The sequence below is a fragment of the Spea bombifrons genome, chromosome 5, assembly GCF_027358695.1.
Source record: "Spea bombifrons isolate aSpeBom1 chromosome 5, aSpeBom1.2.pri, whole genome shotgun sequence".
In the NCBI taxonomy this organism is placed as follows: Eukaryota; Metazoa; Chordata; class Amphibia; order Anura; family Pelobatidae; genus Spea; species Spea bombifrons.
The window spans coordinates 31826858-31898946 of record NC_071091.1 but is presented as its reverse complement, the minus strand read 5'-3'; the positions used below and the strand labels follow the sequence as shown (position 1 = coordinate 31898946).

Sequence of the window (72089 nt, the reverse complement as noted above, 5' to 3'; positions counted from 1 at the left end):
GTCCCGGAGGACATCATTTATGAATTCTTGGAAAAGGAGCATTCCAGAGACTGTAGGGCATAACAATGTATTCGTAATGCCAACTTCTGGTGTTAAACACAGTTTTCCATTCTAGGTCCTCCTTTATCCTCACCAAATTATACACCCCTCGCAAGCTGAGCTTAGTAAACATCTTGGAAACACCCTTTCAAGCGATCAAATAGCTCGGTAATAAGCGGAATCTGGTAGGCGTTTTTAACCGTAATATGGTTGAGTCTTAGGGGCAGGTGTTTCCTGGACGTGTGTGGCAAGTTTGCACAGGCCCTCCTAAAGGCCCTGCATGGGCTCCACATCGCCCAAGGTGCCGAGAATAGGAGGTGTGGGAGGAGAGGGAGGCACAATTGGGGATAAAAAGCTCGCATTTAATAAGGACGCATTATGTCACAAGTTCCTCCAAATCTCTGGGGAGGTCCTGGACTGCAAGCTCATCTTTAACCATATCCAAGAGCCTGTTAGAGAAAGCACCCACAAGAGCCTTGTTATTCTAAGCAAGCGGCCAGGGTACGAAACTCGATGGTGTAATCCGAAACCAACCTTGTACCCTGAAGAATGGTCGTTTGGCAGCCAAAGGAGGGTTCATCAAATACCCTTTTAAAAGATCCAACAAACTCAGGGTAATTGTGTACTATAGGGTTCTGCTTCTGCCAAAGGGATTAGCCCACCTTACTGCTATCAGTAGGCCTGAGGTACCATCTCCAGATAGATAGCGACCTGGTTCAGGAAACCTTTGCACTGATTAGGGTCGTCCCTATAACGCTGGGGAAGCGGGGCGGACCCACTCATGCCTCTTAACAACATTGGAGTCACCAGTAGTGGAAGGAGCAAAAGTGGAAGCAGCTATAGGAGCAGCCTGCGCCTTGGGTAGTTGAGATGGTGGAGCCAGATGCGCAGTACGCAGCAACAAGGTCTGGAAGGCTAACGCAAACTGGGCTATGCGTATACCAAAGATAAGCCAGGGTCAGGAGCCAAGACAAGCTGGGGTCAGGAATACGGAGATCAGCAATGTCAGGAAAAAGCCAGGAGGGACGTCAGGGAAAGCCAGGTCATGCACAGGTAATCAGGAACACAGGAGAACATACTTGCGCCCAGAAACAATAGCCAGAAGGGGCTGGCTGTGGGCTAGATAATGGGCAGGTCCAAAGGAGAGTAGTCATGGTATCTAAAGAGAAGAAGTTACCAGACAGATGAGTAACCCTGACAGATGGTAGTGAGCAGAAAAGCAGCAATACCATAACACACACTAGTATTGCAGTGTCATTTTATGTGCATACCTGGTAGCTTTCTTAATGAGCTGGTTCTGAGACTATTGAAATGTTGCCTCTTTAATATCCCATCATGAATGTTCTATGCAGTGACATGCCAAATGTGTTGCCAGATGACCGAATACCAGTTCTCTTGGAAACTTTGACTCACTTAATTGACTCGCCTGTATTGAAATAGGGACATCCACTATAGCATATTTGTAGCATAAGAACCAATTATGAGTCTTATATATTCTCATAGCAGTGTAGAATAGGAGTCCGTTCCAGACTTTGTGACCCTAAAAAACTGCCCTTTCACCCTGAGATTGGGACAAAAACACCTGATAGTTCCTAAGCATGGTTATGTGACCCTGCTGGGTGGCCAGTAGCCTGTAAACTGTGGCTATTGTTATGAGGCCTATGGAAGTGCGGAAGCTAAATAAACCATAGGAGCACTTGGGCTTGGCGCATCTAAGCATGTGCCTAGTAGACCTAACGGATAATCCGGCATTGGCTCATTGAGTTTTTGGTTCTAACCAATTACGAGACTGAAAAAACTGACTCTAGCTATGTACAAGAGAGACGTGGCCTACAATAGCCAATCAGCACCCCCCATTTGGTGACTTATAGTATCATACGTTAGACAGAGTTAGAGAGTGGATCATATGTTGTCTTTTGGGTTTTGCTGATTTTGTAAAGATTTGTAACTTCTGGTGTTTTTAAATATCCTGCTTTGTGTTTTGACCTTATCAGACTGCATATTGTTTTAGGAAGCCTTTTACTGCTCTGATATATACTGGGATATGTGCTGCCTGGAAACAGACCTGTATAGATGGTAAATACATACTATGTATATTCTTTGATTTGAGTGTCAAAAAGGGAACCTTATCTTAGCAAATATTATTTTAAGAATTTGTCAATTATTAAGTGAATACGTAATAGTCAAATAAATGTTAACTACAATTCAAAACAGACAAGAAATTTACAATGTCTTTCACGCCGCATTCTGTCATTCTACGCCTCATAGGTTTGTGTTAGACTGACCACTTTAGTAGGTCATCGGGTTTCCATCAAAACACTACATGTGATCACTCAACTGCTTTTCAAACTTTCTGTTTCCTGCTCTTCTGCATCTCCTATCCCTGCAGGTACAAAACAGTTCTCTGTCATCACTAGATGTCGTTTGTCTCAGCAGTCTAGCTATCCACCGGGCAGTGTTGGTGGAAAGTCCAAATGGCTCATTTCCTAGTTAAGCTCTCTTCTACATCCAGCATATTTCCCTTCACTTTGTAAAATGACTTCTCCATGCACCTCTTGTTCATACATAGGTTATCTTTCTGCTTCCTGCTTCTACCGCTGATCTATATTTAACATACAGGAAACCAAGTTAATGTTTAGATAATGTAAGCAAAGTCAAAATGTAATAAATAATTATATCTCAAAGGAGCAGTCATGTCACTTTATTTACACTTTATTTACATGTAGCTCTGTCATTTCCATGTGAAAAACCTGTGCAACAGCCACCAGAAAATAACGTGAAACAACACTCATTTGCTGTTAAGACAGGGATCAATAAAGCAGGCATCAATGAAGTAAATCAACAATAAAGTTTAATGCAAGTTTGCCTTGGATGAAATATAGAAGTGCATCCAGTTCTACAAATGCAACAAAGTAAAAAGAAAAGTGTGATAGTCCTCACTATCACTTTCAAAAGCCATATTTGCGATAATTGAAGTGTTCAAACAACCTCTGGCAGCCGGTGGAACATTATTCCAGAATACCCACACATATATGTTCTTCCTAGAGAGCAGTGGTTTCTACCTTGCTACTCTGCCATGAATCGCTCGTTTGCCCAGACTCATGAACACTGACCTTAGCTGGGATAAGAGAGGACCTAGATTTTGTTCTAGGGTCCTTTGTGATCGGCCTCATCATTTCACATCTTGTCCTTTCTTGCTACGAATGTGAAAAATAGCTAATGATGCAGAAAATCAGATAGAGCAAATACTTTTTTCACTGTAAATATATACATTTATTGCAATTCTGCCTTATTGTAGTCGGGTATAAAATCTTGCATTAGTGAGAAGTAAAAAATGTAAGATGCACTTCAAAATTACTGGAAACTGTGTCTAGAAAAATAGCTTGAGGTGAGGTATCCCAACTAAAAATGTAAATTCCAGGTGTTAAAGGCAACGGAAGGTCATATTTCTTGTCTGAAACAAAATTCCCATCATTTGCGGGCTATCCCCAGAGGCTTGGTCATAATGTGCCACATGCAGCCTCTTATCTGACGTGGCTTCTGCAGGAATTTTCAAGTTTGTAACTAAAAACATGGCTTACTTACAGATATTCACTGCGTGTTCAGGGGGCTTTCTGGGACACTGGATCTGAAGCTGCCATCCTAACCCCCCTTACTAACTGTAAGGAATAAGGCTCACTGGCCTTAGAGGGGTTTAATTCTGAGTAAGGAAGTTTATGTTTATGTATAGAAAATAAAGAGAATCAGTACTTGCAAAAACGGTACAGCCTAAACATTTTCTAAATCTAAGCAGTTGATTTAGATCTCAACATCTTCATCCAAAAATTCCTTTTTTTTTTTTTTTTTTTTTATGAAGAGCGTTTTCATGACGTTGTCTTCAAACCAGGCTCTGATGTACCGTATACTTTATTCCTATCTTACTTTTTTTTGTAAATCCATGTAGTAATTATTTTATGCAGTAAACTATTATGCAGTATAAATAGGACTTTACACGATTAATGATTTCTGGTCAAGTCCTGCCCTCGTAAAAACATACAGTTTAATTACTGCTGGGTGTAAAAATCCAGCATTTCCCAAAAATATTTATGAATTTCTGTTTATGTAACTGGGTACTTCACTTTAAAAGAAAATGACAATTCTCTTTCATGCAAAAATCACGGCAGCACTCAACAAAGATTTAATTTATATTACTAATTAAAACCACTTTCTTAACCCCATAATAAAGTGTTTAATGAAAAAGACTACCATCAGCAAAATAAACATCTTGAGATCAGCAACAAAACACGGAAAGGATTGTCGATTTTTGTGGTTTTATAGGCATCAAAAGCTAAAGAAAACAAAGAAACATAAACACTGGTAGCAGATTGGAATTATTGTGTCCATCTACTCTGCCTAGTTTTCCTAATGTAAAAGCACACGACCATAATTAGTCCTTAGTCTCATTTTATATTCAGGATAGCTTTTTGTCTATCCCATGCATGTTCAAATACCCTCACTGTATTAGCCTCTACCACTTCTGATGGGAAGCTCCATTTATCTACCACCCTCTCAGTAAGATAACCATTATTGTATACACTAGTGAGTGATGACTTTGTGACCATGAAATTGCCTAGAGACAGAATGTTTACTTTGGTCAAGATGCTCCTATACTAAAAACAACCCATGGAATGATCCCACAGACTGTGCCATTCCAGTCTGCTATGGTTTTACACAGGGGTGTAACTAGAAACCACAGGGCCCTGGTGCGAAAATTGACCCAGAGCCCTCCAACTTCTCAGCTGGTCTGTGCCATCATTGTCCCCAAACAACTTGCCTTTGCCTTCTTTGCCCCTCCTTCCAACATACACTCTGGTACACATATGTAAACACACACGTACACATTCATTCTAACACACACATCACCCACTTACACACCCATAAACACCTACACATACATGATCACACATCGATGCTCACACACAAACACCTACACATACATGATCACACATGCTGACACACATAAGTACACATCCATGCTGACACACACAAGTACACATCCATAATCACAAACATACATATATACAAACATATCCATACATCCCGCATTCCCGCTAATCGGCTGCTCACACCCTGTGCAGGCAGCCTCCATATTCTCATGGTGGCCATGGTTTCTGTGGTTACCACCAGGATATGACATCATATCCTGGCATTCAGCATCAATACCTAGCCCACAGCGTAAGGGAGCACTGCAACAGACCTCCCGCTCCCTTCATTTTGGGCTGGTTCTGTAGAACATTGTCATTGCTTACTACTATTAGTTTAAAAATACGTTTTGGAAGAAAAATTGTTCTTCTAAAACAATTCCAGGTGCACATTAGCTAACGTATTGAGACATCCTGTCTCCTTATCGTACTGTGTTGCGGTCTTAATCACTGAGCCAGACATGCTAATAAAACTAATTAAAAAGACTTCATTAGCAATGCCATAAAAACAGCTCAGTGTAGTACTTATGCAGGAAAGCCACTCAAAATATCACACAGCATCCTCCAGCTCTGCAAATAAAGGAAGTTCATTGGAATAAAATGACATGAAACCAGGCTTTTATCTCATATACTGAAAATACCCCGTGAAGCAGCTTCTGCCCCTGCTTTGAGAACGGGGCAGAAACATGTATGGAAGAAGCCATCTTACGATCCAAACTGCTAGGCAGCTTGTTTGTTATTACAACGTGTAATTCAAGCCTCTTTCCTCCCGCAAGAGAGGCGGAGCCTATAGAATTCCGAAGCGCGCCTCATAGCTTCCTGTGTGACGTCGCAGTGTGGGCAGAAGCTGCACTTTCCTTGCCCATTACGGACGTAACGCGCACGGCAACGTCCAGGGGCTGTGTCAGTCAGACAGAGAACCGATAGACGCGCACAAGGCGAGCTTGCAACTGTACACCACCGAAGGCAACATGGGTGAGTCTCTCCCTCGTTAGCCATACATTCGTGCACGAGTTCCCCTTTCGACTTGCTGGAGGGCGTTCGTGCGCCGGTGTGCTCGCGTGGAGGCTCGGGAGAGGGCCCTTGTCGCGTACGAGGAGAGGGGGGGAGGAATGATGGAGGGTAGAGGAGGCCCCGCCGAAAAATAAGAGGAGAGCGAGATAGGGACCCGAGGATGAGAGGGGCAGCGGTGGCAGGGTGTTCGCGAAGTGGCAGTAGGGCTGATATTGCGTAGGGGTTTGGTGCCATAGGAAGCTCTCGAGGGTCTTCGGTTTAAGCTTGTGCATGTTTTGGGTGAAGAAGAGCTTAATATGTGGGTTGAGGGTGTCTTGTGGTCACGGTTGTTAGGGTTACAGGCCGGGATACTCTAAGGTTGTGGTTGTTGTGTAGGCGGGTGTGTGTGTAAGTAATACTAGGATCAATGGAGAGGACCTCACATAGGATGTTGTGCAGTCTGCCATCTGGGTGTGGGAGATGTTTATAAGTGCTCGCTCCTGAATGCCGAATCCATTATATAATTCCAATCCATGTGTAATATCCGTATACAATCGGATCGACACCCTTTTCATATAGGGGTGTATTCACTAAGTTGTCAGAAGAGTTGTGTGAATTCACTATACATCATGAAGGGCTGCTTCTGCTGCAGAAAGAGCCTGGCTGCCCCTGTACTATGTATAGTTAAGCTCGTGAGATCTCTCCAGTCTTCACACTCCTTAAATTATACATTAGGAAGGGCCATCTCATTTATAATGAATGAAAACCACAACTCTCGAGTTAGCGAATAAACCCCATATCTTGACCCGGTGCGGTAAAGTTTTAAGCTAGAAAACGTTTTAAATATTTTACACTTAACGCTTTCACATATAGGCTTATCCCACGATCTGTGGATTCAATTCATCACATGCATTATCTTTTGTAGCGTTATCTTTTTTTGGTGGGTTTTTACAATAACACTTGTGGCTATGTTTTTTTGTGTTTCCACTAATTATAAGAACGTGAATTAATGTTGAAATATGGATATACAAAATGACCAGAACTGTATGGGGTGACGTAGACATCTGCGACTGTTAAGGATCACGGGGTGTAATTATTAGCGTTGCGTTCCTTTGATGTCCGAGTGTTTCACGTATTGTGAGAGTTTTGGAACCCAAGGCTTACTAGATAATTTAAACACATCTTTACATTCACATCATAGATGGTGCCGTGGGGCTTCACACTGTATAGTAATCTGTGTAAATATTGTACTCGAGCAATTCTGTTTTAGAGAGCGAGCCCTTAACGGTTTCCAAAGTATGTGTTTATAGCTGAAGCATAGACATATCTTTTAACGACCCGGGATGGAGTTCCAAGTAAATGCGGTTAGTAGGAGTTGAGTTGTAGTTTGTTAAAGCGCTGTTGAGTTCATTAGTATGCTATGTAGTTTGGTGTAGCTTTCTGTTTGTTTCCAGACTATAGCGTATATGTATTTAGTGTGTAATTATATAGCGTATGCACATATGTTTCAATATGTTTAAAAAAAAAAAATAGATCACAGTTGAAATATTTTAGTTACCCCAGAAAGGGAATTTTGTGTCAAATTGTTTTTGGCTGTATTCTAAGAGACTTATAGAGTCCAAGTTCTTCTTTTGGGATTTTGTTTAAAATTGGAAGAGAATGATGGGAGTTCCCCCTTTTTTTATATACATATAGCATGCTATGTGTTCTGTGGGGTGGGTGCAATGACTTGCGTCTGATGTATTTTAGTTGGAAGTTGAGGGGCCGGCAGTAGTGGGAGGAATAGGGACACTCAATGGGAAGAAGGCTTTTCATTATTTATTTGGCCAGCGCTACAGGAAGTCTCCTCCCCTTATTAATACGGGAGATGTCTGGATGTGCCGTGTGTTTCTGTCAGCCTCATACCCCAAGTTGCCTTATTTATGCTCAGGGGGCTGGATAGCTGTGTTCTTGCCGAAAAGGCAGGCGAAGAGACCTGTCGGTGGGAGGAGATGGAGGAGCTAGCTTTGGAAGGTGAATCTGAATAAAACTTCCTTTATAATCTATAATGTAAAATAAATGCCTTTCTTAGTTTTGGGTAAATATGGTTTTGAGTTGAGCTTGTTTGCTGCTAAATGAGGCTATATATTACGGATCTCCATTGGTTGATTGCGTGCTACAGTATGAAATATGTAGACCTGTATCCGCCCACCAAATACGTTATGGGCATAGAAAGTATTGTGTTTCTGTGGGTAATGTTTGCTGAAAAGGATATTTACTTGTCTGTGTGAAGAGTTTTAGTACTTTAACAGATGGCCTATAGTTTAGATCTATACTGAGAAGGGAATGTCAGCAGGCCAAGCCTCCTTTTTTTTTTTTTTTTGCAAGTTTATTGAGCTTGTCCTAGTTTCGGGTGATGGTTGTTTACCCCTCAATAAAGAATCGCGGTTCCATTAATATAATGAAAGCCGCAGTGAGGTGTTAAGTACATTAAAATGCTTCCCGTTTACTTAGTGACGTTCCAATACCAAGTTTTGTTTTTTTTAATATAAATTTTTTGTGAGGTGAAAATCCATTGCTGTCTAATACCATTACTGCGTAAAATATTCTGTCAATCAATGTCAAGCATTGAATGCTGCAGCATATTGCAACAGTTGACTAGAATGTACACGATCAAGGGGGCTGCTAATTGATGTTGTTTGACCCATATCCTATACATGACTTTATTAGTGCGTCATAAATAACGGAGTTTCTCTTATGTATAATAACACGTTTATACGCCCCCTTACATTAATTACTGAATTAACCTTCTCTTGTCCAGCAAAAACATAACTGTGTGTGTGTGTGAATATATATATATATATATATATATCACACACACCCCTTATTATGAACAGTATGGTTACACTTTGGTTACAATAATTCCTGTATTATTTCTTGAAATGTGAATTATTGATACGCTGTTCATAAATAAAGCCCGATTGCAGGAGGCTGTTATTGTGTTGTATATAAGAATGTTGCGTTTCGGAAGAATGTAAAGTTTGGTGTTTTCAATCAAGGCACTAGTAGTTTAGTGTGTGATCGTTCCCAACCATGTCCTGCCCTTAATGCTGCGCAGGGATATTTAAGGCAGCCCTAGTTTTGCATCGATTATTTGTTGTTTTATATAGCGCCATCAAATTCTGTAGCGCTGTACAATGGGTGGACAGGACATAACACATAGTATGTAACATAACAATTTGACTTAAAGAAACAACACGTGAGGAGGCCTTACAACCCAGAGGGAAGCTGAAGCCTGCTTTTCCTCATGACTTGCCCTGCCCCGAGACTTGATTTTGAAGCTGATGGGCACGTTTGTATCTCCCTCAGCCCTTTTCTGTGTTCTTAAAACAGCGAGTGGAGGGAAATCGGCCCTCCCGGCCCTCCCGTTTGCATAGTTTTGAATTCCCTGCACATCTGGGCGAAAGGCAAGCTGCCGCTTTGGAAGCTGACCACATAGTGTCGTGCTCGGTACAGTGCTTGTTATTTTACCTGGCAAACTGTCCTGTAATTGAAAATGAATTTAAATAGTCTATGTTTTACCTTCTTGGACGACCTCCTCCAGAGCATGAAGTCAAAGTGATATATTGTGTTTTTTTATTCTGCTTATCTACCACGATCATTGAAACGCTTTGCAGTTCCTTCTGATACATAAACCTTTTACGACTACTGAGGTGATCACATTTTTCAGTTTGCTACAAAATTATCAATCGGGACATTGTTGCTATTGTATGCTACATTATAGTATGGCGGGGCTGTTAGTAGATTTTGGTATTATACCCCGTGTATCCCTGCCTCCCCATATCCTCCTTTTTCCTCCCTGGCCTCTCACGCATCAGGCATTTCCTCTTCCGATTTCCCTGCTTTTTGTCGCATCCTATGTGTATATCATAATGTCAGTTTAAATATTTCACCACTTCTGTGCGGTCTGACTGCAAAACTTAGGAAGAGAAGAAAAAAAAAAGTTATGTGCCCCCCCCCTTAACATGTGACCAGAACAGCCTACAGCAATGTGCTCTTTCATCCCACAAGTATGCTACTTTAACTGCTTGCTTGCTGGAATAACTTTCTTTCCTGACCACCTGAATAATAAAGGTTCTCTGGAACAAGAATGATGCAGCCTTTAAGAATATCTACATATTCATCTTAAATGTATGTTTGATTGTTAAGTTTGGACCCTCTCCTCCTCTCCTTTTTAAGAATCCAGAGAACGTGTGAATTCATTGAATTTCCACTCTTCTGTGCACTCTTTGTGCAAGCGAAACAATCAAAAGCTTGTTTTACCAGATGTCCACATAGAACCGTCACTGAACTTGCTAGTAATGGGGAATGCAAATTCTTTTCACACATTACTGGATCTATTAAAGAACGTGAACCCTTACAGTTGTATTAATATTTTACTTGCCCCCCCCCTTCCCATTTTATTCACGGTTGTAAATTCCATGGCACTGGAGGTTTATAGATCTTCTCTAAAACCTGATGTTAAATGAGCCTGAGTGAAAGAAGCAACATATTCATCTCCTCTTTTTATTGTAGAAATGTAAGCAACACCCACCCAATGCCCCTGTGTGAATAAACACCCCATGAGACTCAAAATGGTTGTCATCTTTAACCCCTTAATGACAATGAGTTGTCCTTATACCCATTAAAAACAATGCATTGTGAGCCAGCACATGTACAGGCTTTGTCATGAAGGGGTTAATAGTAGTTCAGTCCACTTCTTCCTACTTGCTGCACTTCCCCACATACAAACTGCATAAATTCCATGACATTTTTTTGGAGTTTTTGACCATAAACAGCTCATTTCAGGTCTAGCTACGACATGTCAGTGGGGTTTGGGCTTTGCTTTCCTCGGGTTTTCTCCGGCAGTTTTCTCTGATACGCTGCAGAATACGTGGTTTCTTCAGCGAGGTAATGTTGTCCACAACCTGAAGCAGCAAAGCATTGCTAGACCGTGGCACTGCCATCACCACGCTTAGCCGCTGCTATGAGGTTCTTAAAGGAAAGTCTCATGGAAAATTATATTACTCCTACAATGCAGAAGTGTTGATTAGCGTTGACAATACGTTAAAGTATTTAGACATTTATGCCATTTCATGAATCACCTTCTTTCCCACCATTCCACAATTAGTGTGTGCCTTAACCAAGTGCCAGTTCCCTTTTTTTTTTAATTGACCTTGTGGTAATTGAGGTTATTATATTGACTACCTACTTGCAACTTCTAGTAATCATCCTCAAGTATGTTTTTTTTAACAATCACTTCATTGTTTTCATATAAATGAGTAGTTTCTTATATGTATTAGGTCAGCATTTCCTGCCAAAGATGGAGAGCAAAAGGGGGTTAGCTTATCTAAATGTTCCTGATAACATGATGGGTACAATTAACACACGAAAACTTTCACCAGATGTTTTTTGTCAGTTTGATGTAGTATTTTGCCTCTTTATGACCTGTTGAGGATGCTTGCGAGTTGATCCGTGTATCGCTTGTCACGGAATATTTGTACAGGCATTCAAATTAGCGTTCTTCAATTAAATGCGACCCATCGCTATTTATTAAAGTGCCATTGGGCTGGATGTATATGTCGGTTATAGGGTTGAGGTGCAGCAGCAGATCTCACCACTTATGGCCTTCCCTGTGTTTCATCTCTAGATATTAGTCAGGGAGGATTGGAGGAGCTGCATAGCCAAGACTGATGATTTTTTTGTGCCGGTGCATTTTTGAAGTATTTACGTTAATTCCGGGTTCATGCACCCAGTTACTGCTCCTAAAACTGTTGCTGCTAAATAATACTTGCTGAACCCTGGTAATAACGCTTCCTAGTTAAATATCTCCCTTCCTTCAAAATGTTTGCCCGGTGGACCTTGAAGACTGAATGTTTACTGCCAGATTGATAATTTTAACTTCATACTAGTGGCATAAGGACCAGCATTTGCTACACAAATCGCTGGGTTTGTTCATCGTATGATCTGTTTTTCAGAACCCCAAGAAACGTGGGAGCAGGACATTTTTTTGGGGGGGTTGTTTCAGTGGTTAGTGATTACTGCAAATGTGGCTTTACTATAAACTTGAAAAAGTAGCCAATCATTAGATGCAACAACGCAGATAATGGAAACAAAGTTGGTGTCTACAGATGAATTCTCCTGAAACGACTTCATGTCTGTCCCATGGACAATTAGAGAAAACACACAGACAAGTTAGTAGTTATGGCCTCTGTTATTGACCAGTTATTTTGAATAAAAATAAAAGTCCTGTGCTTTTTAATAGAGTATAAGTAAAGTTCTAGTACCATTGTGGTCTCTGCCATTCTCTCTAACCCATCTTTCTGCGTGCATCGAGGAGGAGTTGGTACGTTGCTGAAGGCGTCCAAGTAGATCTGTGCATTTTCTTTCCAAGGGGGATAGAGGGAAATAACTCCTGGATAAAAATAATACTTTCATGTAATGCAAATATGATTTAACATAGCTTGTTTTACTTTATTAAAGCAGAACTTGCATTTCTTTTCCTCTTAAGTAGAACAATAAAAACTAAACACGTATGGGCTCCTAATACATGACCTTGCCTCTAAATTCTAGATACGTTTGTCCTCTGCTTTTTCCTCCAAGAATAGTTTGTCCTGCAGAGATGTCAAAGTGTTTGTCCTCTGTTGTAAACAGTTTACACTCAAACCACTTTTAATTCCAGGCTAGAAGCAGGAATTCTTACATTGCAAACCCCCAAATGAGCTAATCTCAATAAATTGAAGCTATGCAAGAAATATTAAGGATGATGGTTTTTCTTCTAGCTGTATATATACAGTACATTGATGTTCAGCCAAGGCTTTAGTGCCAAGTTTCTTGGGTTTTTTCCTTCCTTGATTATTTACTCTTTGAAGTAGACATCTGTGTATTCTAAAGCACTGAAATATATACATTTTGCCTTTCAGCTCACACAAAATATGCCATATATAGTTTTCATTTTTTTTCATTTTTCTAATTTTCTGTTTAAACGTTTTTTATTCAATTTGATTTAATTGTTACGCGCTAATTAGTATTCATCGAGCAACTGACCTTCTTTCTACATTAAAATCACATGCCAAGGCAATGTCCTCAAATGCTTCCTTTCAAAGACCCCAAATTAGCATAGCAGCCGTTCCTTGTGTTTTTCGTTATCAGTATATTGATTAACCCCTTGATGGCACAGGGAGTAATACTGCTTCATGATTGCTTGAGGACATGCCCTAAACTATTTCAAACTTGCATCTCAATTTGTGAATGCTGGCAAAGAGTGGTGCTCATCTAATACCTTAAACGCCCAAGATAGAGAGATATATAAAGCGGTGTCCAAAGGGAAGTAAAGAAATATTTTTTGGAGGATTTTGGGTGTTTTTTTTTGCTTTAGTTGGGACAGGTGCACTTTTAAAGGGTTAAAAACATCTCCAGATAACCAGCTTCTTTGTCAGCAACGTAATTTCTGTCATAAAACTGGTGGACTTGGTTCCCCATATTTGTTGACTTGATATTTTTCCTTAATTTGTCCCTGAATGCTGTGTTGTAGAGTTGAAATGAGCCGGTTTTTCACTTGTTTGTGGGGCTCTACAATTTGTGAATGGTCTTGTTGCAACTGCTGGTTGCAGTGGCTTGTATGTCCCTGTAATGTAAGGAAGCGCAAGTAATTAGAATAGCCGATGCAAGTACAGATGAAGCAGATGGTGGCAAAGATTTACATATGAGCATACAAATGGAAATGTGTATCTTAAGAGGCCGTGTGGGGGGAAGTGGTTAGATGACAGTCTGAGTGAGGAGGCCTTGGCGTGTGCACAGATGTCCCATTTCACCTTTGTTCTTTTTAATGGGCAAGCACAAGATAACATTGAAAGCTGGGATGTATATATGTGCATGTAATAAAGATAATGGGTTTATTTAGTGTGTGCATGGTCAGATCTCCATTCTCATTTCCCTTGCATTTGTTTTTATTTTTTGTTTGCTCCACCGTAGTGTTGACCATTAATTTCAAGAGCTGCTGAGTATCCTGCCGAGGTGTTTCTGTACAGCAGAACATTAGAGGATCTTGTCTCCACTTAGATTTTATACTCCCCATTGGCTGAAAAGGACCCCAAACATTGTCAACAAGATCGTCGGATGAGCTTATTTGCAGGAGATTATGGAGTTTCAGTTGCAGCCAGTTATAGTAGCTTTTGACCTAATACTTTTATTTAAATAATATTCTTAATTATACCCTATCACCATCACCAGCTTTGATTAATATAGCAAACATCCAACATTAGCACACTTTTTTTTTTTTGTACCATTTTGTTGCTTGCGTGTTTATTTAGTTTTTGCACTACCATGTAATGTGCACTTTAATGCCAGCCGCCTGTGGTTTCCTTTTAGGCACGATTCATCTCGTGGCTTCTCTGTCATCTGATTTTTAGACTCTATTTGTTGCTTTTCCAAGTCATCAACTCCAATTAGAGCCTGAAACTCCGTCTGTCGATGGGAGTAAACATCCCCGTGACACGTGACGGGAAATATTACGCTGAATTGTGTGAAGTGTACTCGCTAATCCAGGGAGCGTTAACCCTCCGCCTAAAGATTTATTTCAGTTGTTTCACGTTTTTAGTCTAACGTGAAATCACTGGTTTTCCCTTGTAAAATGGGTAGGTGGACGATAAAGCTCTCTAAATAAAGATTGTTTTTATTGGTTTTACTTTTCGATAATATAAAAGCACTTGTGTGCATGAGTGGTTGGGCAACTTAGCCATCTGGTAAACTTCATTTGATATGAGTGTTTTTTAAGAGTTTCTTCTCAACATAATCATTTTAAGTGTTTGTAATGAGTGGCGTTTCAGGTCATTGTCAAGAGTTTTGGTGCTTTTCCTTGTTTCTCTATGATGTCAATTTAAGAATATGCCATTGTAATCTCTGTAGCGTGCATCATGTGATATGGAAAATTCAGCAAGCTCATCTTGAACTTTTTGTTAATATGTGGCCGTGCCAGATGTGTTTATTTTTTTAATAACTCTAGCATGAGTTGTCATGGGTTTTGAAAAATAGCCGGCCATCTACTGTGGCCTCAAAGGCAGTTTATTACACATGCTATAAACTAAATGAGCCATAGAGTTGAGCAGCGATACTTTATATTAAAAAAAAAAATTCCTTTCATCTTGAATCGTTCGTTTTTATTTTTGTAGTCTTGAACAGTCTGACATAGTTACAAAGTAGCCAGGCTCTCTTGGTATTGAAAAGCTATTTTAAGTCATTCATTTACAGCTAGAGCGCTGGATTTGTCCTACTGTAGTAGTTCTGAAAAACCTTCAACAAGGACGCAGCAGCTTGTATTCATGCAAATGAAGTAGAAAATGCTACTTTTTTAGTTATGTTTTTGGTCAAGTCTTTTGTCAGTAGTAGGCAACGTTCAAGCAACTTAAAACCATAACAGACGATTTTGTTCTCTGTACACAAGGGATGCAAACCATAAGCAGAATTTTGAGGGTCCCCCTTCCGTTTCTCTGAATCGTAGGTTAGCAGGCAAGTATTAGTAAAATGAAATATACTTTGACAGGCCATGCCTTCAAGTTCCTTCTCTTGTAGAATGCATGACTAAATCAGGTGGCTTTCTCGAATGCCACTGAGAAAAAGAAAAGTGTGAATATGAGCCACACTTTAAGTGTTTTGAATGAAATTGGTACAAGGCTTTGACTAGGTCTGAAGCTTCCATTCAGAGGATGCCAAAAACAAAAATCGCCTAACCAAGCCGCTTATCGATGTGTTCAGAAGACATGGAAGAATATTCTGTGTAATGCGGCAAAAGCAGTTGATGTTGTGATCTTTCTCATACTCGTCTGCTTACTTATACACATTATCCCCCCTCCTCGGTATGTGGATTTGTTTAATCTTTATTTCCCAAATTGTGTTGCTGATGTGTATATATATATAGGCGTGCATGTGGTGTCCCGCACTACAGTAATACAACAATAAAATCGTTGGACCAACCTTGTCTCTAAAGGTTATCTACTGCCTGTAGCAAAAATCTTTACTGGATCTCTTCCGACGCCATTCAGTGTCACGACCACCCACTCTTTAGTTACCCGGAAGGCGAATGAACCCACCATGTAGTAATTAATACATGCATTTTGGCTTTTACACCTCTTGACTGCAATATTTTACCAGTTGCTTTTTATTTGTAGTCTTGAACTATGTTTCTTGGTTTACTGTAGCAAAACTCAATACAATAACACGTTTTAACATGTTATGTCATGTACAAAATATATTTAGTGACCTATAAAAAAAATATATATCTATATCTATATATATCTATCTATCTATCTCAACCTACATTATCCTAGAAAAGCTACCCAGAATCCCTTGCAGTTGTGGCAGCACTACACGATTTCTGAGTCTTCTGGCTTGTCTGCTCGGTGTAGGCTACTGTTTAATAATGCCTGGGCTACCCCCTTAATTTTAAGTGGAGGGGTTTTCTATCGCCTTTACCCCACCGTAATGTTATGTGGGGTTCTGGAAAAGCTCGGCATCAACTTGATGTTATCGCTATATCCTGCAGCCTGCAGCCTGCAGCCTTTCAAATAATACTATAGTTCTAAATTGCACATTTAGTGCTTAATTCCCCTTTTCGCAAGAACCATATAAAAAAGAAAGCTGAGTCCTAAGTACTTGCCTACTCGTATATTCCACGATTGATTCATATCTGAGGGAAGGACTATATAACTCCTCTACTGCCTGCCGCCACTATTAATCTGTTTGTTAATACAATAGTAGGGAGATGCTCGGGACTTTTCTTTCTATTTTTATGAGCCATGTAGCAGGAAAAAGCTTTACAAATCCATAAGTTTCTCTGAAAATGTACACTGCAACCAGAATTCTTACAATAGCACAAGAGGGAAGACTCAAGGTCTTGGGTTAATTGTATTATCACTACATAGTATTCCGTTGAAAAAAGGGGGGTTTGTTAGTAATGTTCCTCAGCAACTAGCCACAAATCACTGTTGATCTATTATTTAGTGTTAAGACATTTCAGTAGCCATCACAATATCACGTTACAAGCAGCTGAAACAGAGATCCACCTTAAGGAGCTTTCTAGAATGTTAGCTATTTGCTAAGAACTGAAGAAGACCCTTAGTGTTATGGTGGGAGACTTGTTTGCTTTGTGTTCGCTTAACAACTCTCTGAAGATTTGGCAGTAGGATAAAACACTCAACCAGCAGCACAGTGTCATTAATAATGTGCAAACTTCCTGTTTTGACCGAATTTTGGAATTTTGAGGTGGAAAATCTAATTTGTGCTGAATGGCTCCTTCATGTTGACTTTCATCTTGATAGCTCCACCTAGGCATGTTAAACTGCAGTTCTGGTGGGCATTGGTATTTTAGACTTCTCCTTAGCATAACACACTGAAGAATGTTTTGTTTTGGGCATAAAAGGCTGGCAGCCATGTTGAAATGTCAAGGATACTTTGAAGCAGACAGGCTAGGTGCAATTTGTTTCAGTTTTTGTTTTTTTATGATACTGCTTTGTGCTCCACCTCTGATCCCGAGGGGTAAAGACTAGTATGACCTTCTACTGCACTTGTGTGCTTCATTCAGCGTCATGTAAGTTTGTGGACTGAAGCTTTTACGGGAAAATCTAACTCTGTGAACTTCATTTAAGGCCTTCCAGTGCAATTTTAGTTAAGTAACAGCGCAGAATGTTTTATTCTAAGTGCTTTCCATGTGAAAGTTTATATCATTGCTTTAAATGTGAAACTAATTTCGCGAATGACTGTGGCATCGGCTCTGCTGGTTTTGCAAATGTGGTGTTGTTAAAATTGTTCGGATTTGAATTGTGCCAATCTAACATTTTCTGTAAGTTTGTAAAATAATTAACAGATAACTAACTTTGATTTTCTTTCTTCTCCTCCTTTTTTCTCCCTGAAACATCGCTTTCCATTCTGGGACTGATGGTTGATTGCATCACATGGACGACATCCCATCATCACGTTAATCCTCTGGTAACTCGTGTGATGAAATTGCGTCGCTTACAAAGTAGCTGTAAGTAGCCCTATACCTTTTACCAACAAGCAGTTCTCCGGTTGTGATGGAACTTAATTTCCCATAATTCTCAGCAAGCATTGTTAAAGTACAACTTCTATGGCTGAGTGGGGGTTATATTAGCTATACAGCTGTATAGATGCTACCACTGTGTTAGGCATCATTTGCAATTCATACGTCAAATTGTAGGCATTTGTATTTACTAGTCCCTTGATTTGTTTGGCGTGTTACCCTTTCATTCACGTTTTCTTGTGTTCTGAGTTTCTTTGCCAGAATCCTAGGTATTTGAAACGCGCCTTTTTTTTTTTTTTTTTTTTTTTTTTTTTTTTGGAGGCACTTCAAAGCAGAACAATTACTCCTACAACTGTTTGTTCCAGCCATAGTTGCAGATTATTATTACAAATTACAGTTTTTGGTTTTAGATGTACTTACTGATGGGCCAATTTCACTTTTTAAATTGAGCTTAATTTGCCAGTTATTCTTTTGCAGAATCTGTTTTAAGTATTTTCAGATGGCGCACCATAGACGTGCAAAACGTCTTAGTGTGGTTTATCTGTAGTAATTAGGATTTAGAGATGTTAACTTCCAAAGCATTAATTTTGCACATACTTGTTACCAAACAAACTGGAGTCCCAACTAGTTTAAAATCCCTGCTTTTTCTGCACATTATAAAGTGATGATTACAGCTTATATAAAAAAATATGGGTATACAGAGCTTATCCTTCAAGAGCCCTTGTAATTTTGGACTAGCCAATGAATTCAGGAGCAATTGGCCAAAAGTGGGGATTATTGTCCGTTAAGTAGGAATTTACCTTTAAGAAGATATCCTAATGGCTTATCCTGTGTATTTACTGCAGCAACAGAAGAACCTTGAAGGATATGTGGGGTTTGCCAACCTCCCAAACCAAGTGTACAGAAAATCTGTGAAGAGAGGATTTGAATTCACGCTTATGGTAGTAGGTGAGAGATGAAATCCTTTTAATTGTACACGTTTTATACCATGTGTTTGTTCTCTTGAGGAAAAAAAAAATGTCTTCAAGATTCCCTTATTAATTTTATTTTGATAAGATGACTCAAAAGGCTTCTCCATCTTTTTCTATCTTCATTCTGTTAGCCTTGTGGTTATACTTTTCTTAGAAGATCAGATAATGTCAACACTTTTTACTACTTAGGGCCTTTCTCAGTGGTGTATAGTAAAATTTTAATTTGTACAAATATGAATGCACAGGTCTAACAAAATTTGCCAGTTTTGTTAATTCGTACTGAATAATCCTACTCTCTCTTTCCCCAAACGTCTCCCTGCCTCCCCCGCCAATCACTTCAATGTCCTTGTCTCCCTTTTTCCTGCAACTCCGCTTCTTCTCTTGCCTCTTCTTGTTCTCTTGCCTCTTTCTTCTTCTGCTTCTCCCTTGTATCAGCTCAGTTAACCAGACCTCCTGGAAGTACTCAAAGAGGATATTGCAGGCAGTTGCGGAGAAAGAAGTGTTTCTGCACCCCTCTTCTCCGTTAGTCTGTATCGTTCTGGCTTCTTGGATTACATCCACAAAAAGGCAGAGCCCAATGGGCCAGCTTCTTCCCCATATTCTCAGGGGAATCAGGGATGAAGGTGCTGATTAACTGAGCTAATACCAGGGAGAAGAGGACGAAGAAAGAAGACAAGAGGCAAGAGAAGAAGCAGACTTGTGGAAAAGGAGTCAGGGACGTGGATCCAGGGAGACATTGAGAAAGCATGAGTGAAGGAGTGACAACAAATTTCATTTCTGAATGATGAAAGCTGGACCAAAATCGGACCAAAAATAAAACAAAAACTTTGTCAGAATCATTTTTGCTACATTTGCAAAGTGTAGGATGCCGTGAGGAGGGTTGTCATATTGTCACTAACCAGAGCAGAAGAAGCAGGAGATCTGTGTTTGACATTCTTATGACTCATACACTCAACTACATCACCACACACCGTACCACACTACGGGTGGTAGGTATCTGTTAGTGTTGGGAGTTCCTATGTGTATCCATGTTTTTTTAGTGGTGGGAGTGCTGTTTTCGTGCAGGGTGCTTGAAGGCATGCTGGGCCTGCAACCCCATTCTGCATGTAGCAGCAAAGACTAGAGGTGGCAGTTTAAAGTCTTCTTTTTATGGAATACAAGTATTTGCTTCGTACACTAGATGTTACGCTGCTGCCTATACACATATTCTATCTTCCTCTCTGTCAATATAGGTAACTAATGTGTGCCTTTTCTGATGTAATGTGTCTAACGCCATTTTAATTTTAGCAGAATGGTTTACTAGAAAAGCCGTGAGGTTCTTTGATTTGTGTTTAGACTAAATATGTATGGCAAGCAATGCAATACTATTTACTCTGAAAAATACATTAATTTTCCCGCGCTATTCCCCATCCTAGGTGTTGCATAAGTGACTTGTTTGGAGAGGATAAATGGCGCCTTCGTGATACCTGTATTTAACTTGGACACTAGCCAAGGAAATATTGGCCAGATGTTTGTGACTACCAGCTAGTACCAGCTAGACTATCTGCAAGGCTGAAAAATGTGCCTGTTCGGACTGTTCACCACACAATTTTATCTTTAGGGTTCATATTCACGTACAGCATTTTGTTTATCATTTTAATTACAAACATGTTAAACTGCCAAGAGGTAATCTGTGTCAAACAAAACTCACACAAACAATACTATAATTGACCAATTAACTGCTACCATTAAGTTTTCCTTCCAAAGTCTGTGAGTTTGAAGATTCATGAGTAATCCACCTGAATGTGCTTCTGGCAGAATAGTTTGATGATGCGATGGAAGTAGAGGAACTCGTTTTTAGAGTCACAGGCTTCGTTTCTATATATAGTACACAGTGGTGGTATTCATACACAAGTATTGACATTGCTCATCTAATTTAACTAGCTCAAAGCACATTTTTTTTTTCTCCAGTCCAATAGTTCCTAAAGTTTTCATAAGATATGGTTTCCAAGTAAAAAGTAAGCACTGCTTAAAATAAAATGTACCTGTTATTTAACTGTGAAATGCCATCGTGTATGGAAGTTCAGCTTCTTCATACACTCTCTCTACCTCCTTTTTTTTTTTTTTTTTTTTTTCTGAGCCAGAAACAAGAAAGTGATTCATGTCCCAGAGGCAGTGCGTATCTGTTGGTAATAGCTCTGTAAACAATGATCATATTGAAAAGTGAAAAAACGCTGCAAAGGAAACGGCAATGGCTGTTCTTAAAGTAAAGGCATGAAATGTACTTCCTGACTACGGCAAAGCGGTTCCTTTTGTGAAGGCCAAAAATTACTGTCTGGTTTGTGAACTGTGTAAGTGACCTTCAGGTTTCAGACGGACTGGCCACATGATCCCATAATTAATGTAGTATTAAAGGCACAGTATAATGTCCCTTGGACCACAAGAAAGGCATCTACATCTAGTGCCCAGGGAAGCCAACTGGTGAATTGTTTGGGTGCCTCAGACAGATCTCATATCTTTCATTCTTTTCTCCTCCCTTCACTCCGTTGTATTGAGAAGTAGTTTTATTATTGTTCTGTTTGTAATCCCACAGCAGAGAATTTCACAATTGTGTATATAAGATGGCAGACCTGGGGGAGAAACCTATTCAAATGTGCATATGTATACCAATGTATACAGTGCCACTCTGGAAAATTCTAATGGTCTTCTTAGGCAATATATTTTATTTATATATTTACATACGTTGGGCTGGCTTTTTTTATATTAGGACTTCAATTTCTTGTGGTATTTTTCCAGGCTTACTTATGAATCTGTTTGAGTAGGAAATAAAGGGTTGGAACCTCCCTATTATTCTACAACCATATGTTATGTTTAGAAGTTTCTTTTTTTTTTTCTTTATAAAGACTTTAGTGACGTGGGTAATGATGAACCAGTCAACCATAACTCTGGCCTGTATGAGATGGTGGCAGGAAAGTACCTTTTACTCAAAAATAGTTGTCTGGAGCCAGAAAGTGTGGGAGTGCCTCAACTGCGAAAAGCTTTTGCTGTCAGATGAGACTAGGTTAGAGCTTTTTGGAACTAGGTTTGCCCCAAACATAACGCTACACATACCCCAAAACACACCATTCCTTCTGTGGGTATGGTTATGGCCGTAACATGCTGTTGGGATGCTTCTCATCAGCAGCACCTGGCTGACTTGTTACATCAATGTATCATACAAGGTTATTAAAATACAGAGAAATACTACAAAACAACCTTCTTAAGTCAACCAATTAATTGATGTTTGGGAGGAAATCCCTCTTTCAGCAGGACAATGTTCCCAAACTTAAGGTCAAAGCAAGATTGGAGTGACTCAAGATCAAAAAACGACATACACGTTCAGATTCCTGGTTGCTGCTAGAATAATAAGGATCCGATCAATACACAAAACAAAAAAACCCCAAAAAACTAAAGCATTGATGTTGATTCCATATTTTTATTTTACAATAATTGTTCTATACATGTTTACCCATTGATAACCGAGCTGCAGAATATTATGACTCTATATACCGGTAAATATAACTTCAATCCTTTTTAATAGATGTTGATACTGTTAATGTCTCCTAAGACATCCCAGCTCAAGCTTTTGTGTGTAACGGAGGCTTTACCTGGGTATCCATCTGCCATGAGCTATGATGTAATGTAAATATAAATGTCCCTGGATATTGGTTTAAGATGTGTCGGGGCGTGGTAGGTGACTGGTAACGTAGTGGGGCACACCCTAGCGTCTGGAATCTGGCTGTCTATGTAATGCATTTACATTCCACGCTTCCCTCCTTACACGCACACATTCACTTGGATGCTGCCACCCACTGCTGCAATTTGTACAATGTACAATTCCAAAGCAAATATGTTTACCGTGGAGTAAATGCCTTACCGTTTTTTCTTTCTCACAGTTTGTCTAGTTATGGTCGTCAGCTTGACCAAGTAAGAGGTTAAAATCAATTTTATTTCTTGGCAGTAGATCTTTCCCCATCCCCCAGGCTTCTTGGGTTTGGGCTGGGAAGCTTCCTGTGTTTTGCGTTTCAAGCAGCTAGAGTCAGGAGCCAGAGAACTAAGCTGAACTTAAACATAGCGCCAGATAGTTCCAAGTTCTTTTAAAATCTTGCTTTGGTTTTTCCTGTAGAAAAATGTGAGAATCTCCCATCTGAGCAGAACCTTTTGACTGTTGCAGGAAAGATTGCAGTGAAAACATTTACAATCTTTTAACCATTAAACCAAGCTTCTCCAGATGATATCACCAACCGTTCCCATTTTGAGATTTATTAGCCAGTGTTCCGTATTCTGATAATTCTTTATATCGTGGGTGCCATATTGGCTTTGCTGGGCTTAGCTTTCAATAAATGATTGTTTTGGCACTTTCTAGCTGCCTTTTTTTGATAACTGACAAACAGATGCTTGTTTCGAAATCTGAAGAACAGGAATGTAAACAGGACCATTTTTTCAAGATAAGAGCAAACTCATTAAAAATTTCCATGTCCACATAACTACATGCAAAAAAACACTCGTTATATCTAGCAGTTTTGTATACAGGGTTCTTATAAACAGAATGCAAATTCAATGAAGCCTTTTTAATTGTAATTTTATATGGAGCCATCCCAGGTTTAAACCAATGTTAACTTTAATAAAAAAAAAAAGTAGAACCACCCTTGTCTAATACTTCAAAACTACCAGCATCATGATGTATATCCATGGCCTGGAGCTTCTAGATGGCAGTTGTGTCATGACTGCATGTGCTGGCTGTGTGAGTCTGGGGGAGTTGTGCCGTGATTGATAACAGCTCTTCCATTGAACCAGGCAACCATGTATGTTTATCTGGCTGGGGGACATCAATCAAGGTAATTAGTAGTGATGGATGACCCATTTAATGAAGTGGATAGTGTTTTTTAGCGTACTATTTCACCTAATACAGTTCTTTTTTTAATGCTATGCCTAGAAGATCAAGAAACCCCCAGAAAAAAACATGGACAAACCCATAGACCTCTGGGAACCCTTTCTGTAAAGTTCTGGTAAGCTTGTAAGCCTAGTGAGGGTAAAGCAGTCTGCGGAATGAAGATAGATGGTGTTTGGTGCAAGGGACGGTCTTTTCATAGTCAGCATTTTATATTCCTCCCAGCTGTTGAGATGCATGCATTCATTTTAGGTCTTCCTGTTGTTTCAGCTGTGATTGGCATCTTGGAATCAATGCCTGGACAAGTAACGCCTAATGCTGAAACGCAAATTATCTTCGGTCCTGTCGGGAGAAAGCTTCTCCACTTTCACATATTTCCAATAGGTCTTCAACATTAATGAAAGTGAAAAACATTTGTTGGTTTGGCCAAAAGAGTTAATATGATTGGGATTTGAGTGAGGGTTTAAGCATTCCCAAATAATGCAACTGGGTCTGCAGTCCCGCACAGCTAGAATTCTTACCCTGGAATTTATGAAATGCTGTTCTGCGGATACCACCATGTTGTATTGTTTTAGTGCTTCGTTGGATAACTTCTTCACTGTTTGTATTAAGAGTTACTGAAAACACAGGCATCATCGCTTTGCGTAACACTTTGCGTAACAATAGGCATAGAAGATTTTTTGTTTTCTGTCTTTATGTTCAAGTTGGAGTGGCAGAATTTTCTACAGATATTTCTAATAAGTCCTGTCTCCATGTATTTTAACACAAGTCACCAACATATGTAGCGGATGCTATACTTAATGTGTGATTACCGAACAAAACTATACCGTAACATATATGTTTAACAGTTTAAAACCATATGTTCTCTGTGGTCTCGTTGCTGAGGAATGGGAGCGCTCCGGAGTCAATCTGGTTTATGCACACATTGGTCCATTTATGTTCTTATGATTATGGTAATGTCCTCATAGGTAGGCATTCCTCTTTAATGCTTGGTTCTACTGTCTGCCGACTAGATTTCGATAAATGGTGCCTGGGCACATATGGCGGCGTAACAGCCCTTATACGTCTGTTTTCTTAATCTATAGAAATTGAAGCAAAATAATGACTTTACCTAAATTCATATACAGAATCTGAAATCCCCACAAGCTGAAATGCATTGCAGCCTTTTCTTCTGGCTACGTTTTTCTTTTGTTGAGATTTTCAGTGTTCTCTTACACTAAAGGAGTATCCAGAAGAGGAAGGAAGGGAAAGGCATTCCGTAAGTACAGGAATGTAAAACACATGTTCAGCTTTTTCGATGGGTGGAGTGAATGCAAATATCGTGTAAGGAAATCTGGTTTAACTGTCTGAGCACCCGATGGCCTCCTCAGTGGAGTTATCTTTCCTTTGGAATGGAGCATTAAGTAATGTATATGCTGCGGACCCTTCAGGGTGGTAGCACACATCTTTCTATTAGAATAAATAATAATAAATTAGAATATGTAGAATATGTAGACTGGTTGCGTTTACGATGCGCGCATGTTTCAGATTCCTTATCGACCACAACCATTTCTCAGAAGACACAGTGGATTTTGCGGATCTGTCACGTAAGGAAGTGAAGGCGTATTCCTGCCAGTAACGAAAAAGCTCCCACTCCCTAAAGTGGAGATGGAATGGACAGCTATTAAAATCTATGTGTAAACACAGTAAGCCAGAGGCTCTTATACACTTCAAGAGGCCGGCAACAATGCAATTTGGAAGAAAACCGAAGTTTACAATCGGGCTTTGGTAATAATATAGTAACAATTTCTTTTAGGGTTTATTTTGTCTATAGCCATGGTTGCCCTATGTTTTAGGCGCCCTAGTGTTTCTGTAAATGACTAGTTAAAATGAAACCACCAAAGTCCACAACTGACTGCTTGGTGAACACCTGAGCGTATTTATGAATTTGTTTTCAAATCTGATACCTATGTTTAGGAACAAGTAGCACCAGTCCAAACTCTCGGTGGCCTGCGAGTGCTTGAACATGGACCATCGCAGCAGTGATTGTATTGCGTTTCTTTTGGTGTTTCAGCAACATGTCCATGTCATGGGGCCACAGTGTTTGAAGTCCTATCAGCTCATCTGATGATCAAAACATTGCGTCATTTACAAAATATATTTAGTTCAAAGTTAACAAAGCCCATTGAATATGTTGTAAACAGCCCTCAATTTATTCTGTACAATTAAGCTAATGTGGAGAGGAAAGACTACGTCCCTCACTCATAATTTGCATATGGAGTACATACAAGGGAAGAGTGCATCTACTGTGTGTTAATACATAATGCAATAGAGAGAGCGCTAATTGAGTTGACCAAAGGATATCTCTAAATTTGAGTTGCTAGCAGTTGCATAAAACAGACCTACTCTGCAGGTGCTTCTAGCGGCCAAAGTTAAGAATGTGGTGTAGTCACTAGTCATATACAAGTAGCCAAAATTGCATGAGAAACCAAAGCTTGTTTGCTTTACTGTAAGATTGAGCCTTGGTCGTTTTGTCCCCCAAGCAGATTTTTTTGTTCTTCATGGAAAGTCAGCAAAAGGCTCACCAAACTAGCTGTGTACAGAATGACAGTATATACAGAATATAATTTTAAAATGTAAAACTGGCACCTTTAAGCCTTATTATTAAACTTGGTTCCACCAGATTAAGCCCTAACATTCTGTTTCTGTATTTATTGCAAAGAACTAAACGACTTGAGAGACCTTGCAGATCTGTGAATGACTTTCTTTTTTACTACATCTGTCAGATCGTGTTGCCTCGTATCAGATGAGAATGACATGGGAACACAGTTTTTAAGGTTACCTGAAACTCTGCCAGGTATTTCTGAAATCTGATACAAGGTCCTGAATGTGCATATGTGTACCGGTCACTGCAACCTGTGATGTAACGCTAGGTGCCGAGTTAAACTAGATCTTTCACTTTTCCTCAATCCTACATTCTTCAGCTCCATACCCCTAATTAATGTAACCGTGTTTAGATGTTAAGATAACCAATATATAATAAAAATCTTATTATTTGCCTAATTACAACAGCAACAACAAAAAAGTTGCCTCGTCCTCTTGTGATATTGTATCCATATGTGCATTTAAAACGTTACAAAACTAGTCCTTAGAATGATGGCCGGTATCCTGCCAAGTAAGCACATGGTGAGATCCATGCCTGCAATCCGTCACTGCGCCCGTTGCTGCTCTGACATCGGTGTTGGACCCAGAGTGGTGACGCAACTTCTAAATATATAGATAGCATTTGACACTATACTAATTATCTTGTGCAGCATAAAGCGCATACAGTCCTAAGCTAGCTAACAATATCTGAAAATATATATTTTTTCTATTTTTTCCCCTTGATCTGTCCATGTCCTTTTAGTCCTTTTACTGATATATATTACTTTTTTGTTTATGATGTAAATACCTGAAAGTAGTGTTAGTGTAGCGAGTACAGAATGCTTCTGTTGTGTCTAACAGGAAAAGAGATTTGTCATAGCGAAGTCTACTTATATGAAAAGCATATGTATGGATTTGAGAGGTTTTCCCTATGCCAGCCTAAAGATAGTAAATGAGGGGACATACAGTGCGTTAATTGCCATGAAGCGTAATTTTTGCCTCTGTCATACTAGACAATGTGGTATTGCATAATCATACTTTGCCCGGTCTGTCTATCTACGTGTGTGTGTGTGTATATATGTATAATATATATATATGTGTGTTAGTGTTAGGAAGTTTACTGAGTGCAATAATTTACAGCAGAACTGACATTCTATCTGCTGCCACTGTCCTTAAAGGTGTTTAAAACATTCAATAAAACAAAGATTACTATTTACTTACGTGTATACAATATGGCTCTATGTGGGCTTTGAACTGTGTGACGCAGATGAAAAAGGATGCAATTGAACTCTAGAAAACCTTATTTCAAGAAACGTCTCCATAATTCCCACCTTTCACCTCTAATGTACCAACCATTCCAGAATACTCTTGATTTTGAGAGTCATCTTTGCGGTTCACCTTGTTGTGACTAAAAATGAAGCCGGAATCATTAATCCGATACCCACGCTAGTTTTTAGGAGGGAGTTATGTGGTACAGCCTTTGCTTTCCTAGGGTGTGCCTCACGTTTTGCATCGTGCAAACGTTATGCCCGCGAAAACAATAGCATGCCATATGGCTCCAACCGATTTCCCCGGGCCATAAGCCAGGAGATAATATACCTATCATTTATTCATACATTGTGCTTTTTATAACGCCGTTATGAGGAAACATTACAGACGTTCTCAATCCCTTTCTGAAGGGAAAAAGAAAAGACGTTTTATAGTCAGGGAAACCGTGACGTGTATATGGTTACGAACACGTTATATTTATAGCAAGTAGCCAAGCAGTGCTAGTCATTTCATTAAAGACGCAGTGAGTTGTATTTCTGGGGGGAAAAAAAACCTTTACAAGATACAGGAATATTTTTAACTGCACAGTTTTTCTTCTATTGGTAAAAATGAACATGTTTAATTTTCAGGGACATGTTTTTAGATACATTGAAAGATCTTTAGATTTTTCTAAACACACCTTAAAGTTCTACTTGCCACTGTAAGCATGGGCGTCCTCAGGGGCCAGATTATCTGCATCGTGGTATGTTACTTATGGTGCCCTCTGAAAGTATACCTGTCAATGTAAGCGTGTTAACGTGTGTCCACTACAGGTTAGTTTATACGCAAACCGGGACCAGTAAAATTAAGCTACGACTTTAGGGGGAAATGCTGGTGATATTTAGTTGAGAAAGCAGTTCGGACCTCTGGACAATAGCACTGTCGGGTGCTTTTATACCCACTGGGTGTTGTGCTGGCAAAGTGAGGCTTTTTTAATTGCAGCGGAACCTGGTCCCTGTAGTATCAGAGAAAAAAAATAGAACGCATAGTATTCACCTAAAATTGGCTCAAGGCAAGAGTTTTTGCCTGGCTTATCTTTCTTTGCCAGTTCTCTAATAAATAAAGCTAGAATGCTAATTCTGCTATTCCTTTTTATTACAGGCTCTGGAAAACCGAGCCTAATTGAGATCCGTTCATCTAAAGGGTAGCATTCAATTTGTTTTACAAATAAGCATAGGTGGTGTAAGCTATTCCAGTCCTTTCAATTTCCAAATGCTCTCTTGTCTGGAGTTTTTATTCCTGGATGCAGCAAAGAAATCATTTTAAGCCTCATTGGATTGTTTCCAAGAAGCTGCTTGTTTCCAGCACCTTTTCTTTCTGCATTACATTCTTGGTTGATGGGTGAATGCATGATCTTCCTTATTTGTTGTTGTGCACTTCACTATACTCGCCAAAAAAGAAAAAAAAAAAAACTGTAGGAAAAGCTGCAGCACCAGAGCTGCAGAGGAATGCCCCCTGTATGGTCCACTATTTTGTACCATTGTTTGGCTGTTTAAAGGCACCACTCAGCTGTCAAGCTATAAAACATTTTAATAAGTGCATTAAAGTGCCTACAATGGCTGCAGCGTCCCGTTTAAGCTTTAGAAAGTTAGGCACGTCCCTGACCATGTGTACGTCTTAGTGGTCTAATTGTGTGAAACTTCCCAAAACTGACTTATTTCAACTTAATTTCTTTTTAATCCTAATGCTGTTACAGCCCTTTCTCTTATAGTAATATGTTCACATTGATGTGCATTATTTATTCAGCCAGGTTTACTGCCTCCAGTACAGTTACCACGTCTTAGTAGCCCCTTCAAAGCCATATGTCCTCCTCTACAGCAGAGATTAACTTTCTATTTAGTCCTCCGGCTAAAATGAAAACGACTTCTTTGGACATCTGGCTGCTGGGGCAGCAGTGCTTACATAACCTTTAAAGAAGCATGATCGTTTATAGGAAAAGGCTGTTTTTAGAGAAATTGGATATCTAACTTTAGTTTGCACAAGATTAAAAGCTAAAGAACATGAGGCTGTTATCTTATCCCCTCCTCTCTTTTTTGGTCTTTTTTTCTCTTTTAGTATCCACCCTTTAATTGCCTGTTATCTGAAAAAGCACTAGATAAGTAGCCCCCATTGTGACCTCTTCACTTAGTATTTTAATTTAATATAGTTTCCTAAAGCTGTCCATTAACCCTGCCAATTACTAAGAAGACTATGATCAACATTTGTGATTCTTTCTCGTTTTTTTTTGTATTATTTCTACCTCCTAAAATCTTAGAAAAAAGCATGGAAACTTAACCTCTTACGTAATTACAGGGCTTTAAGTAAAGTATTCTCATGAATGCCATGCCCCTCGTTGTAAACGACGGCACCCAAGTGGCACCGCTTAACAGAAATGTAATGAGAGCCGTTGGATTCTTGGGGTGGCTTTACCAGGAAGGGCCCCTAATGCTTTACACTAAATGCAGCTATCTGTTCTAGTATTTTGTCACGTAATCCAGAGTGAACCTCGGCCCAGATGTGGAAGGATATGACCAAGTGCTTCCAGTCATCATTTTTTGTGAAGCACAGGAATAGGTAAACTGCTACGACGATGTCCTAATGTTCGTTGAGAGATTTGTCATACCCTATTTACTGTGTAAAGAGCAACAGAGATTGTTCAAGCTAGCATTAGTAACGGTAATGCTGCTTTCATTACACCTATCCAGATGTATTCTAACTGGGAAACTGTACTTTTACACGTTTCCCAAGAATACGAGGTGTAATGGCAGAGCTGCACAGTGGAAATGTGTTTTACATTTGGAGTCGAAACACATTTTCGCTTAAATCCTTGGTTAAAGTTACCATGGTGTTGCCAAGTAGCAGCTGAACATTCTACATTTCCCAAGACTCTGTTTAGGCACAACAGAGCATTAATAAAATTAGTTTCCACCGGGTTTTTAACATATTCTCCAATGCACAATTCAATTTATTTATAAACATTCATTTGTAGGCTTTATTTTAAAATATCCAGTGCCTGCTCCATATTCATGCATTTAATATTAAAGTTACAGAAGATCAGCGAAGTTCTGTTCATGCGCAAAAGTGTGACTTCCTGGCCAAACTGAGTTTCTCCAGAGCTGATTCACAGCCCGGGATCCAGCCTTGGGTGCTGCAAGAGCCAGGAGAATAAAAATAATTAAAAGATAAAACTGATGTATCTCTCAAACACAAGCGTGTGGGTTTCAAAATTGGAGGTTTCTGGCTGGGACACCAACATTCTAAGTACTGATTGAAGCGCTACGGAATCTGCCGGCGCTACATAAATAAATGTAACTGAGACGAATATTTCAACATGAAGAAAACAAACATTTCCAAGAGGAATTCATATCTGTTTTGCTGATGTATGCAGTCCCACCATGCTTTCCATACTCTCAGAATATCATGCAGTTAGCTGTATCTTGGCCATTTGCACAGCGCCATGTGGTATCCATGGTACAAATTTAACACAAACGTTAACTCTTTTATCCCTTCTTGTGTCTGAATCCAGTTCTCATGTCGTCATAACCAGGCATTTCATTCTTCTCACCGTATGACATTGTAGGATCATTTCCGCATCTACAATTTTGTTGGCCACAAGAGGAACTTCCTTGAGCTTGTGTTCACTTGATGTCCCTATCTAGCCGCTGTATAGAGGAACTTCTTAGTTGTAAACATTAGTAATGTGAGGATGTCCTCTTTAGTCTGCTATATGGAGCCCAGGATGCATATTCCAGCTTCTTACAGGGGGATAATAGTCTTCACTGATCTATTGTGGGAAAGAAATTTAAAGCATCTTGTATGTGCAACTTTAGAAAAATAAATAACCAACGAATATATTTGCAGAAAATGAGCTTGTTGTATTTTGAAGATGGTCTTACTAATGTGGAATTGATGTATAAAAAAAAAAAGCTAGAATTTTTTGTGACTGAGACATTATTTCCTCAGTTGTATGATTAACAGCCCAAGAAGAATTTTAGGTCTGTATATTAGACGATTGGAGGCTGGACCTGACTTGAGTCCCTCCTAACCCAATAAAATCAAATTTATTGGTAATGGTTTGTAGAATGGTGTCTAGTGGTTAAAAATCATAATGCAACAAATTGCTCAATTGGTGCAGATGCAGGCGAGAGTTTACATCTTCTCTAGGTGCCTGGGGCAGTTTAGGCTATGTGGCAGCGGTGTTATACCGTATTTGCTCGATTATAAGACGAGGTTTTTTTCAGAGCAAATGCTCTTAAAAATACCCCTCGTCTAATAATCAGACCTCAAATTGGTCTGACTATGAGACGACTAAGATCCAGATCCCCCGCAGGGGAGGGGGGGGGTGTTAAATGGGGGGGCATAAGGCATTTCTGGAGGCAGAGTGCTCTGTGAAATGCCTTTTTAACCCACTTAATGCCACTCTGCCTCCAGAAATGCCTTTTTAACCCTCTACGCCACTCTGCCTCCTGAATGCTTTAAACCTCCCTAAATGCCACTCTTCCCCATAATTGGCATTTAGAGGGTTAAAAGGCATGAGTGGCATATAGGGGTATAAGGCATTTCTGGAGGCAGAGTGGCACATAGGGGGTCAAAAGGCATATCATGGGGCACAGTGGCATATAGGGGGTATAAGGCATTTCTGGGGCAGATGTGCATAACTGGGGGGCAGGTTGGAAAATAGAAGGAAATAAAACCAAAATATTTTTCTCAATCATAGCTTTTATTAAAAAATAGTTTAGATGAATTAACATTTACTTGTAAAACTTTTTTCCTATAGGGTCGTCTTATATTCAGGCTTTTTCTTTTTTTTCCTAAATTAATATTCAGATATTGATATTTGGGGGGTCGTCTTATAATCGAGCAAATACGGTAATTAAACAAAATAAGGCAGAAGGGCCATCTTTTCTTCCAAATCTTTAAATGTGCCATACATATGGCAAATTTTGTTTACACCTCTCTTTAGATTAGCAAAGCCATATGAAAATGTGTGTAATGAAATATTTGTTTCCTTTAGGTGAATCTGGACTGGGAAAATCAACACTCATCAATTCTTTGTTTTTAACGGATTTATACGCCCCGGATTACCCTGGCCCCTCACACAGAATTAAAAAAACGGTTCAGGTATGTCTCTTACGAAGTGACTTTTCTTGAGCAGTTAAATATAATTTGGAGCATGAAGTGTGTAACTAATCTCATTCACCCCCTAGTCTGTTTATACCTGGCAGTTTCTAATGCATATTTTCTCTTTTAAATCTTATTTCCTTCGCATATATGGATATCCAAACTCAGATCATTCTGAAGTCCCAAAGACTGTACTGAATGTTTTTGCTTTTATTTCTACATTAGGTATGGGGTGCATTTTTTATAAATATTTTGTTCTTCCTCCCGAGTCCTGGATGTGGGATAATAGAGAAGCCATATATAACTGGCATCTTTAAGATCATCCACAGAAAGCTGGCCTTTGTTTTCTAGCATCTCACATGAGGTTCCAGGAAAGCCTTCTCATTTTAAATTAACCTAGGGCAAGTTTGGCTGGCGTTTTTGTCTCCATGTGCTAGATGTCCAGGGAAGCATCCTGGCTGAGGCGTCACATGGCGTACGGCTGTGCAGGCATATATCTGTAGAATATGTTTTCTTTTTAAGTCGAGGCCATCAACGAGAAATCCAGTAGTTAGATAAGTGAGCCTGAATTTATATTTTGGTAAATCTATGATCTCCAGGCCTTCAGTCACGGATCTATTAATGAATCATGCTTGTGTACTCGAGGCCGCCTTCTTATCTGCCATAAGCTTGGTTGTTTCTGTACATTTTCCCATGCATGTATCGGAATGTGTACATAGAAAAGTTCAGTGATCGTGAAGGTTTCCCAAAACAATTCCATGTTCAGGAAGTTGTCTTGACGACCCCACCCTCGCTGTTTAGTTTAGGCCCTTAAAAGCATCTGCACACATATTTTGTTCTGACTGGATTCCTTTCCAGAAGGCATCCCCCCCCCTCCCCATAACTGCATGGGACCACAAATAGATCGTGAAAATGGCTGGAAGTGACCTGCTTTTCGGGAGTGCATGGGAAAGCAGCCATTTGGAGTGGATCTGCTGAGAAACGTTTGAAATTCCAGGACTCAGGCTAATTTGTTTTCCATGAGTCTCTTGGGAATTTTGGCTAAAGCAGATGATGGGATACAGTTGGATGTTTAACCGTGAACGACACTGGTTTACAGTTATGTTTTTTTGGATCCCTTCCAGATGTTTCTCTCTACATGCATTTGACCATGTATGGGCACGCCGAATGCTATAGGTCAAAATATTTGGGGAAGATTAGAAGAACTTTTGAAATAAACTATAGTGTTTCTTGTTTTCAGGCACGGGAACTCCGGTTTGTGTACGCAGCACACGTGATATAAATGTGTTTTCATCTTGTTCTTAAACACATGCCATTCTAATATAGTACAAAATATGTGAACGTTAAACAGAATGTCTCCTACTAGCCTGTTCATCATTACTTTGCAGTGGTTTTGTATTTACGGAAATAAATGGCATCTATGTCATTCATGATTTTACGTCGCTTCGTAAACAAGTATCTAACATGAGTTTGAACCCCCTCCCTGGGCAAGTCCCAAAAGCCCAGCGGCCACGGCTGCCGCTTTGGTGACCAGTTTCTCAAATCCAGATCATCCCTACAAGTCATACCTTGAGAAGTAGCCATGTATTCCAGTGTGGATGTTCAAAAAAATGAGTTTCGATCATTTTTAAGAGAAAGTTGTTGTCCGTTTTTTTTATTTATTTAAATATTTTTACTGGGCCAGTAATAGACAGTAATCAGGAGTCTGTTATTTTCCAGACCCCTTTTTAATTGTATTTATTTCTAGTGATGAAGATAAGTGATGTAATCACACATGGTCCTCTTTTTCTTTTGTATTTGTACAAGTAACCTTGAGTGCATTTATTCACTAGGAACTGGGTATATTATTTATAGCATTACATTTTTGGCCATCTGAGACCTTTTAATTCAGCCTGTGGATAAAGTAAATGAATATCAATAGTACCTGTTTACAATACACCTGGAGAGCGAAGAGCTCTCATGTATCCTATGTTCTTCTGGTGCTTGTGTGGATACACAAGGAAACAAAAAATTGGGGTGATGCTTTTAATCGCCTGCCCTCGGTCTGTGTAATGCATGTGTATTTAACTACGTTTTTCCTCTTTAGGTTGAACAGTCAAAAGTTCTAATCAAAGAGGGAGGAGTACAACTGCTTCTCACAATAGTAGATACTCCTGGATTTGGAGATGCGGTGGATAATAGCAACTGGTAAGATTTTATTATATTATTTCATAGTATCTATACCTGCAAACTTCTGGGCTCCGGCTACCCAGCGCCTTCCCCTGCGGGACGCGCCCAGGACTGCACACTGATAACGGTCCCGCTGACATCGGTGGGAGTTCCTGCTGGCGGTGGGCGGTCCTGCTGACGGCAGCGGGAAACACCCCCATTTAAAGAATAAAATGGGTGGGGAGTGGGGCCTGTGGAGAGTTTCCAGGTATGATAGTATCTGTATTATAATGAAATGTAATTGTGCAGTCACCAACAACCATTGAGTGAATTCTTTGCGTTGGACCAACATGTATGTGGCATTTCACACTTAATTTCGACTAGCTGTGGCCATCTAGTTGGCCATCTGATTGCTTTGTTTACATCTTGAGAGAATGGTTTTGCTTAAGGGAACCTGGTGCATACTTAGTATGCCTTCATACAGAAGCATCTAAGAATGTTACTGCTATTTCTGGCATTTTTTCTAATTTTATATATATAGGAACATATTGATTTTCAAGCTAGTCTTTCTGTCTCTAATTTTTTCATCATTTTGTCAACCTGTCACCTAATTGGTAATTACCCTGCCCTTAAATATGTGGCCGTCTTGATCTTCTTGCAGTTGGCAACCGGTCATCGACTATATTGACAGTAAATTTGAAGATTACCTTAATGCAGAATCCCGTGTGAACAGGCGCCAGATGCCAGACAACCGAGTGCAGTGCTGCTTATACTTCATTGCTCCTTCAGGCCACGGGTCAGTATTTAAACCAGAATGTTGTCTGCAAATCAGAGACCCTCGCAATAGGGTGTTTTGTTTTTTGTTTGTGTGTGTATATATACATACATACATATATATAAACACAGACGCAATTGTTTTCAAGAATGTGTACTTGCTGCATTGCACAACCGATATCATATAATTTTCTTCTGAGCTAGCTGGGACCCATAATCACAGCTCACAAATTATTTTAAAGAAAATCACCATTGCTTAAATTCTTGTTTTGACTTCCACTGTGGGAACAGGAGACCGAGTCAACACAAATAAGTACTGGCTGACCTTAAACTTTTAGATTGTACTGTTCCCCAAATTCCTTTGTAACTGTTATTGAGTGTCAGCAGCAAATACCATGCGGTTTATCGTTTTGGGTAATCATTTCACAGACAGAAGGACTCAGGTTTGTGAAGAACGAAGCTGACGTGTTTAGAACAGGGAATAGAGAAGTGTTCTTCAGGTTAGTTCTGGGTGAATGGCTAACCCTGCTCTCTAGGTTTAGCTCATCCTTAAAGAGACACTCCAGCCTTCATATGGACTTTATTGTCCATTTTGCTAATGCATGGGGTATTCTGCAGTATCCCACCCTATGCATTTGCCCCTTTCCACACCCTCCAGCTTGTCTGAACACATCCCCCTGTGCGTGATGTACTCAACCTTCAGTCGGCTCCATCACTGACTCAAGTAAAGCTGGGGGCAGGGATCTGTTCAGAGCCACGTGTGTTGCCATTGATTTTAATGGAAGCACTTTGATGGACATGGCTGTGTTAAATGGGTGGTAAAGGGTGTAGACTTTATCCATAACACCTATATTTGTGACAGAGGATAGGCTATGGCAAGTGTTGTGATAATGTCAATGTAGTTAGCAGATTTCCATGAGTTTATTATGGTGTTCAAATTGTGAATTTTTGCCAAAGTTGGCAACGCTAAGCATCCCTATTTTGGAACAGATGCATTTGGACTGAATCCAGCCCCCCATTTTACTGTTCGGAAGTCAGACTTTAACTTTCCCTTAAACAGGGAATTATTTTTTTCCATGGGTTTATTGACCAAACTAACACATTCTACTTGTGTGGGATATTCAGTTTGATAGCCAAGTTTTACTCTATAAAGCGTGTATTGAAATAAATTGGATGTCTTTTTGTTTCTTTTTAATTGTGCGTGCTACTGCTTCTCATATAATGCCACAATTTTGATTTGGTTTCGGCCTCGAAGCCTAGAATTGCAGCCCCATACATATGTGTTTGTAGTAAGTCATAAAATATATTTTTTTTTCTTCTACGTGGCACATTATTTGATCACTGGCATTGCTCATAATCGGTGTAGGAACTATCAGGGTCGCGACTGCGACCGGGCCCTGGAGTTCTGCCAGTCAGGGGGGGGGCAAGGGATGCCAAGCGGTTGTTTTCAGCAACCGCTCGGCGTCCTGTCTCCTCTGCTTCCTGCCGCCGCCACCTGCCTCAGAGCTGCCCCAACTGCAGTGGTGGGAGCGTGAGGCGTCTGTCTCGGGTGCCAGCACTTCACGCTGAGCGCCGGCATATTACGTCGTATGCCGGCGTGAAGCAGTGAAGCAGCGTGCACCGCAGCAGAGCAGCGAGACAGAGGCCTCGCGCTCTGACCACAGGACTTCAACACGGTAAGTGAACTGCAAAGGGGGGGTAGGGAGATGGTAGATAGTGAGAAGGGGGGATGGAGAGGGTAGATAGTGAGAATGGGGGGATGGTGAGAAAGGGGGATAGGGAGAGGGTAGTTGTGAGAAGGGGGGATAGGGAGAGGGTAGTTGTGAGAAGGGGGGATAGGGAGAGGGTAGTTGTGAGAAGGTGGGATAGGGAGAGGGTACATGGTGAGAAGGTGGGCGATAGGGAGAGGGCCCGTAACAGATTCTCGCACCGGGGCCATGAGGCTTCTAGTTATGCCCCTGCCCATAATTAAACGTCCAATCCACTTTGACCCAGGTTTATCTTGGCAGCATTAGTATGAGGGGTGTTTATGTGACTAATGGTACCAACCAAATGCTGAATAGGCCATCCCCTGTTTTCAAGCAGGCATGGTGTGCTATACCAGTGAGAAAAACACTGCTTGGGATACTGTTATATTCAATCAGAGTAGAATATTAAGGAGTCCAGTCTTAAATATAAAGTTCATTATAGTACGTCCCAAGTAAAACTTGAAGATGCGGTTCATGAGAGTCCTCACATACCACATGCTTTCTGGTTTTAATGATAACATTTCATGCTGACAAGAAATGAGGGACAGAGGAAGAGTGTTGGTCCTGAGCCAGAAATAGAGTAATGTTTTACATATGCTCCAGACTGAGGGGAAATCATCTGCTGATTGTCCCTTTTTGTCATTAAGAGATGGGTTAGTCATGTCTCTGCACATCTGTGTCTTAAAAAGAAATGATCAACATATCAGAGGTTTCTGAAGCTCAGTCCAGAGCTTATATTGTCATATACGTACGCTGGCACTATATAGGAAGGTCCATAGTCAGCAAGCAGACATGAGGCCAGAGACTGATATTTCTAGTGGACAACATTGGCTGCTTCCAGAAAAAGAATATTGTTATTGCGCAGAGACCCCAATACGTGTGCGCACCAGGTATCTATACTGCATTGATGACATTTACAAGCTAGGTTTGACCAGTTTTCAAAATTGACCTCTAATAGCAGAATAAATGCAGTGTCCAATGCAGAAAGAACATCTCTTACGAAGAACTTTATTATCTGGAGCTCCATCACAGCTCCATCAGTAGAGGAATGCTTTCATTTCCTCTCTGTCCAGTTCTTGGTTCAGTACTTTTCAATGTAAGAGACTGGATAGTCATATCTTATGAGTACAAATAAAAAAAAACTATTGTAATTAGCAGACGCAACTCTACAGATTGCAAACCTCCCAGCGTTCAAAATGACTAAATGGCTGAACAGGAACACAAAAAGTTCTGACCACCTAGAGATACCGCCATAGAGGAAATGGGATGCTTGGGCCACTAATAAGATTTTGTTAGTAGGGAAGTTAAGAGTCTAAGATATACACATGGAAAATTTGTCCGCCTACGCGCAAACAGGCGCTTATGAAATGTTTAAGAATGTTGCATAATTAAACATAAAAACTTTTATTTATGTGAAAAAAACTAGAAAGGCTTAATGCATGCAGAATGCTGTGGTGTGAAATGGACACAAATTACTGCCATTTATGCTCTCTTGGCCACATTTTGCATATAAACATTTTTGTGGTCTGTAATGACTGGCTATTAACATGAATTCATAGATTCCTTGTAACTTCATGAGCCACAGGAGTGTTTCCAATGTGTGGCATATTTAAATAACAGAAAGCACAGCTCGCTGCTTAACACCGGGCCACGTGGTTTATGCTGCACCCTGTAATCTGTAAAGTGTTTATCACCCCTCTTCCAATGATTTTACTTCCCTTCTAGAAAGAACCAATATCACTAGATAGCATTTATTTATTGCTCATTCTGTTGCATACGTTCTTTGAAACTAATGCCGCTAGAGTACACACAACACTGAATACTGTGTGAGCCTCGAGACTTTGTGACCTAATCATGTTACTGTACCTTTAAGGCTAAGCATTACAGCAGAGCTCGGGAATGTTGGCGCGTATAACACAGATGTAGCATTTGCATTCTTACCACAGGAAACGGCAAGACACAGAGCAGAGTCTGGCAGACTACAGCACTTTTCTTTTAGCATGGTGGCTTAGGTTAGAGAATGTCAAGCGTCTTCCTGTGTTCAACATGACCTATATCCTGCCTCCCCCCCCCAAAGATTTTTGATGACATTTAACTTTAAACTTAAAAAAAAAACTTGATGTTTTATCTCAGCTAAAATTCTTGTTTAGGAAGAATTTTAAAGCACGCAAAAGCAATTTTCATTATAGAAGTGAACTGCTTCTCAAACAGTTAAATGGCCTTCAGAAACCACTAACAATGGAAAAATGAAATGTGGACCTTCCAGCTTTAACAATTAAAGTAGGTCTGTAACATTAGCTAAATCAGCAAAATGTGGCACTAATATGTGGTTGAGTAAATGCCAGTCACTTGATTTTATTGCCGAGCCATGCGGTGACCCATTAGTCCCAAATCTCTCCATCGAAAAAAAAAAAAAAAACTTACTGAACTTAGTGATTTTGTCTAAACAGAAAACACAAAAGGCCATACTGTTCACCGCAACCTCGGCGGCAACAGCAAGGTGCCACGCAGAACAATGAGGTTTCCCTCTTCTAACCAACCGAACAGGAATAACTTACAATAAAGTGGCATATAGCCAATTTTCTTTCCCCATGCATTTATACAGGTATATTCAATCTCTCAAATATGTTTACACAAAAAACTCTCCCCGTTCCACCATTTTGACAAAAATTGTAGACCATATACACCGTATCATTGTGGTATGAGACCTTATCGTAGGAATTGTTTGCATTATTTGATCCAGATATTAATATAACAAAAGTGGAATCATTTACGTTACTACAAGTAAAATACTAATCTGGCTGCTACAGAACAATGCTTCGTGTCTTCTCAGTAGGAGATATTTGAATTTCCTTTGGCCTTCGACCTGTATTCAACAACTCTGTGAATTGTGTCTTCATCTTAGTCGCTATTTAGGAGCCACTCGGCTAAATAGCCACAGGTATTGCTTGTGTTTGAGGTTCTTGAAGCTGAGAACAGGGATACATCCACATGCTTTGAGAAACTGATGCAAATTCAATGTAAAATCCTCCCCCGCCCAACAAAAAATGACATTGTATGAAGACGAGTAGGACGTGAAGAGGTGCCTTTTAAGTGCTTTGTGATCAATTGATTGCTTTATGTGTTTGTTTTTTGCTTCCCTGCCAAGTTACGCATTAAATCTTTTTTTTTTTTTTTTTTGTGAGGCCTTGCGGTCATATTGGGAAGAGGAATGTATTGTGATGTGGGGAAACTTCATTTCACACATTCAGCGGAATGTCCCAGTCGTTAACATTAGTCTCATTATGTAGAAAGTTCCCATCATATAGGACATAAAGGAGACGGTGCAGTGCCAAGCCAAAAACATTTATTTCATTCCACCTTAGCTAAGCACCCTGAACAGCTGAATAGCCATTTACTTTAAAGAGTATCTATTGTTTGTTTAGGAATGTAAATTGACAGAGCCTGGGTTTCTCTGAAAAATAAAAGTTAAGAGTTGTAGGTATTTGTTTACGGATTACAACATTTTGTGCAATTTGTGAAGGTCTATAATGTCATCAAAAGCCTACTTCAGAAGTAAAAATGTTGAGCTTTTCAACATAAAGCTATGGTTTTTACTTCATATTTTTTGTCCGGTAGTTGAATTTTCAGATGTTAATGCTTACTGTAAATGGGGATAAAGCTCATCTTACTAGTTCAAGATCTTAGTTGAGTTTATATGCATCTCAATTTTTCCCCCCCAGATTGAAGCCGCTGGACATCGAGTTTATGAAGCGCTTGCATGAAAAAGTAAACATTATCCCACTTATTGCCAAAGCTGATACGCTCACACCAGAAGAATGCCAGCAGTTTAAAAAACAGGTGATATATGATCACGGCCTCTGTTTTTGAAATAAAGAATATGTATCAATCTTAACAGAGATATGATAAGTGTGTGTAATAGAAAAATCAAATTTAAGGGGGAGGGGGAAATCCGCGCTTCCTTTAATCAGTAGATGGGGGTCATTAAACTTGAGTTCATATTTCCATGTCCAAGTTGGATCCGTTTCAAGTTTAATGGTCTTGGTACTTGGTGCGATCTCTCTGTAGTTATCCTTCAATGTTAGAGGAAAAGGGCTGTTCTGAAAATTAAAGAGCATACGACAAACTTAAACCTGGTTATTTGATTCCCCCTAGATAATGAAAGAAATTCAAGAACACAAAATCAAGATCTACGAATTTCCAGAAACAGATGATGAAGAAGAAAATAAGCTGGTGAAAAAGATCAAGGTTTGTCTAAAAATCTTTGAGATGCCACATGTTCAAAATATCACATCTATATCTGCAAAGATGACACCTATTCAGGAAATTGTAGTGTGTTTTTAAGCCATGGTGTATCATTCAGAGGTTATTTTAAGTCACTTTTCTGCATTCTGTAAGAGGAAGTCAGAGGGCAAGGGTGACAAATATAAGGCCTGTGGTAGGATTTACTACTTAGGCCACCAAGCCTGATTGTTTCAGCCCTTTTTCTTTCTTTTAATGCTCATTTTGTATGTTTATGCTTCCCATACCAAGCCTTCACATGCACCATACTGTTGTCTTTTTAGGATCGTTTACCCCTTGCTGTGGTTGGTAGTAACACTACCATAGAAGTCAATGGCAAGAGAGTAAGAGGAAGACAGTACCCATGGGGAGTTGCAGAAGGTGAGAAGGCCAATGGGATTTTAAAGCTTTTTCTTTTTTTTTTTTATCCCATTTCTTCACTTTTTCACATCACCCATGGCACATGTTCTTGCCACATGTGCTGTTCAACCAGAACTTTTCTATCCTAACATGTTTACTTCGCAGATGCTTATTTCTGTTTCAACACAGAGCTGGAAAAATGAGAGTGGTTGCCAAAAATGTTAGCGCTTCTCATTTTATAGTAAACAACTGATACATTTCTATGAGGGTGGTTGGCTCAGTTTATCCTAGATACTTCTGATTTACAACATCCAGAGAACATTGGCATGCTTTTTGTCTTAATTGAATCTGGGAATCCCATTTTTGACACGGGGTCCTAATGTCAAAATAAAATAAAATAACGTTTTAGAAGAATATGTATTTTTTAAGATCATTGACACAAATTTATTGCCTGATACCTCTTTCAGTAAAATGATCAGCATCTGCCTTGACTACACCTGGTACAAAGGAGGATTTGTAAGAAACATAGTAACAGCCTTGTATAAGGAGTGATGAGACATGGGGTTTTTTTGGGGAGGGGGGGGGTTGTGCACACACACACACACACACACAACTGAAAAACGTATTCTGCGCCTCTAGTGTATAAAAAGCAGCGCCATATCTGCTAATGTGTCGCTACTAGAACCAAGAAATAAAGAACAAAAAAGAAAGTGAAGTGGTGCGCTTACCCACACTCTACACGCTGCGTAATTACCGTACTACAAGGGGTAGTAATCCTCTTAAAGGATATCAACTAAGCAGCAATAACATAAGGAAACAAAGGAAAACGTGTAAATCAAAAACACAATCGTGTCTGATAAACCAGGAAGCCTAGACAGAAATAAAAGGCTCAGAATATTCAGCTCAAAGGTTAACTATGTATTTCAGAGGCAAAGCTCCACCATCAAACATAAAAATGAAGAGGGTAGTGTCAGTAAAACATATTTTTACAATATAAAAGTATCTTATATGAAAGCAAATAGCAGAACGTATAAATAGTCCTCGGTACGAGACATTACAAAAAACATTACTTTTTTTTGTACTGTCTCGTGGTGATTGAGAACTGTGTGACATGTCCCTGGCCAAGAGTTTATTAATCTGTGTAGAAAAATGTGAAGCTGTTTCCTGAGAATGCAGTCTTCTTCTAAAGACCGTGTCGTAGAAGCAGATGTCCGGCAGATCCTGCTTGGTTTGCTCCTCACCCTTGGCTCTAGGGCAATTTGTGTGATGCTTACAAACCAGCCATGTTTCTTCGCTACCCTTATATCTGCTTATTTTCTTATAGCTAAAATACCTGCATAGTGAGGAATAGCTTTTAAATAGCTGCCTACCACCATTACTATATTGGCAAACAAACTGAGTTCATCAGAATGGGCATCAAGTAGCTCTCATGGCAGGGAATTTGCAGCAAAGTCTAATAAAAAATGAATGTATATATTTCCATGCAGTAAATTATTAAATCTTTGTACATTTCATCAACCAACAAGCTTCTTCAACGTGATCAAAAATTCCTAATGGAACCTGGTTTAATGCCATTAGCGATATATATAGAGGGTTATTTGAATCCATCCGTTCTTAAAATTAACCATTTTTTACTTTGTATATATTCAATAATTCCAAAAACAGTTTTATCATTATCTTTTATGTAAAACTTGAGAATGGTAATTCCCATTTTGTGCCAAAATAATGAATCCTTCCACAGAGCAGTAATTGTTTTTGTTTCATTAATGCTAGCATGTGCTTAGTCTGTACTATTGTAACACACCTTTGCTACAAATTTCTGTTTCAAATCTACACCATTTACAGTTTATGAAAGAGTTTTAAATGTGACTGAAAATGCATGCTTTTCTATTAACGTCGGGTGCTATTTTTCTCACTTTCTTGTAACAGTTGAAAATAGCGAGCATTGCGATTTCACTATTCTACGGAACATGTTGATAAGGTAAGCAAGAACCTTTTATCTGGAAAAGTATCTGTGCTACGTTTTAAAGGACACACAGCGCCAAATGAGACGGTTCTGGTATTTGCCTACGACATGTCATATGTTTGAAGAGAAAACTTGCAAGTTCTTGTTGCGCTCACCGACACCACCTGTGTGGTTATTCTTGATTCAATATGAAGTGTTTCTAGTACAGGAAACCTTGTCGTAGTTCATTTTGGCCGAGGACGCTGCGACGTGTGATAACCTGGTACACTGTAAATGCCATTCCACTAGCGCATTAAAAAGTAGAATGACTGTCTTAATTATCAGCAAAAGTCTTTGATGGAATGGACTACATTAGCATAGCCGTAAAGGATCAGCTAAGTGTGGTGTTTGAGCAGTATAGGTCAACTAAAATATCACATGACTGCAGATAAAGGAAGTGTGGATCAAAATTATGTAAAACCAGGTTTTTGTCAATAATAACCTAGATTACTGTGTACTGTATGTTATGCTCAATGAGAAAAATATTTTCTGCGGAACTTCCATTTTAAGTGCTTTAGAGAAAAACCCAATATATGGAAAACTAATGCAAACCACTCGTGGATCCCCAATAGAGCCGCATTTCATTTTAAAGGAGCCCTTGGGCAAACCTTTTGTTATTGGGCCATATACAGATTTGTATTTGGATGGAGTCTTTAGTCAACGTTAATACCTTTTTATTGGGCCAGCATAGAAAAAAAATGTAAAGATTACACTAGCTTTCAGGACAAGACCTGTTGATGCAGCCGATTGATCATGTCCCTTCTGTTTTCTTTGCTCTCAGAACTCACATGCAGGATCTCAAGGATGTCACCAATAACGTACATTACGAGAACTACAGGAGCAGAAAGTTGGCAGCCGTGACCTATAATGGAGTGGACAACAACAAAAACAAGGGACAATTAACAAAGTGAGTGTCTCACACGGGTTATGTTCGTGACCTCTATTCTCTTTGTATTGCCTGTTTAACATCCTCTCTGGGTCATTTCACTTCTCCTTTCCCTCAGACTTTTCACTACGTGTGTTATCACTTTCAGTCATGGTCTCATTCCACCTTCCGCTATTTTGTCATTTGCATAATTTGGTAACAATTCACCACAAAAACCTGTTTGTATGTACATTCTTTTTTATTATTTGTATCACCTGTTAAAGTTTAGCAGTATTGGTCATTCCCATTCAGACTTTCTGAAATACTGTCTATTAAGTTGCAGTCACCGAAGTTAGATTAGACATTGCAGTGTTTAGGTTCTTTTCTTTGATCTACCGTCATACACTTGTGTATTTAGATTATCAAACAGTACTGTCCTAGCAGCTGCAGAAGGAATTAAAAATAAGAATAAAAAAAATCCAATTTGCCCACGAGACGTTCACTGCACTTTTTGAAGTCACAGAGGGTAGGTTTGTAGTTCATAAGGTCTTGGGTATGCCTGATCAGCTTTAAATGGATTGTGTAGCTGAGCCTGATGAATGGTATGTTTTCTCTGAGATCTGTTATAGATTTGGTGTTGAGGCCACATAGAGTTCAGAGTATTGCTTCATCGGGAATGCTTTCACTTTTGCATTTGGGAAGGCGCTTATTGTTTTTAGGGAAAACTGTGAAAGCCGGAGGTTTAGCATAAAACTTTTTTTTTTTTTTTTTTTTTTTGGACCAGACTTTCCGAGCTCGTTTTGCAAAGTTTTGACATCGAGCTGTATTTAAGTGAAGCTGTGACACGTTTCAGAGAGATCCTGTTAGTGACTCCTGTGAACTGATATCTTGACATCTACAATAGGGACATCTATTTTTCTGTACTTTCAAGTGCTGCGTAAAATGCATACACGGTGAATGGCATCCATTAATATACCGTGTTGAAATATAGGCTCCTGATTCTAGACATTAATCTCATTATATGACATGCAGTCATATAATAAGAGAAATATGAAAACGTGAAGGTCTCGGTGCTAGTCATGGAAACACTAGCTGGGGACATCAGGGCTGAGGGAACAGAGAACAAAGTATTTTAGAAAAATGTACCTTTTACACCGTAGCATAAAGGTCCTTAATGTACACTCCCTTTCAATCAGATTATTTGAATCATTATTAACGCAGGCATGTTAAATAAATAAACCATTTTCTAAATGCATGCATGCATGCTGATGAAGTTGTCAGCAGTACATTACCAGCACATTTTGCATTGTCTGGTAGATGTTGGTAATTTTTTTCCCCCCTGCTTACTAACCAGTCTCCAAACAATATGTGGCTGGCTTTATAACCAAATGCTTTTCTGAAAAAAAATATATGCATGTTCCTTTTAAATTCTTGCTTCACTCTTGGAATCATAAATGCACAAAGCTCTTAATTTGATTGCTTTATATTTAATTTAAGCATGCTAAGTCTTTGTATTGTGTTTTTGTTTGTTTGTTTTTTAGATTTGACACAGTTGAAGGCATGTAAGTGGTCCTTTCTAATTCATTTTTTTTTTTGCCAAATATCTTGCTTCCTCTTAACAATGAACAGTAAATATTTTTCCATAGATGTTTACTGGCTTTTATGAAAAGTTTATGAAGTTATGCATGAATTCCTCTTGCCATATCATATTTTTGCCACTATGTATCTGCCATCTATGAGCAATTTAAGCCACACGGAATGGATGAGCTGACCCCTTCCTTTTCTGAATCTGTGTGGCTTTATATATAAATTTGTGTGTGTTATCTAGGACAAATTTTGCGGTCACTTGACTTTGTCTTGGGACAAGGTGAAGTAGCTCCTGAAGCATTAGTGTAATGATATGATTTGTATTGCAAACTCTGTGCCTTTGTTACTGAACAGCTCAGCCCTAATTTCCCTCTTTTGTGGGCAGTGGCGATCATCTTCCTTAACTCGCCCATTTAGCGTGCAGCAAAGATCTCAATAACTGGTCCTGCTTTTATTTGTAATATAAACTTCATTCCCATCTAGAAGCTACTGTGCTCATTTCTCATACATGTTTTGTGTAATAATTCTAGAAATCTAAGAAGGAGCACTGATTTGCTTGCAACTAATCTGTATATACATGTATGTGGGGACACACACAACCTTAATAGAATATAGTTTACGTCAGGGCCAACCAAACGTATGTTGATGATGGGGACTAGCATGGCGTTTGTAGGAGCCAGATAGTTATACCCATGGAGATCTATATAAAACACAAATTCCACATTTAGAAATCTAGGAGAATTGGCTACTTGGCTCATTGTATTTAAGTTGTGGTTTAAATACAAAATTTAAGAATGTGCTTAATTTGATATCATGTGCTATGATCTTTCTTTCTTCTAACAAGCTTCCTTATGAACATTGTATAGCAATGCCCGAGTTGGACTTCTTAAATTGTTGTGTATACATTCATAAAAGGGCAGATTAAAATCCTTTCCTGATTCCCGAACTCATCGTGCTAGACACCGAACAGCCATAACATTATGACCACTGACAGATGAGGTGAATAACACTGATGATCTTGTTATCATGGCACCTGTCACTTGGTGTGTTAGAAGCAGGAAAGAGGCGCAAGGATCTGAGCGACTTTGACAAGCTCCAAATTGCGATGGCTAGACGACTGGGTCAGAGCATCGCCAAAACCGCAGCTCTGCAGGGTTCCTGGAGTGTGGAGTAGTCAGTACCTATCAAAAGCGGTCCAAGGAAGGAAAACCGTGAACAGACGGTTCATGGGCGTCCAAGGCTCATTGATGCATGTGGTAGGCAAAGGCTGGCCCGTGTGGTCCAATCCAACAGACAAGCTACTGTAGCTCAAATTACTGAAAAAGTTAATGCTGGTTTTGATAGAAAGGTGTTGGAACACACAGTGCATCAATGTTTGTTGCGTATGGGGCTGCATAGCCACAGACCAGTCATGGTGCCGATGGTGACCCCTGTCCAATGCCAAAAGCTTCTACAATCGGCACATAGGCATAAGAACTGGACCACAGAGCAATGGAAGAAGGTGGCCTGGTCTGATGAATCACATTTTCTTTTACATAACATAGATGGCGTGTGCATGTGTGTCCTTTACCTGGAGAACACATGGTACCAGGTTTTGCTAACGTTTTGGTGTCAGATGCCACAGCATACCTTCAGAGGTGTAGTGGAGTCCGTGCCTCGAAGGGGCAAGGCTGTTTAGGCGGCAAAAAGGGGGAACCTAGGCAGGTGGTCATAATGTTATGGCTGATTGTTGTATAAAATCAATGAGCTCTTACGTTGAATGGCTGTATGGAGATATTCTTCATTGGTTGGGCTGGAGCACTTAAGGAACAAAAATGCAAACTTTCTAGCTATTGGCATCACAACCAGTGGGGCTTTTCTTGTTGATTGTTTCTTATTTTTCACTTTGCCCTAGAACTGTTCCTGTTTAACATATATATATTAATGAAATCTTGATTAGTGATCTGATTTTTGGATGGAAGACTGCACAGAATCACATTGTCATTTCTTCTCCACTTGTTCACATTGCTCACAATTTTGCATGTTTTGGGAGAATTCTGGTGGTTTACGGAATAGTTCATTTTTTCTGCATATTTTTAAGGAATTGCATTTTTTAAAAAATTTTTGTCTTTTTCTCTGCTTGTAGGAGCCCTCTGGCTCAAATGGAAGAGGAAAGAAGGGAACATGTGACCAAGATGAAGAAAATGGAGATGGAAATGGAGCAAGTCTTTGAAATGAAGGTTAAAGAAAAGGTTCAGAAACTTAAGGACTCTGAAGCAGAGGTAATGCCTTTCTCAACTTAGTCCCAGTGGATCATTTCAAATTTTATTTACTCCTTGCGCAACAAATTACACGTGCAGGTGAAAGACAATTATGAAATAGTAAGTCCCTGAAGTTAGAGCCCTTGTAGTGAGGAAGAGTTACTTCTTATCAACGTGAGCTGGGGTCTACCAAGACACGGCAGGGACTGAAGAGTATGGTTATAAAAAGTGGCCATTTTCTGTGTCCGATATCGTATCAGGGCACGGAGACTTCTTTATGTTTTCAAATGCCGCATAGTGTTCTTATCGGATAATTTTAAAGTTTTATTTCAGCTTCCCTTTTACTAGCGTTCTGTAAAAGAGAATTTGTACAATTTGCCTGGTTCTAAATAGCAGTTTACCATTACTAACATGTTGCCTTAGTGTAACCCTTTGTGGCATTATTTGAGGGTAATATGATGCCAAGAACGTTATTTAAATGGAGTTTGTGGTATATATTCAACTCCTGTCTGCTACACAGTGACTGTTAATGCACAGTGTCAGATTTAGCATATTTACTTTTTTTTTTTGTTTTACTTTAATACCGCCAGTCTCAAAAAGTTAAACTTCACTTAAAAAAAAAAACAAAAAAAACTATTTCATGTTTGTACTGATAGCACAATTTGTCCTCTGTTCATTGCAGCTTCAGAGACGTCATGAACAGATGAAAAAGAATCTGGAGGCTCAGCACAAAGAATTGGAGGAGAAGAGACGTCAGTTTGAGGAGGAGAAATTAAACTGGGAAACTCAACAGCGTATACTGGAACAGCAGAACTCTTCCAGGTAACTGAAATATTTACTTAGCTACCGGCTTTTAATGTCATTTTATCAGTTTTCTGGAGGTGATGGCACTGCTTGTCAAGCCATTTTCTACCTGAGCCAATCTTCTCTTCAACCAAAACAAACCCAAGGGTGCGAGTTGGCCAGTTGTAGAAGTTTGAGATGGTTTAGCTGAAGCTTGTGCTCCTCCACTCTTGACAAGGCAGGTGATAAACTGCCAACAGCAGCTGACCCAGCTATACAATTTAGTTATTTTTTCTTAAATAGTACTCTTTTACAGAGATTTGCACATACATAACTGCTAAGAAGCAGCTTTCTTCTATAGAACTAAGGATAACCGTTGTCATAGCGACATAGCTAAGGGAATCAATGCGTTGACAGTTTTAAAAATGAAATAATCATCTCCATAGCAACACAAAGGTTTTTTGCTATCAGGTAAACAGATATACCTGAAAATAGACTAATGGTAACCCCCCCCCCCACAAATATTTGCAAAGATGATCATGTCTGCGTAATTGGCATTCAAACACACATTTTCTTTTGTATAGTAAAAATGTAAAAGCTTTTACCTTCAATAGGAAGGGTTTTTTCCCCCTCGATCAGAAAGTACAATAAAAGAACATGACTTGAAGCCAGAAGGTTGACAACAGGATAATTTTCAAAATAACTACAAAAAAAGGGAGTAACTAAAAAAAAAAAAATCAAGAAGGGCAAATAAAAACTAAATAGGTAGATTTAGCAGTCTTTATCATGGTTTCTACATGAAACCTGCCATTAAAGCTGAAATATATGAATAGGCACAGTTCTTCTGCATTTTACTGTTGGAATGACTCGCTGACAGGTTTATTTTAAAATAATTTTATCCCAAAGCAGATTACCGTAAAAAGTGTAGGAGTTTAGCTTGTATGCAATTGTGACTTTTTCCTCTTCCTTTCCTTAGAACTTTGGAGAAAAACAAGAAGAAAGGGAAGATATTCTAGAATTGTTTAACCACTGCACTCTTATCAGTTGCCAACTTGCCAGCCCAGACATCAGTGTTTGTTGGAGCCATTCAGCCACTGTTGAAACCAGATGCATCCTTAAATGTTGGATTAAATGGCATGAGCTTTTTTCTTTACTTTTTCCCCCTTTTTATTTTTTGGTGGAGATGCCTTGAATTGTTTGAGGTCTTGCATACCTGAAGAACTATACGCTTCAAGTAACTTTCTCCCTTTTCTCCTTCCTCCTTTTTTTTTTTTTTTTTAAACCGATGTCTTCATTTTAAAAACAAGATAAAGCATTTTACTGTTGTATAACCATGATCTGGTGGCTGGTAGCAGGAAAATCTACAACACAAGGACTCTGGCTTATAATGAAGAGTTAAAAACATGCCATAGATCTGTTGCATCTTCTCACTAGCGCACATGTATTACAAGACTTCCATACATACGGTTTATTGTAATTTACATTTTCCCCTAATTTTGACACTTCCATTGTTTAAAACTACACATGGGAACATAGGCTTACAGTGCACAGAAAAGCGTTTTTTTTTTTGTTTGTTTTTTTATCATTTTAAATTTAGAACCACCCTTTTGTGTTGGGGAATTCTTTAAGAAATATATACTATTTCCATTTAGTAACTTTAGCCAGGAGAATCTAATTACTGCTTCCTTTTGTAATAACATTTACCTTAGATATTTTTTTCCAAAAATTGGTCCTACTGAATTAAAATATAGCTTTTCTTTACAGTAGGAACCAGTGAGTAAAACTTTTTTTTTTCCATCTTTTTAAATCCTTCCCTAAGTTTTGTGGTAATGCAGCAGGAATGATGCATTTATATAGGTCATTTCTTGGTAAAATTAACAGCCAGTCTGTTCCTACCCTATTGTGCAGTCTGTTTTATGGTTTGGTAGAAACAGAAATAATGATCTTGCAAGGAGAGGAACATCACAATTTTGCATTTAGCTGTATTCATATACTGCATTTCTGTATTTTTGTTTGTATTGTACAAAGTCACATAATAAAAAATGTTGTGATGTAATAACTTCCGTGAATTTGTATTCTGTTATTGCTTACTGGGAACTCTCAGACTTTTTTTTTCCTTTTATAGAATACTATAGTTTGTGTTGCATGCTTTAAAGGCACATTCCAGATATCATTGCACTTTAAAGCATGCAACCCTCTGCTATTTCAGTGCACGTCCAGCCACCACTCATCTCCAGCGCTTGTTGAGGCGAGCATTGTGGTTGGCTCTAAGCAGTCTTCAAGCCAGTATTGTACCTAAATGGGGTGCCACTCATCAGGGGGTGCCGCACCGGCCACCTAACTCGGGCCTGCAGCTTGCCGCCATGGTGCCCGTGCACTGTGCAAGAAAACTTACCGCCCAGGTTACTGCTCCCCTTGGGTGGGAAAAGTTTCCTCACACTACACGGGCACCACAGCAGTAAATGGCGGGCCTGCATTAGTCGGTCGCTAGGCTGCATAGCCATCTGCGTGGCCCCAGTGACGCTCGGCCGGCCCCTGGACCAGTGAAATCTGCAAGACAGGTAAGGGAGTGCGGGAGAGTGAATGGAGGGATGAATGAATGTTGTGAGTAAGTGTTCAGGGGCAGCGGTGGCACAGACAGGCTGCTTCAGGGGTAGATGTCTACCATGTCAATTTCTGGCTTGGTGTATAGCTATGGGAGTTACGCTGTACCACCATCAATGTCAGGCTCGGTATACAGTGATAGGAGTAATGCTGTACCATATATGTTCAGTAAATATTAAAATTTATTTCATTTATGGGTTCAGATTTATTTTTTTGCCCAGTTGACATGCAGTTCACAGATTTGTGAAATAAATATTATTGGCAACATTATTTGGGGGGGCATTTCCACATACAGGATCTGCCCCGGGTGCCAAATACTCTAGATACGCCCCTGCTTCAAGCAGCTTATCAGTGGCAAAAATGGTCTATTTTAGCAAATGCATATTTAAATACTCAGAGTACGCTACTATGCAATCTTCTTTTTGAGATGCTGTTGGGGTCAGTAAACTGTCCCTTTAAGCATGATAGAAGTAAGAAAAAAAAAAAAAAGGCAAACCCTTCGAGCAGAACTAAATTTCCAAAATATTATATATTATACATATTTTAATGCCATGTTTTGTCATTAAAATTTATCAATGAAAAATAGATATGATGAAACAAAAATAACTTGTCCACAAATTGCAGGTTTGACTAGTGGCATAAATGGGCAACCGTGTTAACTGAACACTACTCAGGAAAAGGGGAAAAATGTCTGCTGCAGACCCTGTAATACCCTACAGTAGTCACTACAGCTTCTCCAATCCACCCCACAACAGTATATTGTCTGCACTAAAATAAACTACTACTTTATTACCTTTCAGTATTGTATATGAGTAATGAACATTAACCCCTTCATGACAAAATTGAATCCTTTTTTTGATGTCATCCTCTCCTTGTCAGACCCTTCACAATCCTTGACTCACCTTATGCATTTTCTAGATGTGGTAAAAGTTCTTATAAAAACAATAATAGCAAAACCCAGGCTCTGTCAATTTACATTCCTAAACAAACAATAGATACTCTTTAAGAGACAGGTGTTTTGACTGGGGGAGAGACTTATCATATTTAAGTATCAAACTTACCAAAACATACCCTGCTTTACTTGAAATGAACTTAATGGAGGGAGTTATTTGACACTGCTCATGTCTGTAATGGGTAATGCGCCTAAATGGTTTGTCAGTGCCCTCAAACAGCTTGTCTGTGCCATCCTTGCACCCAAATGGCTTGTCAGTGCCCCTAAAGGTTTGTGTGTGCCATCTTTGCTACCCACAAAAATGAGTAGAAGAGTTAATCTTGGTGGCATGGAGGGGGGGGGTGTCTGGAGAAGTGGGACCCAGGCCATTTGTTTTGTAAGAGGGGGCCCTGCACACAACTTGCCTTTCTACTGCGTTCACATCTCCAACCACACTCTTTAAGAACTGGTACACTGTCTGTCCTCACTGCTTCACATAAATTTAAACCACCTTCAAATCGAGAACAAAACATGCTTTTTGGTTTCAAATACCTTAACTCTCTCCCTGCCGCTTGCCACACAGCAGCATCAGCGGGACCTCCTGCCTGCATCCCGCAAGGGGGCTCTGGGTAGCCAGAGCCATAAAGTTCCCATGTTAGTGGGTGTCTGATACCCCCACATACAATAACACTATATGTCATTCATGGGCTGACAAAGCCATAACGATAGCTCTGTAAAATATGCATCGGGCATATATTTTTTATCGTGTCCCACCTTATTTATTGCTCACTGCATCACGCATCATCTCTGGCATGGTGGTTTGCAGTGTTGCTGTTTTTATTTGGCAAGAAGGGAGCACATCAGTTTATGAATGAGTTATATTTGCAGCAAAGGCTGGAAATAGAAATTGCTACTTGTATGGGGTTTTTTCCTCTGTGATTAGATTAGTGCAATATCAGAACACTTTTTGCGCTCCCCTTATGCTGATTATTGTATTCATTTTAATTAATTTTCATTAACTAACATCAATAGGCATTAGGATGGTCCAACTGATGGTTCTGCCCTGCACAAAGCAAAGTTAAATATGGAATTATGCATTTTACAGCGCCAGCTCAGCACTTCTTACATAGTTAAACAGGACGTTAGGCTGAAGAAAACATCCATCAAGTTAAACCCTGCAGTCTCTTACTGGATCAACAAGGTATAATCAGTGATTTCCTTGATAGCCTTTTTATCCCTTATATATCCTTGTTTGTAGTAGAAACTTACCGGGGTCCTTTTCACTGAAGTCAGTGAGACAACACCTTGGTTTAACTAACTCATGTTTAAGTGAATACAGCCCAGATTGAGAAGAAAAGTATCCTGCAGGTAAGACAAACATACATTATTAGCTACAGAGACCAGCATGCATAATTTAATGGGGGCTGCAAAAACCTGGAAGAGTACCACCCTGTACCATCCGTCAGCCCCAAAGAGTGAAAAGACTTTCACATAAACTCTCTTATTGCAGAGCTAGCGTATTTCTTCTTATTAAAGAACTTATTTATAAACATTTTAGTAACGGGCCGTTTCTTAAAATCCTACCTGAAATTCTTTTCTCTCACAGAAAGAAATCGGTTACTCTAATTTTACTTTATAGACTGCTGAACTCCCAAAAAAAACCACTAGGGGGCAGAAGTGGCAAAGATTTTTTAGGACTATCTGTCAGTTTTCCCAAATCCTACGTTAATAGTTCCTTATACTAAATAAACCCATGGAATAACGATGACAACATTTCTGTTTTGTTTTTGCTTTGTTCATTTTCGGACAACAAATTTATTTTGCCAGCTGTTTTGTTAGTACAAAGTTGGGAAGGTTTTTGATTCCGAACCAAAAATCGGAAGGGTATTTTAAAAGGCAGAGGTTCCTGTCACCTTCTGGACTCCCCTTTCACTTACAGTAAAAGCAGCTTCTTAAGGTTTAGGAAGAGATACAGACTTGATTTTGCTTTGCAGGACCAGCACCTCCAGCAACAACAGCACTACACCAATGGATAGACACATCCAGCTGCATGCTTTGGGACTGAATTTCTCCAGAAGTTGGAAAATTTTGATGAATTGATCACTGAGCGTAGGGAAGGCGATAAAGCAGCAGCAGTACTATGGTACTGGGCAGGCGCCGGCAGACACATCCAGTCCCATGTTATAGAACTGAATTTCACCCCAAATTAGAAAGAAGTGATACCTCAGAGTAAGGAAAGAAATTGAGCCACAGCTGCAAGAAGAGGCAGGGCAGGCATGAGTAGACAGACAGTCAGCCATATGGAACAAGGCTAGCCCCCCAATATTTTGAAAAAGAACAAGAATTGATCCCCCAGAGTAAGGAAGAACATTGAGCTGCAGAGACATGGCAAGCACTGTCAAACAGACACAACTAGATTGTACAAGACTAAACCCCCCACAATTTTTTTTAAAACAAATATTAAAAGAAAGAATTGATACCTCAGAGTAAGCAAGGGGACTGAGCCGGGGCAGGCAGGGCATAGGGTAGACACTAGCATACAGACAGTAGCAGCCACAATACTGAATCTCCCACCCCCAATACTAGAAAAAAGAACAAGAATTGATCCCTCCAAGGAAGCAAGGATATTGAACCGCAGATGCAAGAAGGGCACAGAGCAGGCCCTGTCAAACAGGCATACCTAGCTTGTACAGGGCTACATTTCCCCCAATATTATAAAAAAGAACTGATTGTCCAGAGCAAACAAGGAGATTTAGCCACAGAGCAAGGCAGGGCACAGCGCAGGCTCCGGCAGACAGACAAATCCAGCCATATGGTGCAAGACTGAATTTCCTCCATTATTACAAAAAGCAACATAAATTGACCACCCCAGAGAAAGGAATGAGGTTAGTGAGGTACGTGGCCTTGGCAGGACTGGAAGATAGACACATCTAGCCTCTTGGTGCAGGACTGAATTTCCCCAATATTAGAAGAAACAGTCCTAATATAAATAAGTAATTTATTACATAAAAAGGGGAAAAACCTTCTGGAGCTGTCCCAGTAAATGAACTATAGTTGTACAGCATATACAATCCACCCCAGTACATTTTCTGCCCCACACTTGACACTTGCAGTATGGTACATTGATGAACTTCAATCTCAGCTGAATCTCACACTTCTACCTCCCATGAGTCTGCGGCTGTTAATGATTAGACTTGTGCATTCGTATTCGGGGGAACATGAAAACGAACACGAGGGTTGTGTTTTCATTATTCAGCCTGAATACCAAAGAAACGAACATGGCGGCGGCAAAACGTGCACGGAGACACACAGCACGAAGAATAATAGCTTGCTGCGAGCTGTGGCATCCAAAAGCATTTCTTGGGGCACCAAAGTGCCGCCTCTTCAAAAGTGCCGTCTGGTGCAATTGTCCCACTCCGCTATGTAGCAGGGTCGGCCCTGAGGGTGGTGTGTATTACTTAAAGCATTGGCGAATATAAGTACATGGGGCATCCTCTCTCGGAACTATGCTGAGACAATGCTTATGCATAAATCACTTGTTTTTTTTCTTTGGGCTTCAGCTTCTGATGACTTATAACATAGTTACATCTTTGATTTTCTAATGCTTACCTAGCAAAAAAAAATAAACCCTGGTGCTTCTCCAGGTCTTCACTCTTAGCAGCCTTGCAATACACATCTTTATTTATGATCGTTTTGGGAGAGAAGCAATTTGAAAGCAATGATGTGTAACACCCTGCACATTTTCTTCTCAGTTTTTTTTAAAACATGAGGTGCAATGCTGTAGTTGAGAAGGTTAGCCCATATATTTTGTTGCATGGTCAAGCTCATGTGCCCATATACCACACAAGGGGCGTAACTAGAAAATACAGGGCCCTGGTGTGAAAATTGCCCCAGGGCACCTCAGCTTCACAAGCAACATGTCCCACAGTGCCACCCTTGCCACCAAACAGCTTGCCTGTGCCACCTTTGTTCACAACCAGCTTGTCTGTGCCATTTTTGCCCCATGCAGCTTGTCAGTGCCCCAAGCAGCTTGTCTGAGACCCTTTAACAGCCTCCCTGTGCTATTTCTGCCCCAAACAGCCTGCCTGTGCCACATCTGCCCCTTAGACATCCTGCCTGTGCCACCTCTGCCTCTTAAACAGCCATCCTGTGCCATCTCTGCCCCTTAAACAGCCTGCCTGTGCCATATCTGCCCCTAAACAGTCTATCTGTGCCGTCTCTGCTCCCTAAACAGCCTGCCTATGTAATTTCTGCCCCACACGTATACATTCATTCACTCACTTCCTCATTCATTCAGCTAGGGGATCCACACAAAATAGACTCCAAAATGCAATATGCTCCTTTAAATCAAATTTAGTAATCTGTAGGCTCATAATATCCCAGACACTACCTTTTTACACTCATTTAACAGGGGACATCATGTACAATATGTATGTATAGTTTTACGTACAATATATTAGAAAAGGTGGTCCCTCCCCAAAAAGCTCAAATCAGGGAATGAATGAGACCATCCAATGAAGCCTTATTCTTTAATTTCTTCTTTTGTTCTTGGTACACATGAGATTGCTTAAACCATCTCTATACCCATCATGGGTATATTCAAAGAGAACAAAACAATTATTATATTTTATTTATATAGTACCCAAAATTTACACAGCCCTTCTTAAAGCACATACATTCTAAGGGTATGACAAAACTTGAACTTGATTAAAATGTAGATATAGTCTTGCTACAGTTCAAACTTTCACACACATTTCTACAGACCAGAAGATTGAATTATTAAACCCCTTGGTTGCAAAAGGGCTACCGCGAAAGCCAGACAGACATTAGTATGCAATCACTTGCGACAGAGAAAGATCCATGCAAGTAACAGCGTGAAAGAAGTCTGATCCCAAGAAAAGAAACATTTCCATCTCAATGGCCGAGCCCTGTAAATTCGTTTTTGAAGCAGGACATGGCTTAGTACAAGACCTACTGCTAATTCTTCTGGCTATGAAAGTGTGATTGTTTATTGTGAATTGCCCTGTGATGTCCCTGGTCGATTGGTAGACCTGGTAGATTGCACATGGTCCTCATCATAACTTTGGCCATTGCCTAAATTACAATATATTTCTGGATATTTCTTTCCAAGATAAGATAGCAATACCATGATGTGCAATGTCAGGTTAGCTTTTTATATAAAATAATGCAAATTTATATTGAAAATATTCAAAACAAATGCAGCCCTTCTTATGTACAAAGATGTCGTCACATGTGTTAATCTTTAATTGAGAGCGTGGTAGGTACAAAGATATCTTCACATGTGTTAATCTTTAAGTAAGAGCGTGGTAGATAAGTGGAACAACTTCCCAGCAAAAGCTGTAGAGGCTACTACAGCGAGGGAATTTAAACATGAACGGGGCAGGTATAAAGCTATCTTGAATCTAAGACCATGGTCCTTACATCATAAAAATCGGCAGAGTAGATGAGCCGAATGGTTATCTGCTGTAAAATTATATGTTCCTATGTTTATTGTCAAATCACATATTTACAATCAAAAGCTTGTTAATTTTTCGTCTCCCGTGATTGTTATAGTGCTACAGAACCTTTTGTATCAAATTACAAATGTAATTTACAATCCATTTTCTTGATCTTGGTGAAAATCATTTTATACTTGAGGAGAGGTGAGTGGCTGTTACTAGATCACTGTCTGCCAGCATACAGGTACAAGTTGCTTTCTTAAGATTTTGGGGCATTGCAAAAATAACTTGATTCTTCGTCTTTGTCTGGAAAAAGTTCTTACTTGCTTACGAGCATGTTACTGGATTAAGAAACATAAGCTGATGGGTAGATAGCTAGGCTACCTACAAAATTGTTATTATTATTTATTGTTTTATATAGCGCCATCATATTCTACAGCGCTGTACAATGTGCACAGAAACAACAGCTAAAAAACAACCTGAGGATGGCTGCATTCTTAAATGTCCAGTTGTTGAGTGGTCTCGTTCAAACAATCTGTTGTCACAATATATAAGACTCTAGTTTCATGTGCAGCCACAACAGGCTTATGTGGCAACCATTTTGAATAGCCTCACTCAAGAACTTCATGGAGTATTTATGAAAGTGAAAGAAAAAGTGTGTCCCACCAGGGACTCAGTGCTCTAGAGGCTCACCTAGCTTGAACTGGATCTAAAAGAGAGGAAAAAAAGCTAAAAGCAGCATTAATTGGCCTTATTTTCCCATTATTTGCTACGCTGGTCAGTGAACCTGTTATCTGCCCTACCTTTTGCAATGTACTGCACTATTTAATCTTTGATAAGCAACACTGACTTTTGTCCCAGATAAAATACATTTGACCTTGTTTGTTTGCCAGACCTAAAGCATGATGTCCCTTTCTATAGTATTCATTATTTTTTATATAGTAAAGTTGGCTTTTACCATTGACTTCAATTTGCTATTTTATTTTAAAAAAAAATCCATGTTTTTTTCTTTTTGACATTTAAACCTACATTACTGATTATTAAAATTATCTTAAATACTATTAAATGTATTATGGTAAATGATTCAATTATAATTTACATTTTTTTTTAAAACACATTTTATTGACAAAATAAGAAATGGTAAACAAGTTTACAAGGCTGTACATGTATACGTATATAAGCTTCTTTGCCCCAAAATACTAATACACAGTCCCTAGTCCCGTTACTCTACGTTACATTATTGCCTCCTTCCAGAAATACCTGATATATCTCTAACATAAAGAAGTTCGCATCCAGGTCCTGGTCACCTGATCCAGGGAACAATCCAACCCCCAAGACATCCTGAGTGCAGCCAATTCCCTCCTTCCCTTCTCGGAATAATTTAATTATTAAATTATTAATTATAATCTTCTTAAAATATATTATACTACTTTCTTTGGTATTGTACCATGTATTCTTCTCCATAATGGTTTCTGTTATTAAACCACCATATTAAACCATCATATGTGCATCCACCCTTTAGAATTGAAATTAATACTTCTGATTTTGTGAAACTAGAGGCTTCGTAGGACCAAGTCCTCATACCCTGAAGTTTTTATAAGGCCTGGATTGGCCATGGGGACCACTAGGCATAATTACAGTAACAAACAGTCCTGAATTTGCTATGACAGTCCCAACAAACAGACTCCTGTCTTCTGGAGCATCCTTTGACTTAATGTGCTGTATGGTACTTGAGCAACAGGAGCCCAAAATGTTGGCAAGTATTGTGAGGTCAGAGGCAGGCTGGCCCGGGTGGAATGGGGAGTCCAAAATTCTTCCCAAAGGGTTGGTCCAACGTTGTGAAGAATTTTGTGCCGCCCGGGGAGGTGGGATCCCAGTAGGGTCACATAACACAAGGTTATATGACCACACAGTAAAAACGAGGCTGCTCACACATGAGCCAGAGAGAAAGAGGCAAGCAAGGTAAAGAGGTGAGGAAGGGAGGGTGTGGGTGAAGGAGTGAGTAAGTATGTATGTATATTAGAGTATATGTATAAGTGTGTATAAGCACGAATGCGTGTTTGTAAGCATAAGGTATGTGTAAGTGTGTGAATGGGAGTGTGTGTTAGCATGAATGCATAGAGTGCCAGAATATGACGTCATATCCCGCTGCTCTGTGTCTTAAAGGTACTAACTCGGGCTTGGGGCGCGCCTTGGGCAGCACAGAAGGTAAATACATCTCTGTATGCAAAATCCCATAAACACATTTACCCTTCCAGAGAGTATGTGGTAGGTATAGAATGACTCAACTGCATTGTACAGATCTGCTTTTTGCAAGGACAAAACCCAGAGCCACTCTAGAAGTTAAATTAATGGGGGGACCCTAACTCAAAATCCTGTAGATGTCATTGTAGTGAACTTTCTTTCATTTGAGAAACCAATGTGTTCTCATCCCTCATGCATAGTGGTTTGAAGGGTGAAATCACAAAGTGTGGAGGTTGCTGCTCTGTATTGTTTAAAACACACATTGTTTTCTTTATATGCTGTTGTGGAATAGGAAGTTAATACAAGTTCGGCTTTGATAAACTGTTGAGGTGTGAAATCTTCTCTCATTAACAATGACTTATGCAGGGCAATCCTGGTCCTGGTATCAATAGAAACTCACCAGGGTTTGCCTCTTGGTAAATTTGAAATTTTGAGGGAATTTTTGTTAGTGAAAAAATAAAATTCTCTCTTTGGTGAAATATAGTTTGTCTTATACCTAGTGTAGCATTAACAAATAGAATCCCATTTTTTTGTATCAGACAATCCAGATTTAACCTTCAGATTGAATAAAGTGCCAACCAATTTTGCTTTATGGTGGGCCTTTCACTCCAGGGAAGGTATTAAGGTTAAGAATGAAATAAAAAACCACGCTTGTCAAGGGCATCTTCCAGCTTGGACGCTGTTATATGGGCATCCATTCAACAGGAACTGGCATGGCCCCTATAACTCAGTTCACATTAATTATTACAGAGTACCTTTCAAATGGTAATTTGAACATGCATTCTAAGGCTGAAAGAGTCTGTATTTCAGTGCCAGTGTATTGAGTCATCCTGTTCTCCATTAAAGTTGTTCACTCAGCATACTTTTTCCCCCAACTCAAACCTTACTTGCATCAATAAGGAATGAATAGTTCTCCGGTATGGGGAAATTTCCAGAGCTATACTACTTTTTTTTTTACATAGTTCATCCATTGTGTCTTTTTTTCTGCAAAACATTGAAAATCTAAGTTTTCAAACTACTACTACTCTTATCTCCATAAAACACCTTAACACAGAAGGTTATTATGATTGAATCAGCAGGGTTTTAGTGTTCATTTCCTTACTTCTAACAAACAATGTAAGACTATGAACAAATTAGAAATTCACTTATGTAGTTATACCATGTAACAGATTGTATATTTTCCATAGATTTTAAAATAAGCTCCTGATATGTTAACACATGTTTTGCTCATACTTGTTAAATGATTACAAAGGCCAATAGACTAAGCAGATGTTTAGGCCTCCTGTTTGTCTAAGTGACTTCTTAAAGGACAAGACCCATACAAGTGTGACACTGATTCCGCATAATGTTATACCACCATAAATGTTTTTTATTAAATCTGTTGTCACACATATAGCATCCCTCAGTGCATATATGATTATTTTTCTATAATGTGTTAAAGATGGAGCCCTCATCTGTGCAGTTTTTCTTTACAAATGGTACAAGTGTGCATTGCTTAACATTACCTTAAATGTCAAATACACTATGGTCATTAAAGTGTAGTGTTATGTATAGATTTATTTAATTTTCAAATAGGCATTTATCTAAAAAAATTATATTAATAAAACTATTGTGTTACATTTATAAAACATCATATGCCTATTTCGATACAATACAATATTTGTACTCATACTTCATGCCTCCTGTGTCCCCCACATTTTTAAAGCTGTTAGACTTTGTTTCCCTAGTACAGAATACAGTGAGTATAAGGTGCATCCTTCTTAATTGTCCATATTTAGTAGGGATAGTCCCTCTATGAAACCCAATAACATTATTCTTAGACTTTTAAAGGCCCTACTTACTTGCAGAAATAGATATCAATTGCTCACAAAGTCCCATAAAAACCCTGCTAATACCCTAATACTCTAAGCCCACTCACACTTGAGAACTTCCTAGGGTAGGCTACCCAGAATTCTCCATCTTCTGGGCGAGTGACTTCTTAAGGGGGAAGTGCTAGCTATGTGTGGAGGCTATCCCCAACTGTAAGGGACCAGCTTGGACTGGCCATCTGGAACACTGGGCAAAGGCCGCTGGCCGACATCGTTCCATGCACGGCACATACTGCATGAGCTTAAAAACATAATGTATGTCTCATATCCAGCTGTTGAGCTTGAAGTATTAGGGCCACCTCATACCCAGTCCGGCCCTAGTAAGGAACCATAGTAAATTGAACTGTGTCTGTTACCAAAGCCCTTTCCCTATCTCTTCCATAGCCTTTGAGTCCCCCTTAGTTTCTTATTTCACGTTTCTGTTTACATAAACCCTCCCTTACTCAGCCTTGGACCTCTCCTGTCAGGGCCGGCCCGAAAATGGAGCCGAGTGGGGCAACTGCTCCAGGCGGCACTTTTGAAGCCCTTTTTTTTTTTAAAGCGAAAGAGAGAGAAAGGGGCGCAGAGTGGTTTTCGCTTACCAAGCTGTCAGTACCCGCTCGGCACCCCTCTCTCCTCTGCGGCGAGTCTCCCTGTTCGCAGGGAAGGAAGGAGAGGAAGGGTAGATAAGTGGGGGGCGGCGGCATTTTAAAATTCGCCCCAGGCAGCATTTTGTCTTGGGCCGGCCCTGTTTCCTGTAATAAGCCCCAAACCTCTTCCAATCACTAAGCCTCCGACCGCTTTCTCTTTACCAAAAGAAACCATCTCACTTCTTGTTAAGTTACAGCTCATACGTGGTTTAAGTAGCAGGATAATGTACATCACTGAGAAATTGGTTTTGCTGCTGGTACAGATTTATATTACATTATAAACAATATGGGTCCAAGATGTTGGTTGTTCCTACCTCCATTATATACTAAAGAGTACATTTGTTACAGATGATATTTTAATTTCCATTAAGAATGTGACAATATTTCATTTTGTAAGGAATTATTTTTTGTTCAATTAAGCAGTTTAAAATAAAACATATAATAAATGAAAATATATTAAATATACAGTATTGTATGTCAAAATTCCAGATACATTGTATAATTTTTAACTCATACAGATTTTAGATAATAGGCTTTCTTGGTAGTCACTTTTCAATTAGTGACTCGTTTTTACAAATTTGTTGAATTTTCAGTTTTTTGTTGAATTTTTCAATCTGTGAACTAGTTTTAACCCACAGAGGTCATGTATGAAGAAGTGTTCATGTGCTCCGGGATACACAAAAACCACGCCTTACCAACCCACCAACCACAAATACAGACAACTGTATATGGATGAAAACAGGCTACAGTTTTATTACAAAACACAAAAACCATACTGTGTTAGCCTATTTTCAAGAGAAAAAACACCAACTTATAACCAAATAAATATTAACAATAAATAATTTAACACTGAAAACATCCAAACCTAACTAACACAGTAACAATAAATTAACTCCGTTCTTGACGAACCCGACTCCATACTTGTACCACCAAGATACTCACCTCCCCCATCGTCCAATACCAACAGCTCACTGTGCTGCCACCTATCAGTGCTAACCACCAGCTGACCATAAGCTCAGTGGGCATGACCAAGGTCATTGACCTTACCGCAAGAGGTTAAGGGAGGATTGAGACCCGCCTTCCATATCCACCATTACCAATTCCTGACCGGCAAGGGCACGCCATCCTCCTGCTGTTACAAAGAAAAGAAAGTTAGAACATAGAAATGACATAGGAAAAAAGGGGAGGGAGGGAAGTGACTGCTAGGGGGTTACCAAAATGGCAATGACCCTGGTCACCCAAAGTTCACCCCTATATCCCTCTCTGAATGCACACCCCCACTATGCACCCACCAATCACTGCGCACTCACCCACACTCATACATGTGCCCAGTACATTCCCAGGGGCCTAATCTCTTATGCAGTATCCTATTTGTAGGCGAATAAGAAAATTATGCATAGGCCATAAATTATATAGATATAGATATATTAACCCCTTCGCGACCTTTGCCGGTTCAGGACCGTCATGACAAGAAGGTCACTAAATGACCTTTGACGGTCCTGAACCGTCAAAAAGTTAAATAAGCTTAGAAAGTGATCAAGGATCACTTTCTTCGCTTAAACGGCCTTGCTGCAATGCCTCGATGTCGAGGCATTCAGCAAGGCCGAGATCGGCATCGGGGGCCATGTCTGGCCCCTCCCCGGGGCGTCAACAGCCGCCATACATTGTATGGCGGCGGACGCCCGTTTTAAAAGCGTTTAGGAGGCGATCAACGATCGCCTCCTAAACTTAAATGGTGTCGCTGGAATGCCTCGATCAGGAGGCATCCAGCGACACCAAACACTTACCTTTAGGTGGGCTGTGACCGCTCCGGAGAGCGGTCACAGCCGCAGCTGCCGGTGATCTTCGCCATCAAGTAAGATGGCGGCGGCCCGGGAAATAAAACAAGAGAGACTAAAAAGTTCGCTAGAGGGTCTCCAGACCCTCTAGAGAACTGGCTCCACTTGCTGGTTGAATACAGGTACTGCATTCAACCATACAAGTCAATGGAGCCCAGCTTTCTAATCACTATGTGATTAGTAAAATATTCAAAAAAAAAAAAAAAATGAAAACAAAAAAAAATGTGCTAACATTTAAAAATAATTATGCAGTGATGTCACTAGATGAACCATCCAGTACCAGCAAAATGTGTAAAAAAAAATATATAAAAAGTATTAAAAAAAAAATAAAAATAAAAAAATAAAGTTTATTATTTTGAGCAAGTGCTAAAATTTCTCAAAAATCTCAAAGAGTTAAAATAAAAGCACTTCAAATACCCAAGGGGTGTCTAATATATAAAAAAAATGGCTGATGGGGTAAATTGGAGTGGCCTAGCTCACAGATAGGGCATAGGTACAGACTGACCAAAATGGAGAAAAAAAGCGCACTTCCCAAATGTGGCATTTTAAATCTGAAACAACACGACAAACCCATGCATGTCGGGTATCACTGCACTCAGGAGATGTTCCTGAACACATATTGGGGGGTTGTTTGACAGTGACATATACCAGAACCTGTATATCTATAACTAAAGTACAATTTGTGTGAAAAAAATTACTATTACAAAGTTTGACAAAGTGTAGTTCTATAATTGGTGCATGGAAAGGGTTAAAATAACAGCATTCGGAATACCCTGGGGTGTCTAGTTTTCCAAAATATATGGTTTGAATGGGTTAAATTTAGTTAACCGGCTTCAAAGATATTCCAAAGAGGAGATGGAGGCAGAATGACCAAATGACCACCTGGATTACGCATGCCCCAAAAGTAGCCTTTTACCAGCCAAACAATCTGACAAACCCATGCATGTGGGGTATCGCTGTACTCAGGAGATGTTCCTGAACACATATTGGGGTGTTGTTAGACAGTGGCATATACCAGAACCTGTATATCTATAACTAAAGTACAATTTGTGTGGAAAAAAAAATAAAAAAAATTACTATTACAAAGTTTGACAAAGTGTAGTTGTATAATTGGTGCATGGAAAGGGTTAAAATTACAGCATTTGGAATACCCTGGGGTGTCTAATTTTCAAAAATATATGGTTTGAATGGGTTAAATTGAGTTAACCAGCTTCAAAGATGTTCCAAAGAGGAGATGGAGGCAGACTGACCAGATTTGTTAAAAAAGATTTGGAAATCATAAAACGCTGCTTGTACTTATTGCCCTATAACGTACAAAAAACAGCAAAAAAACATAAAAACATTGGGTATCTCTAAACTCAGGACAAGTAGTAGAATCTATTTAGCTAGTTTTTTTACTTGCGTTTTTAGGTGAGTAAAATATTTTTCAAATAAAAGTCATAAAATGTCTTTTTTTTCAATTTTTCACCATGTTTTTTTTATTTTTTTTATAGTAAATAAGATGATACGATCAAAATAATGGTATCTGAAGAAAGCCCATCTTGTCCTGAAAAAAACAATATATAACTTATGTGGGTACACTAAATGGGTGAGGAGAAAATTACACCTGAACACAAGCACCACAAAAGTGTCAAAACAGCCTCGGTCCCACAGGGTAGAAAACGAAAAATGAGCCCGGTCCTTAAGGGGTTAATGTTATGTGTGGAGCCACTTTGACTAAAGAACTTTCACATATCTCAGTGAACCATGGTCTATATCTAATAGCAGTAGATGAGGGAAGTTGATAGCTATGGCAAAGGCTATAATAACACAGCTGCAATGCCTGCATTACAAAAAGCATTTCAAGGAAACTGCTTTGACTGATTAACTTCTAGAATTTTCAGCAGTGTCAGTCCTTGACCAAATAGCATTCGGGACAAGAAGCCTCTCTCTCACACCCCCCTTCAACAAGCCAATAGACCTCTTGTGCACTACCTCCACACAATGTGGTCGTCCTTTCCGGCAAACTCCAGTCTCAGTTTGTCCAATCCATTCTCTACTTGTTTAACCCAAATGCACTTTTCTGGTAGTGACATACTTTATGATAGATAACAGGCTCGGACTGGCCATCAGACAAACCAGGGAAATGCCTGATTGTCGCTTGTACAGCAAATCTCTTCCTTTATTATCATTCATCAGAAACTGACCTTAACGTTCTATTCTCAGCTGGGTCCTCAGCATACGTATTGTATACTTTTTACACTTTATATGTCTGAAATAAAACTTTTTATGTCAAAAAGGATCAATTGTGGTTGATTAAAATCTGCCACAAAAGCTGTTATTCAAGAAGCTCTAATAAAATAAACATCTACATTCAGGCATGTTTATATTACATCCATCACACTTAAAGGCAGATAGGATTTAGTCATGGTTTCTAGAATATATCGTTTGCCGTTACTGAGAAAAATTCATTATTTTTACAGAGTCTCTCCTTGATTCCAAGCAATGTTTTTTTGTTGCCTTAAATGGAAACTGTCTCAGCTAAGATAAAATCATAAATTAAGTGGAGCACTAAAAACCACTGTTACTGTTACTTAATTCATATTTTTATACTGTGTGTTTGTTAGTTACTCAGCTTTATGTTTCCTATTTCTGACATTCACCCAAAGGCATAGCGATTGCATTTAAGGCACAAATCTCTTCATTTCCCATGATCCCTAAGGGACGATTGCACTGGAGTCCTCCAAAATGCGGGATACAGGTAGGAGCCCCCACTGACGCCGGCTGCACTGCCCACCAACATCAGGCGGACCTCTTACCCCCATCCCGCAAGAGGGGTTCCAGGTAGGTGTAGCCAGTTCCCAGGTATGCCCACACTACACACTAACTTTTTTGTTGTTGACTGCAGCTCACATTATATATAGTCAGTCATTACTGGCTAAACACCATAGAAATTCTAAACTGGGATAGTCGTCGCTAATCTTTACCACCATAGCTATTGTAAACTAAAGTTCTCATGTTGTGCAGGTACGTGCTGGTCTGCTAATTAACGGGTAACTAACATTTACCTCCCACCAGGAAACCCCCCTCCTGAGGAGGTAAGGAGGTATTGGGGTAGGAGAGGGTAAGGAGGTATTGGGGTGGGAGAGTGGAATATTTTCCCCCCCTGGAAAAAATCCTGAGGATGTCCACAGGTAGTCAAGCTGACATTTTAGAGCTTGGTTATTATCTAGCCCTAACACAAAATTCTGCTTCTTTTACATGTGCATTGATCATTCAAGCTTTAGAAGATTACTTTTGCATTACTCAGATGGTTAAAACACATTCCTCACTGACATTTAAACATTTTTGATATATCCTGCTGTCTATGTATGCCCGTGACTTTCAGAGCTGTAGAACACACAGATACATATGCATCCCTCCTAAAGAAGAACACTTGAGGGTATGTCAATACTTTACACATATACACACACACACATATATAGATATAGATATAACCCACGTCTAAATGCTGCTCCTGCGACCCTGAGATTTCAGACTGTGACCCGGAGAAGCTGTGCTCAGGTATGGTCACTACATGGTAAATATTTGGTTAATATTTCATGTTCTCATTTAGTAAGTTCCCTGGTATGATACTGATGTAATATTATCAATTATTAACAAGTGTTTCTTCCCTCTATCTTCAGATATGTCCTACAAAGATTAAATAGGGCTCTCAGCAACTGCTTACTCAACCTACATGGTAGCACAACCTCTACTTAAGTTTTTATAAGTTTGCTGGTGCGGCTCTCTCAGCCATTTAACTGAATTAGCACACAATTGTAATATAGGCACTTGTATACTGTAAAACATAAAACCCGCGTAAGTATCGTTTGTTCACCCTGTTCCCAAATAATCTCCAAGGAATCATGGAGTGGTGGATAGGTTTTCACAAATAAGCTGACACCAAAAAGCACCCCCGAGGCTTGTCATCACATTTCAATGAAGTCCTGCCAAGCTGGCTCTTTTTCTGCATCATTGGTATCTCAAGTCTTTGAATCCTTACAACATATATGCAACACATACGAGGGGCCGTTAAAATTCTCTCATTCATCTGAAGTTGTAAATTGTAACCAGCAGGGACAGCTATGCACTTACTAGTAAATGTCAAAACCTACTGCGTACAGTGAACAATTTTAGTACTAATATTAGAGCCAAAAACATATTTACTTTTTCAACAAGTCTATGTTTACATATCTCAAAGGGATATAATTTATTTTTAGTTATTTAAACCTCATGGCCAAGATTTATCAAGCAAGAAAAACATTCTTAAATGATTAACAAAGAAATTGTCTAAACTGTCAGATAATTCAACAATAGGTCTCTGGTATTATAGGAAATCATTTTCTTAGCAAGTTGTTTTGACATGATACAATTATGTTTGTATATTATTTATGCATTGCATTTTTCAGTTTCTATGGCAACAACCTATTAGTGTCTGGGGGTTTTTTTATCACGTGACCAATTAAAAAAAAGAGGTAAACTTTTACATGATTACATAATTTTTGAAAGAGTTTGGGCATACAGCAGTTCTAAGGATTGGGTTTCTAATGCTTTATTAAAGTATACACTTAGTATACCCCCCCTCTAACTGTTCAGGGACACCTGTGTTGGGGGGTGTTGTTTCTGTGGTGTGGGGCCAAAGCGCTCTGATGCAGAGCATCACAAGATGGTCACTTGCTGAGATCTGTGCTGGAACAGATTTTACAGCTTTCTGGGCTGGTCAGGAGAGATCCGAAGATCTTCCCAACAGGCCCATGATCCCTTATTGTCATCAAAAGCAGGTCAGTGGGACAGTGCTTGAAATGGGACTGTTCCACAAAAACCAGGACACTTGGAGGTATGTATGGAGCAGAGTAGGTAGGTAGCACCATTAATCATTTCACTTTTAGTTTATAAAAGAGGCATACCTTACACATTTATATCACTCGTTTTGTGTATATTTTGTATGCTGTAGTGAAATGTAAAGGTCTTGCTTAGTCTGTTTGTGTAAATAAATAGATATTCCAATTACCGCACCTACATAACTTTATCAAAACAACATACAACAATGTCATTAAGAAACTGCCTCCAGGCTATACGATAATCCATATACAAATAGTTGATGTCACTCTAAGAAGCAATGCAGTCTTTAGAATTCCTGTAATACTAATTTGACAGCGTTGGTATAGGAAATTCATACTCTAAGAATGTCACATATCTTCTCTGTCCATATTCTGGGTAGAGCTTCATCAAGCCTTTATAAGGGCCAACTCCATTGGCTATCCCATATCAACAGGTCAGCTTCTACTACTGCGTAAAAAGGACAACTGACCTGGGCTATGGCTAATTCTAGGGGCCCATAGTGGTACTGCCCTTTGAAAGCCATCAGAGGCACTTTTTGGCTACACAATGAGATGAGGTGGAGACCTGTGCAACCATGGCACAAACCCATCCAAGACCCACCCTTAGTGTCTGTCCAGAGTGCAGGAAATATGACTTCATATCCTAGAGCCAAGAATCAGGTGTTGCACACAGTTCCACCAGGCCTGGATTGGAGATAATTAAGCAACCAAGGCACTTTAAGGCCAGGGGCCACAAAATTACATACTGCTAGAACATAAAAACTTAACAGTGCAGCCACACATTTTGATGTATTTGCAATGTGAGGCTGCATATACCTAAAGAGTGGCTGTACACTGCAAGGCTGCAGCTGGAGAGGCAGTTTAAGTATTTAGCACTAAAGAACACTGGCCTACTTGCCCAGTGTGCTGATGCCAATACATTTTCATATAGCTTACCTGCCAACTTGTCCCGATTTTGCAAAAACAGTCTTGATTTTTGAAAATTTTGTCCCGATATGTGTCCTGGTTACTGCATCTCTCATTTCTTGCTACCACCGTTAACTGATCTATTCAGCGGTGTTGGCCCTCCTATAGCTGAAATGCGCATACGGGTCTTCTTCTGACCAGGCCTTCCATGGTGTTTCCTCAAAGGGGCCGAGCCTCTGCTCACACCCTCTTTCGCCCATTTGAGGAAGTGCTCCCTGAGGCCCTGGTCAGCGGAGTTGGTACAGAGGAGAAGAGGACAAAACTAAGAAAAGAAAAATGAAAAGGCAAGAAAAGTAGTGGAGCTGCAAGAAAGGAGACAGTGACATGGAAGCAGTCAACAGAGAAGGTAGGGGGCATTGAGAGAGACAGTGAGAGTTTGTGAGAGAGTAGGTGAAAGCGTGAGTGTGAAAGTGAGAGAGCCTGAGAGAGTGAGAGTATGAGACAGCATTAGTGCGAGTGTGAGAAAGTGCATGAATAAGAGTGAGGGAGAGTGAGTTAGTGTGAGACAGTGTCAGTGAGAGTCTGAGATAGCTTGAGAGAGTGTGAATAAGAATGTGTGAATGAATGTGTTAAAGAATGAGAAAGTGAGCATGACTGAGTGTGAGAGAGCATGAGAAAGATTGTTTGAAAAAGTGAGTGTGAGTCAATTGAGTGAGAGAGTGAGCATGAGTAAGAGCATGAGAGCATGTGTGAGTGAGAAACAGCATGAGTGAGAGCATGAGAGAGTGAGTGAAAATTAGATTGGGAGAGAGCATGAATAAGTGTGAGTGAGTGAGAGTGAAAAATGAAGATGATGGGAGATGGGAGTTATGTTGTACCACTGTCAATGTCTGGCTCAGCATATAGTGATGGGAGGTATGGTGTACCACCATCAATGTCTAGCTCAGTATATAGTGATAGTGATGGGAGTTATGCTGTACCGCCATCAGTGCCTGGTCCAGT

The 72089-nt window shown here is 39.6% G+C and overlaps 1 protein-coding gene across 2 annotated transcripts; it reads left to right on the top strand.

Moving 5' to 3' along the window:
• Positions 1-18848: 18848 nt before the first annotated feature.
• Positions 18849-51805, top strand: SEPTIN7 (septin 7). Of its 2 annotated transcripts, XM_053466258.1 has the most exons (13): positions 18849-18993; positions 32849-32955; positions 35042-35142; positions 35765-35899; positions 41348-41465; positions 41781-41873; positions 42191-42287; positions 44196-44247; positions 45053-45178; positions 46678-46698; positions 48849-48984; positions 49646-49785; positions 50723-51805. In XM_053466258.1, exons 1-13 carry the CDS (start codon positions 18864-18866, stop codon positions 50760-50762), a joined length of 1296 nt encoding a protein of 431 aa, XP_053322233.1. In that variant the 5' UTR covers positions 18849-18863; the 3' UTR covers positions 50763-51805. The 2 variants fall into 2 exon arrangements, with proteins under 2 accessions (XP_053322233.1, XP_053322234.1); XM_053466259.1 differs by lacking the exon at positions 46678-46698.
• Positions 51806-72089: the final 20284 nt, after the last annotated feature.

Excerpts from the sequence above, each read along its gene's own strand:
- SEPTIN7 (XM_053466258.1), top strand. The coding sequence starts at position 18,864 with ATGGCTTATCCTGTGTATTTACTGCAGCAACAGAAGAACCTTGAAGGA. Across the intron at positions 41,874-42,190 it reads AGCTGGTGAAAAAGATCAAG|GATCGTTTACCCCTTGCTGT; the intron begins GTTTGTCTAAAA and ends TTGTCTTTTTAG. Across the intron at positions 42,288-44,195 it reads CCCATGGGGAGTTGCAGAAG|TTGAAAATAGCGAGCATTGC; the intron begins GTGAGAAGGCCA and ends TTCTTGTAACAG.